The sequence below is a fragment of the Callospermophilus lateralis genome, chromosome 2 (assembly GCF_048772815.1).
Source record: "Callospermophilus lateralis isolate mCalLat2 chromosome 2, mCalLat2.hap1, whole genome shotgun sequence".
Lineage (NCBI taxonomy): Eukaryota > Metazoa > Chordata > Mammalia > Rodentia > Sciuridae > Callospermophilus > Callospermophilus lateralis.
The window spans coordinates 205096263-205161912 of NC_135306.1; the positions used below are offsets into that span (position 1 = coordinate 205096263).

Consider the following 65650-nt stretch of genomic DNA (forward strand, 5'->3'; position numbering starts at 1 on the left):
TAATTATCTGTATTAGGAATGATATTAAGTACGTTGCTGAAGATACTCCAGACATAAAAAAAAAAAAAGGTAATAAGGGCTGGGGCTGTAATTCAGCAGTGGAGCACCTGCATTGCATGTGTGAGGCACTGGGTTGAGTCCTCAGCACCACATAAAAATAAAGATATTGTGTCCATCTACAACTAAAAATATTTTTAAAAAGGTAATAAGTGTATATGTGCCAAAGAACTTGGATAATTTAGATGAATTAGACAAACTCCTTGAAAAAAATGAAACTTATCAAACCTGATAAGCAAGAAATAGAAAAGTCTATGTGGTTTTATCATTTTTTTATGAATTGATTATGGAATTTGAACTTTTCTAAAAATACCTATATACAGATAAATTCATAGGTGAATTCTTGACTTAAAGGAAAAATGCCTTTTTTACTTTTTAAATGGACACATATATGTACATATTTATGGGGTATAGTATAATTTAATATGGTGTATATAACGTATAATAATCAAATCAAGGAAATTAGTATTTTCATCTTCTCAAACATTTGTCATCTCTGTGGGTTGGAAACCTTCAAGACTCTTCTAGTTATTTTGAAAAACATGAAATACTTCATGAATTAATGTGGCACAGAGGCCTTGCTAATCTTCTCTGTATTGTTCCAATTTTAGCATGTGTGCTGCTGAAGTGAGCACAATAGTACCATTCTTACACAAATCCTTCCAAAAAACAGAAATAGAAGGCACAGTTCTCATTCTAGTTTAGGAGGACAGCATAACCTTGATACAAAAATCTTTCAAGAAGAGATACAAGCAAAGACCGGGATGTGGCTCGGTGGTAGAGCCCTTGCCTGGCATGTGCGAGGTCCTGGATTTGATCCTCAGTACTGAAAAAAAAATAAAAGAGAGCAATGAATTGTGGCAAGAATACACAACAGTGTGAATGTACGTTGTGCCACTAAATTATACACTTAAGAATTGTTGAAATGGTAAATTTTAAATTTATGTATATTTCACCACAAAAAAATTGTCAAGAACATAAGAAAGGAAAAAAAATACAATCTCTCATGAACATAGATGCAAATTATAAACCAAATATTGTCAAGTTGATAATATAATATAAAAGGATAGCATTTAATGAGCCAGCCTTCTTCCTAAATACAATGGTTTAACCTTAGAAGATCAGTCACAGAAGTCAGTACAAAGGTTCATGCCTGTGATCCCAGCAACTCTGAAGGGTGAGGCAGGAAGATTGCAAGTTCAAGGCCAGCCTCAGCAAGTCTCAAAATAAAAATTTAAAAAGGGCTGGGTTGTAGCTCAGTGTGGTAAAGTGCCCCTGGGCTCAACCCCCAGTACCAAAAAAAGAAAGAAAGAAAAAGAAAATCGGTCAATGCAATGTGAAGGATAAGAGAAGAAAGTGATAGCAGAAAATGATGTGTAGAAAATAAACATATATAAAGAGAAAACAATAATGTAGACTTTTGAAAATGTCAATAAAATTGATAAATTCCTAGCATATAAACAGAGCAACAGGAAAATCCATATGATTATTTCAAAAAGGTAGAAAATAAAAATCAACACTCTGGCCAAATTAGGCATAGCAGGGAGCTTCATTAATCTGAGAAAGTATATCTAGGAATATTTTCATTGAATTTTAAAAGCATCCCCTCAGTCAGGGGCAGTGTTGCATACCTGTAATCCCAGTGGCTCAGGAGGCTGAGGCAGGGGGATCGCAAGTTCAAAGCCAGCCTCAGAAATTTAGTGAGGCCCTAAGCAATTCTGCGAGACCCTGTCTTTAAATAATATATAAAAAAAGATGGCTGGGGATGTGGCTAAGTGGTTAAGCATCCCCTGGGTTCAATTCCCTATATCAAAAAAAAAAAAAAAAAAAAGAGAGAGAGAGAGTGTGTGTTCAAAGCCAGCCTCAGCAATTTAGCAAGGCCCTGTCTCTAAGTATATGAAAGGGATGGGGGTGTGGCTCAGTGGTTAAGTGCCCCTGCGTTCAATCCAAGGTACCCCTATCCCCCTCCCAGGAAATAAAGCCAAAACTTTCCTTTGTCACCATAGAGTTACTTCTGTTTTGTACTAATTTCCCAGTGAGTGCAGTAAGGCGAGAAAAAGAACTGAAAGCATAAAGAATGGAAAGGGAAAATATCATTTTAGATTACAGGATTGTATATGTAGGAAACCAAAGAACCTATAAACTATGAAGTTAATAAGTAAATTTATTTATTTACTTTTTAATTTGTTCTAATTAGTTATACATAACAGTAGAATGAATTTGATACTTCGTACAGAAATGGTACACAACTTCTCATTCCTCTGGCTGTACATGGTGCAGTCACACCAGTAGTGTAATCAAACATTATATAGGGTAGTAATGTCTGCCAGTACATTTAGCAAGGTATTTTAGTAATTTATAAAATTAAAGAGTAGGTGCTGTAGGTGTTATAGCTCAATGGTAGAACACTTGACTGGCATACACAAGGCCCTAGGTTCAGTCCCCAGCACTGCAAAAATAATAATAAACAAACATACCTGGACACAAGGTAAATATATAGAAATATATTGTTTCTGTGTATCAGTATGATTGTAAAATTTTAAAATATGCCATTTAAAGAAAATTTTAAAAGAAAAAGAATTTTTAAAATAGCAAAAAAAAAAAAAAGATCATCAAATATCTAGAATAAATCTAACAAAAGCTATGTAACACCTTTAGACAGAAAACTACAAAACATTACTAAGAAAAATTGAATTTCTTAAAAATTAGAAGATATTCCATGTTCATTGATTATAAGATTTAATATTTCAAAGATATCTGTTTTTTTCCAAATTTATCTACACATTTAATATAATTTCAATCAAAATCCCAACTTAAGGGGCTGGGGCTATAGTTCAGTGGCAGAGCACTTGTAGCATGTGTGAGGCACTGGTTTGATCCTCAGCACCAAATAAAAAATAAATTAATAAAAAAAGATCTTGTGTGTTCATCTACAACTAAAAAATATTTTTTTAAAAATCCCAACTTAAAGGGGCTGAGGTTGTGGCTCAGCAGTAGAGTGCTCACCTAGCACTTGCAAGGCCCTGGGTTTGATCCTCAGCACCACATAAAAATAAATAAAGGTATTGTGTCCAATTACAGCTAAAAATTAAATATTAAAAAAATCCCAACTTAAAATCAGCATACAGGCTAGGATTGTGGTAGAGCACTTGCCTAGTACATGTGAGGCACTGGGTTTGATCCTCAGTACCACATTAAAATGAAAGTATTGTGTCCATTTACAACTAAAAATATTTACCAAAAAAAAAAAAAAAAATCAGTATACTATAGTGATAATAGCCACATCAATGTTTATAGCAGCTCAATTCACAATATCTAAGCTATGGAACCAATCTAGGTGCTCTTCAACAGATGAATGGATAAAGAAAATGTGGTATATATACACAATGGAATATATTACTCAGCCATAAGAAAAATGAAATTATGGCATTTGCTGGTAAATAGATGGAACTGAGACTATCATGCTAAATGAAATAAGCCAATCTCAAAAACCCAAAGGCTGAATGTTTTCTCTGATATTCAGATGCTAACACATAATAAGGGGTGGGTGGAGGCAAGAAGAAGTTCATTGGACAAAGGGGAATGAAGGGAAGGGAGGGGGATGAGAATAGGAAAGACAGTAGAATGAATGAATTTGATATAACACTGGTCATGTATTTGTATATAATTTGTTTATATATGAATACATGACCAGTGTAACTCCACATCATGTCCAACCACAGAATGAGAAGTTATGTTCTATGTATGATATGTTTAAAAAAATCTACTGGGGATGGTGGTGTTGCTCAGTGGTAGAGCACTTGCCACGTGTGAGGCATTGGGCTCAATCCTTAGCACCAATATAGAATAGAAAAATAAAGGTATTGTGTCTATTTACCAAAAAAAAAAAAAAGTTTGTTTTTTTTTTAAATACACTCTATAGTCCTGTATAACCAATAAATAAATAAATTTAAAAATAGACAAGTAGAGAGGGGAAAAAAAAATCCCAGTAAGTTTTTTTGGGGTAGAAATTAACCAGCTGAATTGATGTGGAAATGTAAAGGATTTATAATAGCCAAAATGATTTTGAAAAAGAACAACAAAGTTGGAGACTTTACATTATCTGATTCCAAAGTTTACCATATGCAAGACTATAAGAGAGAATGTCATAAGAATAGACATAAAAGTGTATGAATAGGAATTTGGTTGCCATTTGGGTATATTCATATACACATGAATGGGTAGAAACATGTAGGAATATATATGTGAAAATATATATAGATATTCAAATTTAAAAAAATAAAGTTTAAAAAATTGAGTACAAACCAAAAAAATAAAAAAGAATACACTTATAGATCAATGGAACAGAAGTGATCACACTTATACGGTTATTTGAATTTCTACCAGCATGTGCACCAAAGCAATTTAATAGTGAAAAGAAAGTCTTTTTTAACAGTGCTAAAATATCTGGCTGATATCCAGCAAAAATGAACCACAGGGCTGGGGTTGTGATTCAATGGTAGAGAACTTGCCTAGAGTACATGAGGCACTGGGTTTGTTCCCCAGCACCACATTAAAAACAAACAAACAAAAAACCTCAATAAACAAAATGAAAGTACTGTGTCCATCTACAATTAAAAAAAATCAAAATGAACCACAATCTATACCTCACACTATATACAAAATTAATTGAAAATGGACCCTACCTGGCTGGGGATATAAGTTAGTAGTAGAGTGCTTACCTAGCAGGCACAAGGCCCTCAGTTCGGTCCCAGTGCTGAAAACAACAACAAAAACATAGACCTAAATGTAAAAGGTAAAACTTAAAACTGTAAAAGTTCTAGAATAATAATAAAATATCTTCAGGACCTTGGGATAGTCAGATTCCTTCAATAGGACATAGGAGCTAGGGGTGTAGCTCTGGTAAGAATGGGTACCTAGTGTACTCAAGGCCCAGGATTTGACTCCCCACCACTAAAAAGGAAAAAGAAAATAGGACACGAAAAGACTTAACTGTCAGGAGCTGCCACATAGGAGTGAGCATGGACCCTTAGCCTTGAGCCATGGAAGTGTGAGACTGTCCCTGGAAACAGGTAGATCTCATCTCCACTCAGCAGGGGAATGAAGTTCTGAGAGAGGGTGTCACACAATGAGACTGAGCTACACCCCCCTGAAACCCAATCCCTTGCCTCATTTGGGTGGAATTTTCTCCAGTGTCTTCCCTCAATAAATAGGGCTTCAGGCATGTGCTCTCCCTTTTTTGCTAGACTCCCTTGCCTCCCTTGTGGGAGCTGGGGCAGAAGACCCATCACTGAACCCCAAGAAAAAGGTACTTTCTGTGTCTGTGTGATTATTTCGTGCCAATCCAATTCACAAGTAGTGACCTGACTAATTTAGAGTTTCATGGCACTTAACCATAAAAGATATAACCAGGCATGGTGACACAGTCTACTGTAATTCCAGCAACTTGGGAAGCTGAGGCAGGAGAATCACAAGTTCAAGGAAAGTTCAAGGCCAGCCTTGGCAGCTTAATGAGATCCTGTCTCCAAAAGAAACAAGGGGGGTTTAGAAAAGATGTTCTAATTTTAAAAGAGAAGGGCAAGAGAGGAGCAAAAGCCTGAGATAGGCACTTTACAAAAGAAGACATGCAGATGGCTGATAACAAAATACTGTCCCATATCATTCCTTAAGAGGTATCACACCTGTACTAACATGGCAAAAGTAAACAGGTGGTGCAACTGGAATGTTCAGACAATGTTGGTGAAAGTGTAAGTCGGTTCAGCTGTCTTGAAAAAATGGCAGTATCTACAAAAGCATTTTAAATGTATGCCTGCCCTGTTACAAAGTGATTCTCCTACCCAGCAGAAATAAGGCCTTCGGTATCTCAAAAGAAATATGCAGAACCAGGTGCCATGGTGCATGCCTGTAATCCCAGCAGCTCAGGAGGCTGAGGCAGGAGGATTGGTAGTTCAAAGCCAGCTTCAGCAAAAGCGAAGCACTAAGCAACTCAGAAAGACCCTGTTTCTAAATAAAATACAAAATAGGGCTGGGGATGTGGCTCAGTGGTCTACTGAACCTGCATTCAATCCTTAGTACCCCCCCCCAAAAAAAAGAAATATTCAGAAGTATTCATGGCAATTTTATTCATAATATGTGGGGAGCCATTCTCGCACCTGATTGGGCACCTCCCTGATTGGGTGTGAGGCGTCTGGCCAAACTGTATGGGAGCTAATCCCCACCCTCTCCAGGTGCTAGAGCCTGTCCGTGTGGGGGTGTGACTGACCATTGACCCTGAGACAAATCACTGACCCTGACCTTGGAATGCTGCCCCCCTCGACCTTCATTGGATGGAATTTTCCCCTGAATTTCTTATTCCCCAATAAAAGGCCACTCCCTGGCGTGCTCTCTCTCTCTCCTGTTAGTCCTGAGTAAGCCTTGCTGCCCCACCGGGTGGTTCGAGGTGAGAGCTACATCTGGGACCTGGTCAAAAAAAAAAAAGGTAATTGAGTCTTGTGTGTTTACTTTGATCTCACTAGTTAACTTCTATGCTACAAACCTTTTGTATGAAACCAGCGTGCTGGTCTCACGGTGAATATAATAGTCAAAAACTTGAAATAATCCAGATGCCCATTCCCAGTAGAATGGGTACAGAAATTATGATATGATCACATAAGGGAATATGACACCATAATTAAAACAGCCACCGCTCTATTCAGCAATAGGTGGATCTCACTCGAGAACAGGGCCACAAGAAGGCATGGAATAATAACATTTATGTAAAGTTCAAGATTATAGAGAATTAATCTATCATGGTAGAAGTCAGAATAGTCATTAGCTCTGGATTGGGGAGTAACTGACTAGGTTGTAGATAAGAGGTAGCCTTTTGGAGTATAGAAATAGCTGAATATCTGGATTTAAATGGTGGTTTCACAAGGGTATACATATGTAAAGATTAACTGTGCTTTACACTTAAGATTTGTACACTTTATATCTCAATTTAAAAAAATAAAAAGGAACCAAGTGCAGTGGTGCACACCTGTAATCCCAGCCACTCAGGAGGCTGAGTCAGAAAAATCACAAGTTCAAGGCCAGCAACTTAGATCCTGTTTCAAAAAAAAAAAAGGGCTGGCATGTAGCTCAGTGATATAGCACCCAGGTTCAATTACCAGTACTGAAAAAAAAATTAATAAATAATAAAAAGGAAGGGCTGGGGTTGTGGCTCAGCGGTGGAGTGCTTGTCTACCATGTGTGAGGCCTTGAGTTCGCTCCTCAGCACCACATAAAAATAAATAAATATAATAAAGGTATTGTGTCCAACTATAACTAAAAAATAAATAATTAAAAAATAATAATTGGGCTGGGGTTGTGGCTCAGTGGTTGAGCACGCAACTCGCAGATGTGAGGCCCTCAGCACCACATAAAAATAAATAAAATTAAGGTATTGTGTCCAACTACAACTAAAAAACAAATATTTATTTAAAAAATAAAAATAGTAATAATAATAATAAAAAGGAAACAGATAACCCCATAATTGGTGACCTCAGGGTCAGTTCCTTCATGGGCTAAAGCCAGAGGAGGGGACAGGTGTGGTTGTCTCTGTGTGTGGAGGAGAAATCACTAGACCAGCCATAGATGTGCCATTGTTAGGCAGGGCCTGGTCTGTTTTGGGACCCTTAGATCACTGATCCCCATCATAGGCGTCTCCAAAGCATGCCAAAATCAATGAGAGGAGAGTGAGGAGGTCTGTAGGGGCAGGTGCCCATCTGTGGGTGAGCAGTGCTTAAAGGAAGGGCAGCTTCATTGATGAAGGCTCTTCCCTTCTCCTTGGCATCATCTGGCACAGTGGTGTGGACATATTCAATTAAGTGCACATGGAGAAGAAATACACAAATACACACACACACACCACACCACACACACACACACATTGAATAGCTTAAAGCAAGAATGAACTGATAGAACTGGAGTTGTGGCTCAGCAGTAGAGCATTCACCTAGCATGTGCAAGGTGCTGGGCTCAATCCTCAGCACTACATAAAAATAAATAAGATAAAGGTATTGTGCCCAACTACAACTAAAAAATAAATTTTAAAAAGATGAACTGATAGCTTGATGCTTCCTGGACCTTTTCACTTGGAGAAATGTTTGTGCCTGAAGTCTCTTGCCACTTGATAGCAAAAGTAGTGATTGGGATGGTTTTGGCAGCCCTCAACAGGTAAGGTGGGAACTTATTTCTTATGCCCAGGTGAAGGGTCCCTGAAGTACCAGCAGGGAAAGGGGTAGGTCTAGGAATCAAGAAACTGAGTTCAAATATAACCCTGTTACTTTGCAGCTCTGTGCCCTTGGACAAATTACTTCACTTCTCTGTTAGACTCATTTTTAAATGGGGCAGGGAGGGTGTCTTTTTGGCTTCCAGAGCTGCCTCCCTCATTTTACCCACACCGAATTCTCACTTTTATGGCAGCATGGAGAAATTCATCTGGTTACATGACACCTATACAGGGAATGAGGACTACACCAGAATGGGCTGTGAAAGGCAGGCCAGATGCATGGGCGAGTGGCCTCCCCAGCAACCTATTCCTCCTTTGAGGAGATTCCCCCCGCCCCAGTTCCTCCCAGGCCAGGCTGTCTTCAAAGGAAAATCTGCAGAAGTTCCATGAGCAGGACAACTAACCCTAACCCTAATTGAGAATCTGCCAAAATGAAGCAGGAGCTAGAAGCATGAGTGCCACCTCCTCCTCCTTCTGGTGGCCAAGCCCCAGCCCGACTCTTCCCAGAACTCCATGATTTCTTACCTATGCCCCTATGAAAGTTCCTCTGGCCCCAGGACTGCTGAGGGGAAGATGGGCAGGGCAGTGGAGCCCAACAGGGCCCCAGAGCTGCCTACACTCCTGCAAGAAGTCCCTGGCCATCTTTAAGATAGTTTGCAATGCATGAATTCTTCAACACTGGCAACCCACCCAGCCTGCATCAAGACCACAACTTTGTGGTTTTGGAACACTGCTGGGATGTGAGTCAGGCCAGAGTACTATGGTCACCTTCTGGGTGGAGTTGTCAAGCTAAAGAAGACTACCACTAGGCTCAAGACCCTATCTCATGATTGGGGATGGGCAATTCAAGCACCTACCCCAGCATCTCATTTTCCTTTTGTGTGCCCCAGCTGAGTGTCAGAAGGAACAACAGGAAAGAGCTCATGGGGCTTCTGAAGTATATCACGAGGCTTGCAGGTGAAGCCTCATCACTGGTATGTTAGGGCTCAAGGTGACCCTCTCGCCCCTCTCTGGATTCAACCCAAGTCCTCAAGCCTATGGCAAGGTTGGCTGTGGGAGGGAAGCCAAGGACGGACTGGGCTGGGTTGCAAGATTTGCCACCCTAGGGGCCTGTGTTCCTATTCTGGTAACCTAGGTAAGCATCTTGTCTGGCTCACTTAGAAGGTGGATGACTTCTTTGAGCATGAGAGGAACTTCCTGTTGGAATACCATACCTGCATCTGAGATGCATATCTCTGGGCAGACTGTCATGCCTATCCCACATTGGACAGGGTCAGGGGGCCCTGGACACCTGCCTTCTCCTAGTGGTTTCACCCCTTGGGGGAAAGGAGAGCAGGGAACACCATGGCATCTGTCCATCGTGATGAATACCAAGGATGAGGCTTGATGTTCTGACGAAGAGGCTCTGATGGCGGGTTGTTCCCCAACAGGCCCAGCAGATTATTATAGCCTTTTCAGCTGCACTGAGCAGCCTGGGAACACAGGAAGTCAATCAACTAAAGATTTGCCCTGTCTATGCCTGTAAACTGGGTGCCCATTGAAAGGTCACTCTGTAGAAGGCTGCTGTTAGCTCTAGGTAGGAGGTACACAAGTTCCCACAGAGGATTGGTTGGAAGAGAAAGGGGAGACTCCCAAGGAGGGGCTGAGGGCAGGGAGGCTTTGAACTGCACCAGATCCCTGTCCTAAGTCCTTCCCATCACCTAGAAGCTTGCCCAAACTGGCAGAGCTCTTCGAACAACTGAGGGCAAATACTGCCTTGTATGCTCAAAGGCTTCCAAAATGAGCCTTTGTCAGGAAGAAGAGTACTGGGAGAGGGCAAAGTTGCAGGGCCAATTTGAAACATTAGAGATAGGTGTGCCTGGTGGCACTCTGGACTCCCACTAGACTAGTGTAATGAGATGTGGAATGAAAGTAAGGATCCATCCTCAAGGGTGTGTATGAGATGAGGGAAGGGTAGGAAGTCAGCTTGGTAAGGCACAAGGATGTGCCACGTGCCTCTGGCAGGCTACCATGAGCCACTAACATCCTGCCCAGATACACTTCCTGAACTCTTCTCCAAGAAGTCACTGGAATATGTCAACCTTTCTTCTTTTGGACTTCATCTCTTCCCCACCTGAGGCCTGCACAGGGGCCCTCCCCATTTCAGAACCTACCCAAGATACAAAGCCAAAGCCTCTAAACTTTACTTTTTTCTTTTAATACTTTTTTTAGTTGTAGATGGACACAATACCTTTATTTTGATTATTTTTATGTGGTGCTGGGATTGAACCCAGGGCCTCATGCATGCTGGGCAAGGGCTGTACCACTGAGCTACAACCCCAGACCCTTAAACTTAACTTTCAAGCCTTTTGTGATCAGGCCACTGCTGCCTTTCCCAGCTTTGTCCAACATGCCCACCCCCCAACCTATGGTCCTCTGACACTAAGCTTACTCATCTGCAGAGCCTTTGCCTCTGTCTGGCTAACTCCATTGCAAAGGCCCAGATCAGAGACCACTTCCACTCTGAAGTCTTCCCTGGCTGGCTCCCTTGAGCATCAGGGCTTTCTGACCTGTAGTGGTTACCAAGTGAGTCTCTGCTGGATATTTTGAGGAAGAAGGGGACTCCCACACCTTAACTGCCCTTTTGGAGAACTTGCTTCCCAGTCCCCACCAACCTGATGCACAAGTTGGAGAGCCAGGTGGCCTGTCAGACATGCTAAGATATTACATACTCATGGACAGTCTAGGTCAGGCATGGCCCCAGGGCACCCTCAGAGCTGGAAGTCAGTGTGGGGAGGGTGGGCAGGCAAAGGCTGTAAGCAGTGATTACCCTGTGACTGGTGGCTGTAGGACCTACTGTTCCAGCAGCTACAGGCAACCATGAGAATGCCAGTAAGGATTTGGATAAAGCATGCACCAGGAACTGGGAGATGGCCAGCTGAGAGCCACCAGCAGCTGTGTTGCCAGTGATTTGATTGCCTGACTCTGCCAAGCAGGGTGATCCCCAGTCCATAGTCCCCAAACTGCTACCCAGCTACACTGCCTATTCCCAATCCTCCTCCGCCTTGCAAGAGCTTGTGGACTTCAGATCCAGCTGGGTCTCCTCTTTCCACAAAAACTTGAGTTGGTAGAGCTGGAACATTCGAAGGTGAGAGCCCCCAGCTTCTCCCAAGTGTGTGCCTGTGTTGGGCAGGGGTCAGGTGGCCTGTTAGCAGCCCCATCTTGGGCCAGGACCCATCCCTGTAGAAAGGGCCCAAAAGCTGAGGTGTGGAAAGGAAAGCTCCCAGCCTAAGGAAGGCGTAGGGAAATTAAAGGATCTCTCCTTTGCAGGTCAGCACCCTACTCCTCCAGAAAACCCTTGTTCTGGAGATTCAGCAGCCAGACCCTGCCCTGGGACCTTAAATAATAAGGGCCTCAATCCCTCCTCCCTAAAAGTGGTCACCCAGCCATAGCCTCATCCTGAATCCAACTTTCTGAACATCACTGAAGTTCATTAGACACTGTTGCCCCACCTCCGTTCTTAATAAAGAGCCTGACTTTGCAACAAGGGGACCTACTTGTCTTTGCTTCTCACAGCTCAAGGCACACCTTAGGACAGGGCAGGATGGTATCAGGCTCTTCAAAGGAACCTGTAAGACCCAGAACAGCCAAGGTTTGCCTCACAAATCCTAGGAAAGACCATACTTCAGACTAATCACATTTTCTTGACCAAGAAAATGGAACCACATCTCCAGCCTCCCTCCCAAAACTTGCGAAGTTAAGGAATGGCATTAACTCTAGAATTTTCCTTCTCTCACTCCAGCCAATTAGGGTATTATTACTATTATTATTTTTGGTACTGGGGATTTGACAATTCTATGCCACTGAGCTACATCCTCCAGCCCCTTTTGGGGTCTCCCAAAGTTGTCAAGATTATAGGCACATGCCACTGCCTACCTCAACTCACTCTGCCCTGGGCCAGGCTTCTTAGCTATTTGTGTCTGTTAGGCAGTGAAAGCCCAAAGTGTAGGTTGGAAAGAGCCCACAGCAATGCTGGCAAGAGGCTAAGGACCTTGAGCCTCTTGGTTATATACAGAGAGGTGGGGCTACAGACACCTGAGTCTGAAGTCCTGGGCTCCACCTGGCTGGCCCCACCCTGCATGGACTCCAGCCAAATCTATAGAAGGCTAAAGGCTTAACTTAGCTTTCTGACTCAGAGCAGTCACTCAACACAGCACTCATAAATTACGTTAATCAGCCATCCTAAGGATAACCCAAGAGAACCTTGAGGGTGGACAAAGTAGTTCAACAGAGCACTTGTAACCTGCACTGCAACCCACACCAGACCAGGGATACCCCACCTCAATAAGGCTCCAGGGGCAACTAATTCTGGTGGGAAGCTATTTCTGTTAGTGTCCCTGCATTAATAGCAGACACACCATGTGCTCTGCCACCCACCTGGTAACAACTGCAACATTAAGAGCACCAACTATTAGAAGGGAGTCTCAGAAAGTCATCAGGAAGACAAGGGGGTGGGGTGCAGAGGAGAGAGACTGTTCCTTTCAGTACACCCCCCTGCCAAGCCTCAACTAAAACAAACGGAATTAACAAGCCTTTTTATTGTTGTCTTTTTTGTTTTGTTTTTTGTTTTTTAATTGAAGGTCGCTTACTGGTCCTGCTTCCATGAATGGTCAAGACCAAGAGAAAAGGGAGGGGAACCAGCCGGCACAGGGAGGGATCATCTCCACAATATTCCATTTATACACAGAACTAAACAGACAAGCACAGAGTCACTATTGCGGTTAGAAGTTGGCAGCATGGGATGAGGGAGAAACAGGTGGGAAATAGGGGTGTCGTTAAAAAAAATACAGATCCCCCCCCAAACTGGGTGCCTGGGGGAAGACTTGGTCTGTTTCAACCCAAGAGGAATAGAAGATCAAAAGCAGTTTGGGAAGGCCAGAACCGTCAGGGATGGAGGGAGGAGGAAGGTCCAGGGGGTGGGGGGGCTGTTTGGCAACTGGGGTGAAGGGAATGCCCTCCCCCTGCTGGGATCCCCCCAGCCCCTCCGGTCTGGCAGGAAGGGGGCAGCCTGCAACCCCCTAGGGCAGGTCTGGGGCTGCCAGATGCTCCAGGCAGGGGGCTGGAGGGGGCTCACAAAGGCTTGCCCTCCAGAGAGATGACAGCACTGCCCCCCAGTTTTTCAGCCAGGGTGCAGCGGTCCTTGACCTCCTCATAGCAGTTTGCTTGTAATTCGTGCTTGATCCCTGTGGGGAATAAAAAAGAGCATCTGTGAACAGGAAGCACTGGGGTAGGGGGTTTCTTTGGCTGGGAAGAGAAATCAAGAGCCATCAAGAGCAGACGGACGAGATAAGAAACCACCCAACAGGAGTGAAGATGGGAGGGGAAACCCCCTCTGCCATGTCATTCACCCCACCTGCAGCCGATACAGAAAAGTACACATTGTGGTCTCTACCTGTCAGCTTCTTCTTGATGGCGTCCTTGGAACTAGCATAGATCATTTTGCTCTTAAGGGGTGCGGATTCAGGGGCCCTAGAGACAAATCAAGAGTCAGGAAACTTGCCACCAACTGCCCTCAGGCTCTGCACAACCCAGAGAAACACTTGAGCTAACCTCCAGCACTGAGGAAGTTTGTCAAGTTCCCCAATAACAAGTGTTATTTTACAAACCGTCCTCCAAATCCCCTCTAACTAGTAAGACAAAAGTCAAGCTCTTCTGAGAAAGAAGACGACAAAACTGCCTGAATGAGAAGCTCACCAGAAGATAAACACCAGGTCCTCTTTCTTGCTCTCCTTGGTCTCGTAGGTAGCGTCATAGAGGGCATAGCGGCAGTCCTTGTCTGGCAGCATCTTGACAAAGGTGGCGTAGGGATCATCCACAGTCTGGCCCACATCACCTACCAGGATCTCCTTGCCCTCCTCCAAGATGATGTTCTTCTTGTCCTCACTCAGGCAGAAGAGCACTGCCTTCTTACGTTTCTTCACTTCCTCTGGCGTTGAAGACTTGCGTACCTTCATATCATTGAATACCTTGATGACGCCATCAGAGACAGCCACACCAGAAGCCTGAGAAATGAAACCAAACACACCTCATAAGAAAAAGAATTCTGTAGAACTGCTCCTTACAGTCCCTCCTTTCTGTTCTCAAGAGATCTCTGTCTGGATGCCAAGTACAGTCCTTAGCCCTAGTCTCAAGGGCTCACTAATTCCCTTTCCAAGGCAAGTCATTACTTTCCCACTCAAGTTACCACCAAAAAACCAAATAGCATACAACCACTGCATGGCAGTCATGGAAAAGACCTTCAGTTACCTAGTTCAAAATCCCCTGTACCCCATCTTATAGGGTAGCAATATGGAAACCTGTAAAAAACAAAGCCTTGGCTGCACTGTGAACCCAGAATTGGATGCCTTTGAACTTCACAGGCAGAAGGACCAAATACCTGGGCCCTAGTCTCCTCTTCAAAGAGGAAACCAAGATTCTACAACACTCCAGATGGGTCACCAACAGGTATACAACTAGTTTTGGCAAGCCCATCAGAACGGCTCTATGCAGTTACTACAAAACGACACTCTTCCCTTCAGAGATCTTCCCCAAACAAGAAAGGAATTCTAACTCCCAATTAGGACTCTGCTGGACAACTCCCTGTCCTCCAGTAGTGGTTCTGGGTCCCAGAGTTGCTAATACCAGGCATAACTCTAGTTCCCAGCATCTTCGAGCCCTCTTTAAACTATGCTGGATCGTACTAGAGGAAGCTCTAAGGAGAGGGAGCGACAGTCCCTGGCGAAATCCGCCCCCCCCCCCGCGGAACTGCAGCGGAAGCTGGCCACGTGACTCGGCCACTTCCGGAGTAGGCGGAGAAGAGATGGGCTAGGTCCGGCCCCCTCCCCAAGAGAGAAACCCGTTCGGGAAAGGCTGTGGCACCACCAGGACCACAACATCCAGAAAGCGCCTTTAAGGACGGGACTGTAGGCGTGTCAGCTACAGGCTGTAATCTGGGAGCTTACACAAGCCTTAGTTCCCGAAGTCTTCGGGCTAAATATAGGGGGCGGGACGGTATCCGGGCGGTGCCCGCCTGGGTCACTTCCCTAAACTCGGCTCCACCCTCAGGCCCCATCCGGCAAAGCCAAAGGCCCGTTTGTCCGGAGCTTTCAGCCCCGGTGGACAGGCTTGAATGTATGCGCACGCGCCGGCCGGTCGACAGTGCTGTTCCAACGCTGGCCGGCGGTACAGGCGAAAACCCAGTTCGCAGTGCGCGCTCGCTCGCTCCCGAGTAGGTCCATGGCCTCTAAGATCCACTCCAAGCCTTGCAGTGCAAGCCCCTAACCGTCGGCCCGGCGCCCCAAACAGGACGCTGTCGACATAGCATCCCCCTAGGCACCGCGCCCCCGCCTCTCCCGGGAGTCGGCATTCCCTGCCACCTGCTCCCGAGACAGACCCGCCCGCCGAGGGAGGATAACGAGGAGAAAGGAACAGCCCTTGGGTGGGGCGCGCGCGCGCCGAGAGCTCTCGCGCGCTTTTCTCTGGCCGCCCCCGGGCCAGGTTTGGACGCCGCGTGCTCTGCCGGGGGCGCGCCCTCGTGAAACGCGCTACGCCGGCTGCTTCTCGAGGGGCGCGTACCCGCGAGCCCCCTCCCCCACGCCGGGTGTCCGCGCGGGCGCACCAGCGGATGGGGGAGGGGAAAGGAGTCCAGGGGGCGCGCGAGCGACGTCCCAGCCGGCCGGCCTTCACTCCCACGGGCGCGCACGCGCGGGCCAGCGCCGCCCGCCCCTCAGTGCGAGACCCTCATCCCGCCTGGGGCGCTGGGGGAGGGGTTGCCGACATCAATCCCCGGTGACCCCCGCGCGCAAGCGACAGATCCGCAGCCACCTCCCCTCGGGCACCGTGACCTGCCTCTCACCATGTTTCCGGAAGCGAAAGGAAGACGACAAGAAGAGCCTACGAAGACGAGAGCCGCCGCAGCTGCTGCCGGGATCCGACTGAACGCGGCCTCTCCCGGCCCCTTCCGTTTAGTAGGAGCCGCACAATGAGGGGCGGGGCGAGCTTCCGGCGCTCCCCGAGCGGGCCGACGGGAAATGGAGTCCAAGGGTCCTGCGCCGTCGTGGGGTTCTCTGGGTAATAGTCTGTCGCATGGCCCACCACCCTGCTCCGCAGTGCATGCGTGGAAATGTAGGCCGAGGCAGCTGAAGGGGCGGAGACATGGCGCGGAAAGTGAGCCCATTGGTGGAATTTCCTAGGAAACGTTCTGATCTGAGCTATAGTCCCGGCGCTGCGTAAAATGACCTGAAAACCTTTCCCTACTAAACCGTTCCCCAGTGAAACGGTTTTTCTACGACCCATCTGTCACTTTCTGAATCCCTTAGTCTTAAGTTTTTATCTGGAATAGAATTTTGCTTCTCTGAATCGAAGCAACTATTCATTGGCCTGGAATCTCGTCCTAAAGCAAGGAGAATCGCAAGTATAAAGGTGTCCTAAATAAATATTTGAGTACCTTTCGTATGCGAAGCCACTGTGGTCTCCGGAGGAAAGGTCATATGCAACTTCAACAAAATAAGAATAGGAGGGAGAAAGGCCATTAGGAAAAATTTGAAAGGGGAGCTTTGTTCTTGCTTACAGATGTTTGTAAAATCCATTAGGCAATAAAGAGGGGAGGCGAGGATTTGTGCATTCAAGAATTCTTGTGCCTTTCACCATATAGGGAGAAGAGGGGAAAGATACTAAGCTAGATTTGAACCTAGTTCATAGGGTTTTGGCTATTCTGATACTCGCAAAAAGGAGCAGGACCTTAAGGGTAAACTAGAGTGGGAAGCTCTGGGAAAATTTCGTTAGCCCAGAACAATGGCCATGACTTCACATTCTGCAGGAAAAGAACAGGTCGCGAACATGTCAGAAGCAAGGGGAATTGGCGACCTTAATCCCATTAGCAGAATAAAGAGTGTAAATGGAGAACAGTACCAGGGAGTGGGGTACCTCACAGAGCATGCCGGGGGTTGTAGTCAGGGACACCCAAATGCACCGCCGACGGGCCAAACTCCTGGAGCGTCAGGTAGAGGCGGTAGCTCGACTCCGCCTCCCCCAAGCGGGGGCGCTTCCAGAGGCTACTAGCACCACCTTTTTAGAAATTAGCATTTTCCCAGAGCAACGAGGAGGGGGAGGGGGCTTCGCAGTTACCCTGGAGAGCTCTCCGCCCGCCCCGGACCGCGGGATGCCCTAGATGTCCTTATTAGGACATGAGACCAGAGGGGGTGGGGCCAGGCCGAAAGCCGACTTCAGGCTCCTTATAAGGCCTGGTGGGGAGGGAGGCGGGAGCCGGGAGCCTGCTGGGGATGCTGCACCGCTGGCTAGGCGGAGTCTGAAGGGCGGACCTGAGCTCTGGCGCCCGCCTCTCTCTAGCAGGCCTGCACCTCCCGACTTCCGGCAAGATAGCTAGAGGCCTGGGCGGGGAGCAGGAGGGGTTGCTTCAACCCGTGTCCTGCTCCATTGTAAGTGTCCGTCAACCCGGAACCTCTTTTAAGGGTCCTCAATCCACTCGAGGATCCCCCACTTCGAATGAACCACAGAAGTGACAAGTGTTCTTTTCTACCTTTGTCTACAGCCGGCTACGCGAGATCCGACCACGTGCCCACTTGAGGCCTCCCCACTTAACTTGCCAGGACTGGCGGCATCTCTTTCTTACTGTCTTTCTCCTACTTTTCCTCTCCCTCGGTCCACCTAGCTTGGGCTTTCTGTGCACATCCCCGACTTCGCAGTCCCAGTCACACTCACACGCCGCACACGCTGCACACGCAGGGTCCCGCGGCTCCGGATCACTATTTCCTCAGATCCTTCGCTCTTTCTGCCTTACCCTTGGGTCCTCATCCCTTGCACACCTTCCTAGATGTCCCTCCCACAAATATAATTACACTCACTTGCCCACACCCCCTACAAATCTTTTAAAGTCCAGTCTCTGTCCAACCTCCTTTGCAAAGGTGAGGCTGAAACTCAGACCTTGGAGCAGCCAAATTAAGGTTGCTCCGTTAAGCGCCAGCTCAGTCTGCCCTCCCAGTCGCAGGAGGCGCTGTCGGTCTTCCTATTGCTTGCACAAGATGCCCCTGCTCACTCATTGGAGAAGGGTGGGAGGAAGGGGCGTGTCAAGGCTCCAAGGCCTGGAGACGGCGGATCCTGAAGGCTGATCCTGAACTGGGGGAGGGGAGGCAGCTTAAGCGAAAGGTGATAGTGACCGCTCTCCAGTTAGTCGCTTCGAGTAGTGCAGGGGCGGGGAGGGCGGCAGGAGGCTACCCTCCAGCTAGTTACCCTCTGGGGCCACGTGATTAGACAGGTCCCTCCCTCACACTACCCCCAGCCAGGTGTTCCAGTCCCGACCCCAGAACTGGAGGTACCCCAGTCTCACGGGCTCGAGGCGCCAGAGGATCCGCCCTGGGACTCATGGCGGCGCCGGTCCGCCTGGGCCGAAAACGGCCGCTGCCGGTTTGCCCCAACCCGCTTTTCGTACGCTGGTTGACCGAGTGGCGGGATGAGGCGGCCAGCAGGGGGCGTCGCACGCGTTTCGTGTTTCAGAAGGTGGGTTCCAGTCGACTGGGAACAGGTGCTGGCCGAAGCAGACGACCTGGCCTATCCTGACCTAGTTCCCTTCCCCTATCCCTGCCAGGCGCTGCGCTCCCTCAGGCGGTACCCTCTGCCCCTGCAAAGCGGAAGGGAAGCTAAGATACTCCAGCACTTCGGAGATGGGCTCTGTCGTATGCTAGATGAGCGACTGCAGCAGCACCTAGCTTCAGGTGATGATCGCCTCCGGCAGGAATGGGAAGATCTTCCGTTTCCCCCAGGTGCAGCCTCTATCTTGAATACTTAAGTTTCGAGATTCCCAACTCCTGTCCTAGTTGCTGTTTGACTTGGGGCTAGTGATTGGCACTCACATACACAAGCAGACTGCATCCCAGACCTCGCGACTGCCAGATTACGTGTGATGCGGGACTCGTTTTCTTTTGTTCCCACAGATAACCCAGCTTCTGGCTCATCATCTGGAGAGATACGTCCAGCCCAGAAAGGGTCACCTGCCCATGTCCAGGACTCTTCCATGCCAGTGAGGAAACGGCAAGGGGACTGGGAAACGAAATGGGAGTACTGCGAGTAGGATTTCTTGATTTGAGAATGTTAACAGGCCTGAGTCCAAATCTCATGGGTGATGCCTGGCCTGGGGCAAATGACTTATCTTCTCTGAGACTGTGTTTTAGCTGCAATGGGAATATTGACAACAGCTGTAGAGGGGATTCCTTAACTAAGCTATTTAAGGGGGCCCAGCCCAGGAAATAATGGGGCTGCTGTTGGTGTTCCTGCTCTGCAGTGGGTGGCAGAACTGAGGCTGGGCCAGGCAGTTGCCCCCTGCTCTGCAACTCTGCACTGTCCCATCCAGATTTGCAGGGGGTCATTCAAGAAAACTGGAGGCAACTGAGGGACTTGCTCAGCACCATGAAGTCAGCTGAAACAGCCATGCCAGGAAATGAGCCAACAGTGACTTGCCAGCATTTGTGTTCAGAGTCCCTATGTTCCTTTCAGGTTCTTGCCCAGCCCCAAGCAGAAGGCTCAGGTGGCTACTGGCCAGCTCGGCATTCAGGAGCCCGAGCAGTTCTGCTGGAGCTCTACCAGGAACACTTGGTTAGTGTCTGGCCACACTGGTAATAGCCAGTAGAGGCAGTGGGGGTGAGGGGAGGTTCCTGAAAATGCCTTTCTGGGTAAGGTGGACAGAGAACATCCCTGTTACTTTGGCAGAGTGAGGAGGAGCCTCAGCACTGAACCTACCCTGTTGTTTCTGTTTGAGAATCCCGCAGGCCGCAGCTTCCTAACCAAGGAGGAACTGCTGCAGAGGTGTGCCCAGAAGGCCCTCAAGGTGAGCACCAAGGTGGAGGAAGACAGGTGGAGCCCATCAAACTGCACTTTATGGCAGTGAGCAGTGGCATGGGTCCTGGCCAGCACCTGGAGCCAGCTTAGATTTGTAGCACTACAGGCTCTCTTTCTCTATCAACAGGTAGTCCCTGGGAATGCTCAATCCTGGCCAGCTCTCCGTTCCCTCCTGCATAGGAACCTGGTCCTCAGGACACACCAGCCAGCCAGGTGAGACCAGCTTCAGGGAATACAGGAGGCAGGGACAGGATACATGTGATATTCTTGGTGAGTCCCTACAGTTGCACAATTTGCTATTGAGGCAGGGAAAGACTGGCCTTTCCCACAAGGAGCCTACACTAAGCTGGGAGGCTGAGAAAAGAGGATTGCAAGTTCGAGGCCAGCCCCGGCAACTCAGCGAGACCCTGTCTCAAAATATAAAAAGGGTTAGGGATGTAGCTCAATAGAAAAGTGCTCCTGGATTCAGTCTCCAGTATCAAACCAACAAAGGAGCCCACACTGTTGGAGTACCAGGAGCATGTGAGCAACTGGGGGCAGCAGGGGATGGAGGATGGGTGCCAGAGTTGTTACAGGAACTGAAAGCCTTTGCCAAGGAGAGGGCATTTAGCATGTCTTAAAATTTGCTTTTCTTGTTTGTTTGGTTTTGGCATTGGGAATTAAACCAGAGGGCCTTTACCGCTGAGCTACATCCCCCAGCCTTTTTACTTTATTGCATCTATTTTGAGACAGGGTCTTACTCAGTAGTTCAGGTCCTCTCTAAGTTGCTGAGGCTGACCTTGCACTTCTGATTCTCCTGCCGCAGTCTCTGGAGTTAAGATTACAGGCATGGCATGTATTAAAATCTGGCTGATAGACCTCCACCACCATATCCCACTTTCTGAGATCCTAGCTACTTGGTAGGTTGAAGTGAGACTCTAAAATTTAGCAAGAGGCAGACTCAGAAATTTTAAAAAGTTGGGAATGAGGCTTAATGGTAGAGTGTCCCTGAGTTCAATCCCCAGGGGGAAAAAAAAAAAAAAACTGGGAGGGGACTCATAGGCAGGTAGGAGGGAACAGAACGAGCAAACGAGGAGAAAAGAGTTTTTGCCTGTGACATGTATTACACAGGGCAAATAACAGTAGGCAGGCCCCCAGGAAACTGATCTGAGAGACAAGAAGACAGGGAGCCAGTGGACTTGTTTTGGCACAGGGCTGCCAAGATGGAGAGAGGCCCGCCTAGCTGGGTGACAGCCTGCCAGATGTGAGTAAAGAAGGGAAAGCTATGTTTGTCTCCTCCACCTCCCAGGTACTCACTGACTCCAGAGGGCCTGGAGCTGGCCCAGAAGTTGGCTGAGTCAGAAAGCCTGAGCTTACTGAATGTGGGCACTGGACCTGAGAAGCCCTCTGGGGAGGAGTCAGCAGTGCCAGGAGCAGCCTCAGCTGAGCTGTGAGGAGGAAAGGGGGGGCGGGGCAGAAATGAAGCCAACACCACACCCTTATCTCCATGATCTACACCTGCTGCCCTACCTTCTATGGGTTGTAGGGGGATGCCCTGGCACTGGGAGTTCTAGCCTCACATAGAGCACCCCCCTCCATAGTGGTGCCAGTGAAGGAGGGGTCCATCAGTCACTGCTGGAGCTGAGGCCTAGAGAGTACAGGGTGCTGTTGTGTGTGGACATCAGCGAGACCAGGGGGTAAGTAGAGGGGGGAAATCCATGAAGATGATCAGAAGATGCTGCAGGGTAGAGCGTACTGGCCTGATCTTGGTCTCCCTCCCTGTTATTTCAGGGCAGGACATAGGCAAGAGCTGCTCCGAGAGCTACAGCGGATGCATGTGGCCCATACAGTGCGCAAGCTGCACGTTGGGGACTTTGTGTGGGTGGCACAGGAGACCAGGCCCAGAGACCCAGGTAAATGGCTGTGGATGGGCAGGCATTAGAGGCAGGCCTTGGGGAGAGAGGTGGGACAGGAGCCAATGGGTTCTTTGACTTCTTGGCAGCCAGACCTAGAGAGTTAGTCCTGGATCACATTGTGGAGCGCAAGCGCCTGGACGACCTGTGCAGTAGCATCATCGACGGCCGCTTCCGGGAGCAGAAGGTTTCTTTGCTGGACCTCCTTGCCTTGCTTTTTCTGCCTGCACCAGGGTCACTGCCTCAGCCCAAAGGCAGCTGGGGAGTACTGCTGGGTGTTCTCAAGGCAGAGCCCTCATGGCATGCAGCTACGCCCCATTAAAGCTGCTGTAGGCAGCCCCAAGTTCAGATCCCCTCAAATGACCAGGAATATAGTGAGAATGGAGGATTCTTAGCTGGGCCAAGGAGCACGTTAAAGACCCCCTCTGTACCCAGCCCCCGAAGTCTTGGTTAAACAGGGCCCAAATGTCTGCAAATAGAAATGCAGAGGCTGTGCCTTGGTCCCTGCTGCTACACTGATCCTAGATCAGAGGCCACATAACCCAAGGGAGGCTTGAAGGATGGGCAGTGTTCAGAAACACAGAAGGGCTTTCCCACAAGTCACAGCACAAGCTCAGGTATAGAGGCTCTCTGAGATAGCAAAGATGAGGAGGCTAACTGGTGAGACAGTCACACAAATGTGACATGATAGACAGCCCAAGCACGTGGGCTTACAGGCCTAACCGTCTGCTCCTCTGTCTTCCTCCCTAGTTCCGACTAAAGCGCTGTGGTCTGGGGCATCGGGTGTACCTGGTGGAGGAGTATGGCTCAGTCCACAACCTTAGCCTTCCTGAGAGCACACTGCTGCAGGCTGTCACCAACACCCAGGTAAACCATGAGGCAGGGCCAGGCTTTCAGGGGATATGGTCTATGGTGGTTCAGGCCAGGATCTGCCACTTCCTGTGGGTCCTTTTCACCAGGTCATTGATGGCTTCTTTGTGAAGCGCACAGTAGACATTAAGGAGTCAGCTGCCTACCTTGCCCTTCTGACAAGGGGCCTGGAGAGACTCTACCAGGTAAGCAGATGCACCTGTCTCAACTGGTCCCTTACCTGGGCCATCACTTCCCCAAGGAGGAAGGGCTGGCTCACTGAGGCCTAGGACTGGGAAAGACTGCTGGGGGCTGACCCTTAGAGTTCTAGCCTGGCCTTAGTCCCCTCTTCCCTCAGGGACACACCCTACGCAGCCGTCCCTGGGGAACCCCAGGGAACCCTGAGTCAGGGGCCAGGCCCTCCCCAAGCCCACTCTGCTCACTCCTCACCTTCAGTGACTTCAACACAGGAGCCATCAAGAACAAGGTACTGCCTCTGCCCAGTTTTTCTTTAGGCATCCTGGCCCCCACCACCTGACATATGCCTTCCTCAACCTCAGGCCCAGTCTGTGCGTGAGGTGTTCGCCAGGCAGCTGATGCAGGTTCGTGGAATCAGTGGGGAGAAGGCAGCAGCCCTGGTGGACCGATACAGCACCCCTGCCAGGTACATCCCTGGATGGCCTTCTAGGGGTCCTCAGCCCTTGCCTCCTTGCATGGAATGTAGCTTAACCTGTGCTTTTGGAGAGTGGGCCTGGCTCCATTGGACTGTGCAGAGCCAGAGTTGGGCAGATTCAGCTGAATCCAGGATTGCTTATGGAAGTTGGTCAGCCAGGACTGGATGATGTCCCAGATATGGGGGAGGGTACATATGGTGCAGCAGAGAATGCTTCCTGGAGGAGGGGGCTGGGGGGGAGCTTTTGCTAATTCTGTCCCAGTGTTCCCAGGAAGGGGGCAGGGCAGGATGGAGCAGGACCAAAATGCCAGGCACAGGAAGTCTGCTGTGTCCTGACCTCCCCACCCCAGGTTGACCCTATTCCTGCTTCAGTTCTCATTGTGCTGGCTCAGATTGTCAGCCATCAAATACCCCATCCCCAGCCTCCTGGCTGCCTATGATGCCTGTGCCACCCCCAAGGAGCAGGAGATGCTGCTGAGCACCATCAAGTGTGGGCGTCTGCAGAGGTGAGAGTGGGAGAGAATCTGAGGGAGTCTGGGGCCTGGGTCATGCTAGATCCCAGCCAACCCTGCCATTCTCTTCCTGTAGGAATCTGGGACCTGTTCTGAGCAGGACTTTATCTCGGCTCTACTGCACCTACAGCCCCTTGACTTGAACTGCAGCCAGAGCCAGAAGCCATCTGGCTCCCCTCCCCCCAAACTAGCCAGCCTTTTAACCAGGACTTTTGGGGCTACAATAAAAATCTTGATGTGTTTGCAGACTTATGTATTATGGAGGCGACACTAGGCTCCAGGGCCCTTGTGAAATATGCAGCAAGTAGATGAAACCATTTGGTCCTGGGTTGTTGTTTTTTTTTTTTTTCTTTTTTTTTCTTTCTTATTTTTCTTAAGCAGTGCTGAGAGTGGAACCCAGGGCCTCCCAAGTGCTAAGCAAGCACTTTACCACTAAACTACACCACCAGCCTGTCTAGTGTATTTTAAAGCAAGCTTCTCAGGACCTGGAGTTCCCTGGTTAGGGAGATGGAGTCAGTGGGGCATTGCAATTTTGAATCTGTATAATCAGATGGTCCCTGACCATACAAAATTTCCTTTGGTAAGAAGTTCTGCAAGTTGGAAAAGATGAAAAACTACCCACTGGTTGCCTAATTTTATAGATTAGAAAACATGCCCAGGAAGCTACCTAGGACTTGTTCCATACCTAGTTTGAGGCACAGCTAGGACTGGAACCCTGGGCATTCTGTTACTGTCTGGACCAGGGTTTCTCAGCCAGATCTAAAACTCAGCTGGGGCCCAGGATCTGCATGCCTTATTACCTTCTTCTCCCTCAGGGTGACTAAAGCCTGTGACAGAGTTCCCAGCTCCCATCAGTGGAGCCCCTCAGCCTGAACACAGAGCCCCCATCCCCCTTTAGGTAGGCTTGGCCTGCCTCCCATAAGCCCAGCCCCTCCTCCAGGCTGAGGTTACCCACCACCTCAGCCACCAGGACTCCTTCTTTCTCCCTTTATTGCCTTTCTCTTTCTGCCCTTCACAACATCTCCCTTTTAGCAGAACAGTCATTCCTGAGCCCCAAGCTCCTTGGCTGCAGGGAGGGTAGCTCCTCCTTCTCCCTTGCTGCAGGTCCCTCCCCTCAGAAGGTGTAGGCCCCCACGAAGATGGTGAGTCTCAGTACAGAGCTGGCCCGGTAGCTCATGAGGGAGTTCATGGTGACCATCTCCAGGTCCAGCACGTACTCCCGGGGGCCCGTCACTGGCCGGGCGAGGACCAGCATGGCGCTGACGTTGTTGATTTGCTGCAGGGCACAGTGGGTGGCAGGAAATGTAGACTGTGTCAGCCCATGTGCCAGGACCCTACCCCAGCATCACCTCCCTCCCTCTGGCTGAGAGGTGGGGAGACAGTCCTGGCCATCAGGCTATAACCCAGGTTCTCATCTGGCTCTGACAACCTGACTGTCTCCTCTCTCCTTTACCCTGCCCTCAGATTCTCCTCTCCCTGCCCTTTTAGGTAAAATTACCTAACAAGGGTTCACACTCATGATTCAAGACCAGGTGTGACTTGAAACTGATGGGGACCTTTGGTGATCCAGAGCAGGCAGATTCCCCTTCAAAGCAATCAGTTTCAAAAAGAAAAGCTCTAACACCAAACACCTCATCATGCCGAATAAAGCACGAGGACCGTGGGTCTGAGACCCTCTCACTGTTCACAGTGAGCCACACACAGACCCCCACCCCTACAGCTTATTAACAGAGATGGATTTTTGGACCCCTTCACAAAACTCTGCCACTATCCTATTTTCATGGGTAAAGAAATTGTGGCCAAATAGGAAAACCAGTCCCAAGGACTCAAACCCCAGTGCCCGAGGGCCTGTTAGAATTGCCTTTAACATCTATAATTTATACCTTAGGAATGTAGAATGCCCCCTGGCTTCCCAAGAAGTCCTACCTCCCAACGGGGAGCTTTGAGAGGAGAGTCTGGGCATAAGTACAATCTAGTTTCTATTGAGGGCTTCCTGGAATTCCATTTTGGAGTATGCATGTCAGTTGAAGGGTGGGAGCAGAGGAGAGCCTTACCCTAATGTAGAAGTCCCCCTGTGAGTTTCCAGCACGAATCTGAAAGGCATTGTAGGCGCCAGGGTAGACAGAGGTCGCCTGAATCTGGAACACATCTGCCGGCACGCTCCGCTCTGAGGTGATGCTCATGTAGCGGTGCACGATGGATGAAGGCTGCTCCCGACACAGGGGGTTGGAGGCAGGACAGAGGCAGCGGCTGGAGACCCCCCAGGTGGGGGAATATGAATGAGCTCCTGGCCCATCCCCCAATATTGCCCAACCTGGAAAGGAGGGACTCCCAAGAGGCTCTGCCTACTTCTGATATAAGACTACAACTCCCACCAGTCCTCAGGGGCACTCACCAGTCCAATAAGATGCCAGTCTGCTCCACAGCCCTTTGGGAGTTGTAGTTTTTGTGAAGGCAGTGCATTGAGCTTACTTACTTGTCTGACACCTGGACATAGGGCTCCAAACAGCGGTTGGTGTCCACACAACGGTAGCCCCCATGGAAGTTGACACAGGTTTGGGCCTCAGAGCACTGATGTGCTCCAGACTCACACTCATCAATGTCTGTGTCAAGAGAGAGGGGCTAAGAATCAGGGGCTTTAGGCCACAGGCCTGACATTACTCTGCCCACCCCCCTCCGGGGAACTTGTACCTTGGCAGAGGCGTGTGGCCAGCAGCTGGTAGCCCTGTGGGCAGTGGCACGAGAAGCGGCCTGGCTCATTCACACAGCGGTACTGGCACAGGTAACTGGAGTAGCTACACTCGTCAATATCTGAGGGAAGGCAGGGATAAGGACTCGGGCCATCCTCATAACTGAGTCTCACAAAGGTGTACTGAGAGAGCCCATTCCCAAGTTAGGCTGAGTGTGGGAAGAGAGGGCAAGAAAAGCTCTGCGGATCTCAAGAGGAAGATAGAGGGTTCAAAGAAAAGTCTGGGTATAGCTCTGTGGTAAGAATTTAGCATGTGTGAGATCCTGGGTTCAATCCCCTGCACCACCAAAAAGAGGAAAAAAAGAAAGGTCTTCCTGCCTTCTGGCTCACAGCTGTCTCTTCACCCTAGGACTGTAAATACAATAAGTGGGGTGGACCCTGGGAATCTGGAGGCTTGGGTATGAATCCTACTGATTTGGGGAGAACTTCAGTTTCCTTGTCAATAAAATGAGCAGTTAAACAAGTCCTGAAAGTGCAGCCTGCTCTAGTTTTCAGTAATCTATCTGATAATTCCTGCAGTCCACAATCAGGCCAAGCACCCAGTAACCTCTGCACACTGTGAACTACACAGGCAGGGCACCATTTTTCTGGCTTTGTTCCCCTCATGCTGCCATGCACCAACAAGGCTGTATTCCACAGTGAAGCATAATATAAACAGAGACCATGCCAGGTGAGAAATCCAGGATAGAACCCTGGCACTATCTCACCCTTGCTGTGTGAACTTCGGCAAGTTACTTAACTTCTTAGTGGGAAAATGAAAGTCACTGTTTACCCAGTACTTATGCTTATTTTCTGCAATCCTCCCACAAACCTAGAGAGAGAGATTAATGTCCTCATTTTGGAGAAAGGAAAAAATCGTACCCACCTCCTATGATTGAAAACAGGATGAAACGAGGCCAAGTACATGAGGAAAGTGCCCAGAACAGCCTAGTTCTCAGTAAATGGTTCACTTTTTAAGATTTGATGAAGCCTGTTATTGTCTGACTTCACCCTCCATACAACCCATTGTACAGAAAAAACAGGCTTGGAGAGAAGAGTGACTTGCCCTAGTGCAGATTCAAACCCAAGTGAGCATGACTCCCAGGAAGAGTAGCACCCAAATCCTTCTCTGTTTCCCCAGTGAACTTCAGTAGGGACCCAATTGCCTTCCCCACCAGCCTAGCCCAGAGTACATAGGAAATATGTGGCTACAGAGGATAGGACATTAAAGAAAGGACAGTGTGGCCAGATGCTACAAGGCCTGGGGAACCAATGTAGGAGCTGGGACAGGGGTGGGATTCTCACCACTGCAAGAGAAGCCATCTCGGTGCAGCTCATAGCCCTGGTGGCAGCGACACAGGAAAGTCCCATAGGAATTGAAGCAGCGCTGCTCACACGGGGCCCCCATGTCACACTCGTTCACATCTAGAGGTTCCAGGAAGGAAAAAACGGGAAGGGTGAAAGCCAAAGAATGGTCCAAAGCCCCCACTCCACTTAGGCTGGTCAGGAAGGAAGCTCCCTGACCTCACACCTCCCTGCCCAGAAGCCTGGCCTGGCCCAGCCTCACCCACACAGGAGCGGTTGTTGGGCCCCAGCTGGAAGCCCGGCTCGCACTGGCAGCGAAAGGAGCCAGGTAGGTTCACGCAGCGGTGCTGACAGTAGCGGTAGCGGCACTCGTCTATGTCTGAGAAGGAGGGCAGAGCACAGAAGTCAGGTGGGGCCCAAGCAGGCTGGGACTTAAAGGCTCAGCACCCATAGTCCTGTTTGTGTCTAGGGGGATTGTCAGCCAGGAAACACCCACATACAATCTTCCGTGTCTGAAAACAGGAGGGCACAGGTGACAGGGGCCTAGGGGTGGGCTGGAATAAAGGTCAGGTGCTAGGACAAGAGACAGGTGAGAGTCAAGTGCTAGGAAGAGAGCCAAGCCAGAGACACAGAGAAAGGTTGCTCCCTGAACTCACCCACACACTCAGGCCCGATCTTGCGGTAGCCATCAGGGCAGGTACACTGGTAGGAGCCAGGAAGGTTATGGCAATCCTGGCTGGGCCGACAGTCATGCAAAGCTTGGGCACACTCATCCACATCTGCAGGAGATCCCACATGCCATCAAACATGAGTGAGACACCTCAACTTGGGAGGGTGACACAAGCCACATGCCACTCACATGGACACACGGGTGATGAGTGATCCCAAAAAGAGGAACAGATGAATTAGACTGTCCAAGCAGCACAAGTAAGAGTTCATGTGGGGGCACCCCTAACCTATGACACCCATCAGGGAAGCTCAGGAAACAAGACCTCGTCCATACTCTACCCTCTTTGGGGCAACACTGACTCCAGGATCCTCCCTCCCGCAAGGCCTATGGCTCCCAGGGGTGGGGTCCAGACCAGAAAGAGGGCAGGGACAGAGACTGGGAGGCAGAGTTTTTGCATGTCTCTGCAGGAAACAAGGCAGGATCCCAGGGGCTGACGAGACAGTGGGACACGCACAGGGCCTGCCATGGTGAGGATGTGGATGAGGATATGGATGGCTCCCTGAGGAGTCTTTGAGCAAGGGAGGAAAATGAGGTCTGAGTTTTGAAGTAGCTTGCTGAGAAGAAAGGAAGCCTGAATGCAGAGTGGCCCCCACTCACCCACACAGCTCTCCTGATCGTCGGGCTCATAGCCTGGTGGGCAGGAGTTGGGGTGTTGAGCAGGGGGCACTGGTGGAGGGGGTCCCTCGCCATGTAGGTCATTAATAACAGCAGCTGATCGGGGCAGGCACAAGTAGCCCCCGTAGTGATTGATGCATTTCATTTCTCCCTTGCAGGCCTCAGGGATGGTAAGGCACTCATTGACATCTGCAGAGAGGGACCTGTTAGACACAGCCAGTCTCCTGGGCTGGCCCTGGAGGGAGTGGGAGGCAAGAAGCCTAGCATAGTCACCTTTGCACTGTGATTGGGTAAGGCCTTCTCTCTACTCAACAAGCCAAGCTGCCTGCTCAGGACCCCTCCCCAGATTCTGCCAGGGCTGGAGGTAGGGCAGCTGTTTCCACTATTGCCCACATTCTCCCACCCAAGTGACTCTCATCCTTTCTCAAAGCTCTAGCTTTTGCTTGGACCAAGAGAGATTTGCAGGCCTCTGACCCACCCCTATGGACACTGTCTTCCCAGATTTCAATGGGACAAAGAGCTGGCACGAGAGTGGTTCAGAGAGGATGTACACAACCTGGCCCCTTCGGGCAGGGCCTTATTGCTGGTTGGTCTATTAGCGGGAGGGGGTAGAGGCAAAATTTCCTGAGTTTTTTTGGAGAGGAAAGGGCTAGCCTTAGGTGAGCTGGCTCCCAGGGAATCAGAGTCAGCCTGGGTCCAACAGGACTGGGCTGAGAACAGGACCCTGAGGTCCTATTGCAGCTTTTGGAGATGGTGGTGTCCTTGGGAAGCAGAAATTCCCTTCCTGGTTCCTAAGGGTGGTTTGTCCCCCAGGCACACTCACCCCGGCAGTGCTGACTGTCTGGGTCCCACTCATAGCCATCTGTGCATTCCTGGAAGGAACCAGAGATAGCCATTGATCACCCTAGATTTCTTCCAATCGGCCAGGCCAAGACAAGGGCCTGAGCTCCACCACCCTCCGGCCTGCTCCAAACAATGGTGTCCAGGTCTTCCACCAACCAGGGGAAAGGAGAATCTTCCCCAGCAGCAGCCACCCCAGGATCTTGGTCTCTCTATCCCTGCCCATCCCATCCCAGGCCAGTGGCCCCACTGTCCCCACCGTGTAGCTGTCCGGCTCCTCGGAATCCTGGGGAGACGCTGCCCCCAAGAGCAACAGCAGCAGCGCCCAGAGCAGTAGTGAACCGGGGAGGCAGGAGGCGAAGGGGAGCATCCTGGGGCTGGGAGGTGGTGGGCAGGGGTCAGGGGCCTCGGCCATGGCACCCCCCATATTCTGTCTTGGGACTCGGAACCCCGGTCCCAGCCTTCTCCAGCTCAGGACCGTGTTTAGGGCCCTGAAAGCCTTCCGGAGCTGGGGGTTGACTCCTCTCGCAGGCCAGGGTCCCAGGCCCACCGCCCGGGGCCGCCCCGCCCCCGCCGAGTGCCTAGCGATGTGGGCCGAGGAGCGCAGGCCTCTTGGCTCTGCGCTGCGCCGACTCCACGGACACTCAGGCCTGCGCCCTCCTTCCACGACTGCCACTTACTTGGGCCCGCAGCGACCAGCTACTAAGCTGACTCCAGCAATGCCTGCGGGCAGACGGACGGGCGGACGGCGCAGCTCCTTGGACGCGCGGCCCCAGGAAGCGCCCCCCGCCCGCCCGCCGCGGCGCGGCCCACCCCGGCGCCTCCGCCCGCCCTTCGGCGGATTCCTGAGCCGGCGCCAGGGGGAGGGACCCCGACCCCCGCTTCTCCGCCCCCGGCCGGCCACAGGCCCCCACCCGATCCCCCACGGCGTCAGCCGGAGCCGACTCCGGGCGCCCGGCCATGGTCCCCCAGTGCTAGGTCCTGGGGCCATTGGCCTTGATGCCAGGCCCCCATCAAAAATGTTATTCTGCGCACCTAGACTCTTCCCAATCTGTGCCTCCAGAATCCCATCCTATGCACCCACTCCTTAGTCCCGCGAAGCACGCAGGCTGATTCTGTGCCTCCCAGGGTAACTGGGCACCTAGACCCCCACTTGATACTGGTCTGCCACATCCTCACTCTAACTCGCTCCAGAATTTTATTCTGTGACCCCAGACACTAAGCAGTCCCAAAACTTCATCCAGGCATGAGGCGCTCCCAGGCACAAAACTGTCCATGTCTTCATCTGCCCTCCACCCAAGGCCCGCCTTCAGCCAGGTGGTCTCTTCACTCCTCACGGCCTTCCCCGCGCCCTGCGTCCGCAAAACTACAACAGTTTGGGGGCTGGGGCGGAAGTTCCCTTTTGGACCAAAATGAATGGAACCCCCTGAGAAGACGGGCAAGCCTGAACTCGGGAGCGCAACGTGACGGGGGACAGTACCAGCCGCTTCCCGACCCTCCTCCCGCCCAGGCCCGCCGCAAAGAGCATGCCTTGGGGGCGGAGTCTGGGCGGATCTGGCTCCCAGGAAGGGGCGGGGCCTCGCGTTGCCCACGTCTCAAGGCGGGACCAGACGGGAAAGGGCCGCGTGTCCAGAGATCCCCCTGGGGCCAGGCTGCGAGCGGGAATAGTCGCTCCTCCCTGCCCTTTCCCATTCCTGTATATCCTCACAATCGCATCCAATGTGGCTACCAGGAGGGGATGTACCGAGAAGGGAAAGAGCAGGTGAGTCCTGTGGTAAGCCCTGTGAGCTTCAGGCCGAAAGGCTGAGGGTTAATTCCCTGCTCCTGCCACCGTTCTTCCCAGCCTCTGGGATGAGCATTTAAAAATCACATTCATAGTGCAGCCTGTAATCCCAGTGATTCGAAGGCTGAGGCAGGAAGATGGCAAGTTCGAGACCAGCCTCGGCAACTTTGAGAGACCCTCTCTCCAAATTAAAAATAAAAAGGCTGAGGATGTGGCTCAGTGGTAGAACGCCCCTGGTTCCAATCCCCAGTACCACCAAAAAAACAAAAGAAAAGCAACCCTAAACCATAGCGTATTAAAATAAAAAAGACAGCCAATAACAAAGTGTTGACAACGGTATGGAGAATGGGAGGTGTATGTATGCCCAGGAGAACTGAAGACATGTATACACACACACACACACAAAAAAATCTAAACAACTCTTCACTGTATATGAAAGCCAAAGTGTAGAAACAACCCAATGTCCATCAACTGATGAGTAAACAAAATGTGGTACCTCCGCACAAGTGGAATATTATTCAGTCATAAAAAGAAATAACATACTCGGGTTGTGGCTCAAAAGTAGAGCACTTGCCTCGCAGGTGTGAGGTACTGGGTTCGATCCTCAGAACCACATAAAAATAAATAAACAAAATAAAGATTTTGTGCCCATCTACATATAAAAAAAATCTTTAAAAAGGAAATACTGAAACACATTATAGTATGATTAATCTTTAAAATAATACACCCAGTGAAGGAGCCAGACACACAAAAAACCACATATTCCATTTATATAAAATATTCAAAATAGGAAAAGAGAAACTAATGGTTTTCCTTTCCAGGTAAGGGGGGAACATGGAATGACTGCTAGTGGATATGGAATTTTTAAAACTGTTTTAAAAATGTTTTTGTATGGGGTTGGGGATGTAGCTCAGTGGTAGAGTGGTTGCCTGACATGCATGGGGCACTGGGCTCAATCCTCAGGAACACATAAAGATGAACAGGTAAAATAAAGGCATTTCTGTCCACCTACAATTACAAAAAAAAATTTTTTTTAAAGATGTTTTGTAGTTGTAGATGGAGAGCATGCCTTTATTTTGTTTATTTTTATGTGGTGCTAAGGATTGAACCCAGTGCCTCACCCATGCTAGGCAAATGCTCTGCCACTGAGCTATAACCCTAGCCCCTAGAATTTCTTCTGGAATGATGAAACTGTTCTGAAATTAGTAGTGATGGTTGCATAACTATGCTAATATATTAAGCAACTCAGCAAGACTCTGTTTCTAATATAAATATGGGCTGGAGATATGTTCAATGGTTAAGCACTCCAGGTTCAATCCCCAGTACCAAACAAACAACAACAAAAAAAAAAACATTGAGCCTACTCTATGTAGGCCTGTCCTGAACATTGAAGACAGGTAAATTGGACATTTCTGGTATGATTGGGAGTCAGATGCCAAGTGGGCACAGGAACAGCAGGGGCTCATGGGGCTGAAGAAGGTTATACCACAGGACAGGGGAGCAGGGAAGGCTTCTTGAAGGAGGTGGCCCTTGTATTGACTAACTGCATAGGAGAAGCAAGAATGATTCCCCAGGGGGTACTGACCATCCTCTATCCTCACCTGGTTGCCATGTGTCTGAGGCCTATAATCCCCTGGGTCTCCCATCATGGCAGTGGTGCCTTTATTGTCACTGCCCACTCAGTATCTATCCTTGTCTCTTTCTAATCCATCTCTGTATCCCCAGATTTTCCCAGAACAGTGGCCTAGAGCACTGTTAAATAAAGAAAAAGGATTGGGGTGGGGAACAGCCAGGCAGATGGAGGGACAAAACCATGAATGCCTGAGGCAGCTGTGTGCTCTAGGGGTCTACCCCTACCTCAAGCCCAGCTTCCTTTAGTGGTTTCTTCAGCTCCACCCCCTCCAGCTTGGTCTGGACAGCTTCCTGCCCATGCACACATTTGGGGCTGCACCACCATGGCTTTGACTACCTGCCTCTTCGCCATCTTGGCCCTGTTACTGGCAAGCCTAACCCAAAACATCACAGGCTCCCATGGAGCCCAGGTAAGTGCTCCCAACTTGCTCCCTTACCCTCCCCACTACCAGTACCAGGTCCAGGATCATCCCTTCAGAAACAACTGACTTGTCGCCAGGCAAGATGGCACAAACCTATAATCTCAGCAACTTAATGAGACCCTCAACAATTTAAAGAGACCCTGTCTCAAAATAAATAAATAAATAAGGACCAGGGATGTGGCTCAGTGGTAAAGCTCACCTGATTTAATCAAAAGAACGGGAAGGAAAGAAGGAAGGAAGGGTGGACTTGGCTTGCCATGCCTATTTCTCGGAGGGAGTAACAGAGACTGGAAAGGAGGTTGCTGTGTCCAGGCTCACAAAGGAAGACCAAGAAGGATAATTCACTGACACCTTAGCCCAGTCCTAGGAGATAGAGCTAAGGTGGGGTCCCAGCAATGACTTTTCCACCTGTGCTTTCTCTTCCATCTCGATTCCTTGCCAGAATCTAGGTCCCTGGCCACTGGAGCTGAAAGAGGTCTTCAAGTTGTTCCAAATCCAGTTCAATCGGAGTTACTTGAACCCAGCAGGTATCTTGGGTCATATAAATCTCCAGTCTAGCCCCCACTCCAAATAGATGAAGAACTTGAGGCTCATGGTGGGAGATAAGCTTGGCCCAGGCTACTCACTTCAGCAGGGCTGGGGATATACTGCTTGGTTCTCCAAATGCACATGTAGGTACAGGAAGGAGCATCCTTTGCCATGTTACTGAAGGGAAGATGGCAGCTGTTGGGCATCTCTCCTAGCCCTGCAGTTGATTTCTCTGCCATTCCAGGCAGTGGAAAAGGAACTACCATCTAGTCATGAGTTCATTGAACAAGCACCCAAACATACCCATTTTGTCCCCAAGGTAGGGACTCCCTCTCTCCCCATGAGCTGCCAACCCAGCTCCTGCCCCCTCTGTCCTGGATCTCCTCTTCCATAGGGGGCTGATCTGGACCCCATTCTTCCACCCTACCCTGTTCCAGCTCCTGATCTGTGGTCAGAGGTGTGAAGAGGAGGTGGCGGATGTGGCCTGGCAGGAAGCCGGTCTCCAGCCACTCACTTTCCCTTCTGAGTCACTCTGCCCTTCACTCAGCCTCCCCAGGGTGGGAAGATGCTCCTCTTGCTGCCTCTGGGAAAGTCCTAACTCTAGGTGGGTTGGGTAACCACTTCTTCGCCCATTGTCTACCGTAGAGTCTGTAGGGGCTACAGGAAAGGAGCCAGTGCCCACCTGGGTAGGAACATGCCCGGCCAGTGCCCACTTCCTGCCTCTGAGGGGGCTTGGGAGTCAGCCTGAGATAACTCTTTTTTGGTGTAGAGTATGCTCGCCGCCTGGACATCTTTGCCCAGAACCTGGCCAAGGCTCAGCAACTACAGGAGGAGGACTTGGGCACAGCTGAGTTTGGGGTGACTCCATTCAGTGACCTCACAGGTACCTGGACCCTCCTGGGCCACATGTGGCGGGTGGGAAAGCTGGATCTCCTATAGGATATACTGGTAGAGCAGACGGACAGAACAGACTTTCTACTTTGAGGACCAGAGGGTGCCTGTCCCAAATCTCAGACTTCAAGGGCAGGAACTCAGCCAACCTGTCCCAGCCCAGCTCAAGGGCTAGAGGCAGCAGGTGAAGCAGAAGGTACCAGCAAAGAGCTTGGTGTGAAGAGGAGGTGGCGGATGTGACCTGGCAGGAAGGTGGAGGATGTGGCCAGTACCCTTACCTTGCCACCTCTGAGGGACCCAAATGGCCAAGGATGTGGATGGCTAGGGTGGAAGGGGCAGAATAGGGAGAAAATGGGGTCAAAACTGACCTCTGTGGCCCTGTCTGTCCCCCAGAGGAGGAGTTTGGAAAGATTTATGGACACTGGAAAGCAGATGGGAGCCCTAGCATGGGAAGAAAGGCAGGGCCTGAAGAGGCAGGGAAGCCTCTGCCCTCCACCTGTGACTGGCGGAACGCAGATGGCATCATCTCATCTATCAAGAACCAGGTATCTGGGGCCGGGGTTGTGGCTCAGTGGCAGAGCACTCGCCCAGCACCACATAAAAATAAATAAATAAATAAAGTAAAGGTATTGTGTCCAACTACAACTAAAAAATAATTTAAAAAAAGAATCAGGTATCTGCCCTCACCTGGATAGGTTTATCTGTATGCAGCCCAAGGGTGGGAGAAGGGGGGATAGGCCTGAACACCCACGGTGCTCTACCCTCTAACTTCCCAGGGGAACTGCAATTGCTGCTGGGCCATGGCTGCTGCAGGCAACATCGAGGCCCTATGGGGCATCACATACCAACAGTCCGTGGAAGTTTCTGTGCAGGGTATGGCTGGGAGAGGGGTCTATGATAGGGAAAAGAGGGATAGGGGCCTGGTCACCCACACTGTCCCTTTCTGCCCCAGAACTGCTTGACTGTGGCCGCTGTGGGGACGGCTGCAAGGGTGGCTTCGTCTGGGATGCATACATAACTGTCCTCAACAACAGTGAGTATCCCCATCGCTAGCCAAGCACAGGGCTGGGGGAGATTCAGAAGCGGAGGCTCCTTCCTTATCTTGCTTGTCTTCAGGTGGATTGGCCAGTGAAAAGGACTACCCATTCCAGGGGCACACCCAGGCCCACATGTGCCTGGCCAAGAAGTTTAAGAAGGTGGCCTGGATCCAGGATTTCATCATGCTGCAGGAAAACGAGCAGAGTGCGGCCAGGGTGGACACGGGCAGGGGATGGAGGGGCTGAGGGACAGAAACTAGGATGGAGGCACCCAGACTGGCCACAGACAGAGGTGGGGGGTAGGGGGAGAATGGGACACCCCTATGCCAAGAGCAGCAACCCCAGGGCAGGCAGGACCTGATTGCACCCTCCATCTCCAGCAATTGCCTGGTACCTGGCTACCCAAGGCCCCATCACAGTGACCATCAACATGAAGCCACTGCAGGTGGGTAGGGTAGGACATGGGAGGTGGGGCATATGGGATGGGTGGGCTCAAACTCAACACTTCTGCCCCTGTAGCACTACCAGAATGGTGTGTTCAAGGCCACACCCACCACCTGTGACCCCCGGGTTGTGAATCATTCTGTCCTGCTGGTGGGTTTTGGCAAGAGCAAGGTGGAAGAGGGGATACAATCGGCCTCTTCTGCATCTTGTTGCCGTCCTCGCCCCTCCACCCCTTACTGGATTCTGAAGAACTCCTGGGGGGACAACTGGGGTGAGGAGGTGAGTAGGATCCATTGCAAGAGGGGTCAAGGTAGAACAGGCCCTCTCCCACCTTCTGGCCTTGATTTCCCCTAACTTCCTAGGGCTACTTCCGACTGCACCGAGGAAGCAATACCTGTGGCATCACCAAATACCCAATCACAGCCCGTGTGGGAAAACCAGCTAAAAAGCAGCCAGTCTCCTGCCCTCCCTGAACATGTCAGCAGCCTGCTGGCCCCTCCTGCATGCCAGCTGCCTCTACACAGGCCCTGCCTGAGGTTTTTGCCTATCCTCCCAATCTTCTATACAACTTGAATAAACCAAGACAAAACTCTTGGCTCCTCGGTTTACTTAGCTGGGGCATGGAGATGGCAAGTGGGGGAGATAACAGACAGTATCCCTGACCTGCCCCAGTCCCAGAGGGGCTGGCATACACCAATGACACTCAGGTATACACAGGTATACACCGCACATGTCCCCAAATGCTCCTCTCCCTGGAGTGAAGATCAGTCTTCAAACTTATGGCAACTTTATTTTCAGTGTGCTCAGGATAGAAGAGAAGCCTCAGTCATGATAGAGGCGCAGGAGGCAGCCACGGAGGGTGCCCATGTACCGATCCCAGAGGGTTGGGTGCCTGTAACGAAAGCAGCAACAAATCCTCATATATATATATTTGGGGGGGGGGGGTTGGGGATTGAGCCCAGGCTTGTTCATTACTAAGTTACAACCTTGGCCCCTTTTTAAATTTTTTCTTTTGAGATAGAGTCTTGCTGAGTTGCCCAGGTTGGCCTTGAACTTGTGATCCTTCTGCCTCAGCTTCTCAAGTAGCTGGGATTAAGGTGTGCACCACCATACACAACAAGTCCTCATGAATTCTTGTGATTCTTCTAATTATCCTCAGTTTATGTGAGGAAACTGAGGCATGGAGAGGTTAAATAACTTGCTTAAGGTCATACAGATTCTAAGAGGAATCCCTAAGGCAGCAAGATAGGGAACCCTGAGTCTGCAGGAGGGTGAACCCTGGCAGGTGGCCAGCTGGATCAAGGCCAAGCTAGACACAAGGTCTGGGATCTCTCACCGGAAGCCATCCAGGGAGTGAACAGATGCTGAATACTGATTCAGGAAGAGCCGCACGTCATTTAGTGGCCAGTGGTCAGAGCGGCAGGGTTCCACAAACTGTGGGTTAAAGAGAACAGTATCACCAGTACCATCCATAGACAGGCTGGGTTAGGGATCCCAGGGTGGCAGGAAGGACATCTCACCTTCTCAACGAGGTCCACAAACAGGTCTCTGACATCCTTATTGTGGGTCAACTTGGCAGCCACATTCACCAGCCCCCGAGACAGGTTCTGTGGGGCAGGAACCCTGAGAGTTCTGCTTTCTGCCCAGAAGGAGCTGGGCCCAGAGACTATAGGGTGAGGGGGAGAGGCCCCTCCTCAAATCTATCCACCTCCCTCAATCAACCAGGTCCCCTCAGTTTATAAGCCTGTCCCTCCTCACAGGCGGGCAGAGGGAGCAACATCGCCACCTGCCAGTTAACCTCAGGCAAGAGCACAGTTGCTGGGAGGGGTAGGCTGAAGATGCCAGGGGAGAGGCTGGACAGGGCCACAGACCTTGAAGTTGGCTTCCATCTCAGAAAAGACGCCGAGCTTTCCCCGGAGGGCAGTGCATACCAGGCTACAGGGAGAAAGGGTTATGCCTAGAGCCATCTCAGCCCCCACTTCAGGCCCTGCCCATGGACTCCCAAGGTCACCTCTTGTGCAAGTCCAGAAGGTCCTTGTCAGCCACTAGCACCTTGAGTTCCTTCAAGTCCTGGAGAAACTCCTTATCTAAGTCCACATCCATATCGTCCACCTGGGAGTCTGTGTGAGGCCCATGAAGGGAGTTGGGGTAGGTAATAAACCCATCCCATAAGATCCTGAGCATTCCTCACCCACTACCTCATTGCAACCCATGGAACAGAAGAGAAAATGAGGTCTCATGGTGGAGTGACAGGTGCCATGTTGTAGAAGCAGTGGGCTCTTGCTCTGCAGATAAGGTGTGTGTGGGAAAGCAGACTACGAGCAGAAGTAGCCTGGGTGGAAACCTGAAGACAAAAGGATGCTGTAAACTGGGCCTACAGGAGAAACTGCAGGTGGGAACCAGGCCCTAGGAAGGTAGAGAGAGTATCCAGGCACCTGGGTCAGTGGGGGCCTCACCAACGGCTCCAAGAGTCCAGTTCTGGATCATGAGCTCAGCACAGAAAGCAAAGTCGCCGAAACTCAGATACTGTAGCTTTTTCTTCCCTGTCTCAAAGCGGTTGTTGGCAAAGAAGACGATGGCTGCATAGTCCCTGCAGGGAGGAGGAGGCAGGTCCTCTCAGTGCTTGAAATTCCTTTTCACTGTGCCTACAATAATGTCCTGAATATTAAGCTTACTAGATAAATGTTTAGTGTGTAGAATAAAAAAATTCCTTCTTAGCAACAAGCTCCCACCGGCAACCTCAGCTGGGCATCCAAATTCTAGCCTCTTTCTGTCCTAACTCACTGTATGAAATGTCTCATGTCACTTCTCTATGGGACTCTTCATCTGTGCACAGAGAAGCATTCAGCCCAGGTTTATTAAGGAATAATGTGGAAGACTACAAGGGTACCAGCTACCATTACTGAGCACTTCCTAAGTACCTTAATGTGCCACCTCATATCAGCCCAGATGCAAAATGGCAGGACAGAATTTGAATCCAGGTCAGTCTGATCCAACGTACAGACCAGAAGTGGGATAGCCATCCCCCTAGTAAAGCTAGGAGGTGGAAGAAGTTGACTTGAGCAACATGGGTCAGACTTAGGGCCCAGGGAAGGTGTGTGCAGAAGGGCAGATGGCTGGCCCCTCACCTGGCCAATCGGTCCGAAAGGAGGAAGTGTTGCTGGATGTTATCCACCAGGGAGCCCCGCATTTCCTCCACCACCTTGAAGACTCGCTTAAAGTTGTCAAACTAGAGGGCATTTAGGGGAGGAATGAGACTGGTTAGAATGTGCTCACCCAATGAACTGCTTAGTGAACATCCCTCTCTCTCCTAACCACCTATTCAGTTGGCAGATGCTGACTTAGCACTTGCCAGTTCTTCAACAAACTACTAGTTATTAGTAGCTATTATCAATTCAACAAATGTTTGCCAGCTTTTGTCATCTTGCCTTGAATAATTAATATTTACTCACTTTTTTTTTTTCTTTTTCGTGGTGCTGGGGATGGAACCCAGGGCTTTCTGCATGCTAGGCCAGTGCTCTACCAATGAGTGATGCCCCCCGCCACCCTTACTCACTCCTCTCTCTAAATGTAACCCCAATTTGCACCATCATGTTCTCTTGAGTCTTCAGGAACTTAAACAGGAACAGACTTTCCTAAGTCCTAGGAATTCAAAGCCATACTTGGGGAGCTCATGGAAGGCACAGAAGAAGGGCATCAAAGGCTCAAAAGCTTATTTCTCCCTGGCACTGACAAAAAGTCTTGTGTGGAAGACTTTAATTTCAGGGGGACAGATAAGGTCAAAAATAGCACCTTCCAGGTAAAAGCAACATGAACAAAAGAAATCCTGGAAATTGAGAAATGAAAGCCTCGAGAGGTCTGCAAGGAGCAGGAGAGGCTGAAGATTAAAGGCAAGAAGTGCAGTTTCTACCCAAGAGGTAATGAAAATTTATGAGCAGGAGAGAGCCAAGGTCAGATGTGTACCTATGAAAGGTCATCCTGGCCATAAGGAAGGGGATGACTTAGAAAGAACAAAAAGAGGGGGGGAAGAGACTAGGCATGAAGCTGCTGCCACAGTCAGAGGCTGGAGGTGGGACAGCAGCCTAGGGATGGAATAAAGGAGAGGACTGAAAATGGACTGTGGGTGCAGTGCCTACCTGTCTCCGACAGCTCTTGAGAGTGATGCCTGTTTTGGTGCTGATGTCGTCCAGGTCTTTCTTGGTGCCCTTGGACAGCTTCTTGCCCAAGACCTCTCGAACAAAGGCCTCATCAAAGGCATAGTATCTTGTGGAAGCAAGAAGACACCACTAATTCTTCATAAAGGAGGGGAAAAGGGGTCCCGGCAGGCCTGGGGCTGGCCTCATCTTTCAACTTTCTTAGTTCTTAAGTAAGTCCTGTCCCTCCCAGACCTCGGTTTCAGCCTGCAAAACAGGTATATGGTCAGACTGGTTGACGTCCCCACCATCCACCAGGTGAGCACCTCTCAATGAGCAACGCCTGCCGGGAGGGCGGAATCTGGAAGATGAGTTGGTGCAGTAGCTTGGGTGGTGCGTGCAGCAGGCGCTCAAGCATGTGGAAGGTGCGGTAATGGTCCATAGTGTCGCTCTGCAGCACCGCCGCCGTGGCCCCCGTCTGCTCCAAGATTCCCGAACGCACTCTCAGAGCCACAGCGTCGCTCACTGGGGAGTGGGTGCCATCATCAAGACCCAGCCCCCCTGACCCCTGAGTCCCTTCAGGAACGCCAGCACTAACCCTTCTACATGCCTCATTCCAAGCAAGGTGACCACTTCCCTAAAGGATGTCTGAGTCCTGGCCCCGCCCCCTGTTCCATTCAAAACAACTGCTCAGCCCCACTGGTTCCCCCAGAAGGACCCCCACAACCTGAGTAACCATCCAACCAGAGGCGATACACGTCCTCGTCGATAAGGGTCGTGTTCCCCACGAAGATGTCCAGTTCGCTGGTCATGGCGACGCCCGGGCCCGGGGCGCCCCGAGCAGGAGCTGGCACTGCCCGGGCCCGGCGCGCGGTTGCCGGACCACTTCCGGGAGCGCAGAGATTACGCTCCGAGCACCCGGAGCCAGTGAAGGACCACTTCCGGAACGGAGGGGGTGGGGCGGGGACAGCTAGGAAAGAGATGGAACCCTGTCTGTAGAGTAGCTGCTCCCTACACTGAGACGGATATATCCCAGATCTTTCGCTCTCCCTACTATGTTTATCCGAACTGTTTTCAGGAGGGCATCCTAAGTGCCTCCCGCTCATCTCTCCTGCCCCACAAATTCTCCCCTCACTTTCTTTCACCATCTCTGCCCTCCTGGGGCCTCTCAACTTTGATCTGCATCCTAAACATCACAGGGCTCTCTCTACCCTAAGTCTCTCCTCTGCAAAATGGGTGTGGGGTCCTACTTCCAAGAGCTCTTTCTGGGGATCTCTCTGATCATCCTGCAATTGAGCACCTTCCCTGCACAGGGCACCTGCTCCCACCATGTTTTTAACCACAATCCTCATTCTCACACCAGCTAATAACCTTATTGGACTCGTCAGAACTCTGCCTGGAGCCAGCATCCACAGGGTTGCCTATCTACTAAGTCTCTCCGTACTGTCTCCCATACGCCCCTCAAAAGCTCAACACATTCTAGACAGACGTTTTGCTCTTCCCAGATCTCTTCCCTGCTTCCCTATCTCAGTGACAGCCCCAATATCCACCCAATTCTCACACTAGAAATCTAGACTTTCGCCCAGATTCCTCTCTTTGCATTTGCCTCCTGAGTATCTTTAGTATCTGTTTCACCCCCTCCTCTCCCACCGACACAGTCCCAGCCCAGTCTGCCTAGCTCTCCTTGTTCACTGACACAATATTACTAATCTCCCTGCCTATCCCTGCCTCCCTTCTCTCCTCGCAGGGTCCATCCCACACAAAGTCGCTGAACAATCTTTTTTAAGTGCATAATTTAAAATTTACTCCCCTGTTTTAAATCCTTGTGGGTCTTTGGAAACTCTCCAGTCTAGTATTGAAATCTTTTAAGGATTTTAACTGAATGTGGTAGTGAATGCCTGTAATCCCAGGGATTCAAGATGAGGCAGGGGAATGCAAGTTGGAGGCCAGCCTGGGAAAGTTTAGACCTCCTCTCAAAAAGAAAAGAAAAAAAAAAAATTAAAAGAGGTTGGGGATGTAGTTCAGAGATAAAGTGCCCCTGGGTTCAACCCCAGTATTGCAAAAAGAAAAAAAGAAAACAAAATCTGGCTTCCACCTACTCTTCCACACCACTTTCTATACACCTCTGTCTTTGAAAAAACATCAGGCTACTCTCATTGTTCCTAAAGCAGCTAGGCTTTTTGGAGCATCAGTGCTTTCACTCCGCTATTCTCTCTCCCTCACATAGTTTTCTCTCTACTTGGCAAAGTCCTATTCACCTTTCAGGGTCAAATTGCATATCACCTTTTTGGAGAAATTTTTTGGGAATCCTCTAGACTATACTTGAGGACTCCTTTTTATTTATTTATTTTTTTAAGAGAGAGAGAGAGAGAGCTTTTTAATGTTTATTTGTTTTAGTTTTCGGCGGACGGACACAACATCTTCGTTTGTATGTGGTGCTGAGGATTGAACCGGGCCACACGCAGGCGAGCACGCTACCGCTTGAACCACATCCCCAGCCCACTCCTTTTTATTTTTATTTGTATTTTTCCTTCTTGGTACTGGGGATTTAACCCAGGGGTGCTTAACCACTGAGCCACATCCCAGCCCTTTTTTATATTTTTATTTTGAGACAGGGTCTTGCTAAATTGCTTAAGGCCTCAGCAAAGTTGCTGAGGCTGGCTTTGAATTCACAATTCTGCCTCAGCCTCCCTAAATGCTAGATTCCAGACGTGTGCCACCACAGCCAGCATTTCTTCTTCTTTTTGGTACTGGAAATGAACACAGGATCTTAGGCATGCTTGGTAAGCGCTCTATCACTGAGCTACACTCCCAGCCCTCCTCCAACATTTTGCTTCTTGTTAATCTCAGCATGTTTCCTTCACCAGATTTTGGACTCTTTGAGATCAAGATCAGGATCTTGGTCAAATTTATTTCTGCTTGAGCTTCACACACAATAAAGGTTTATTGAATAAACGAATCCCTTGGATGTCCAATTCCCTGGGAGGAAGGGTAGACTGATAAATGAAGCCAGGACATTTGAATTCAGGAGGAGCTAGGAGTAATGCTTAGAGAGCGAAGACTAGAATTCCACAGAAGATAGGAGAAAATGGAAAGCTATCCGTCTGGTTTCCGTCGCGGATTGGGCAGGAAGGAGTCAGAAGCGGTCGCCCAAATCTTCGTTCTCAGACGAAGCTGGGAGGCTTAGGCTCAGGATTGATGAGATCTAGAACTTGGAAGGACTGAGCCCCTCCAAATTGAGTTAAGACTGGCGCCAGGGGTCGCGATCCCTCAGGTCAGAATGGGCAGGAAGAGGCGCTCAGCGCCCAGGCCCCGCCCGTTTCCGGAGAGGCTTGCCGGATTGGTTGTCCTTTGGTACCGTCATGCAGCCCCGCCTCGGCGCGCGTCCCGCCGCGTGCCCACCCCTGGGTGGTTGCTGCAGCCTACGCTACCTCTAGCACTGCTGGCCGCCCGCGGAGCCGGAGCCCGACCCCGAGCCCGAGCCCGAGCGGCGCCGGTCCCAACGTCGGGCTCCTGGGCCGCGGCGGCGGGCGGGCGATGCTCCAGCGGCCTGACCAGCCATGGAGGCCGAGGCAGGCGGCCTGGAGGAGCTGACGGACGAGGAGATGGCGGCACTGGGCAAGGAGGAGCTGGTGCGGCGACTGCGGCGAGAGGAGGCGGCGCGCCTGGCGGCACTGGTGCAGCGCGGTCGCCTCATGCAGGAGGTGAATCGGCAACTGCAGGGTCACCTGGGCGAGATTCGCGAGCTCAAGCAGCTCAACAGGCGCCTGCAGGCCGAGAACAGGGAGCTGCGCGATCTCTGCTGCTTCCTGGACTCAGAGCGCCAGCGCGGGCGCCGCGCCGCACGCCAGTGGCAGCTCTTCGGGACCCAAGCATCCCGGGCGGTACGGGAGGACCTGGGAGGCTGTTGGCAGAAGCTAGCCGAGCTGGAGAGCCGTCAGGAGGAGCTGCTGCGGGAGAACCTGGCGCTTAAGGAGCTCTGCCTGGCGCTGGGCGAAGAGTGGGGTCCCCGGGGCGGCCCCGGAGGCGCTGGGGGCTCCGGCGCCGGGCCAACCCCAGAGCTAGCCCTGCCTCCTTGTGGTCCCCGCGACCTAGGCGACGGGAGTTCCAGTACCGGCAGCGTGGGCAGCCCCGATCAGTTGCCCCTCGTCTGCTCCCCGGATGACTGAGGGCGCTGCTTCTACGCCGACGCTCGCCAGAATTGCTTCCTGAGCGCCAGGACTGCTGTGGATCTCCGGACCTCGATGGTCGCTTCGGCAGTGTAATAGGGGCCGCTGGCATGGACTAAGAATCCCTGACATTGAGGAAGGCCCCCCGCTCTCGCTGGCGGGGTAGCAGGGGGACTGGAGGCTGGAGCGGAGGGACTTGCTGGGGGTTGGGTGGGGACTAATAAACTCGGACGGAAGCGGAGCCTAAAGCCTGGGCAGCATCTGTCTAGGACTCGCCGGGGTTGGGGTGGGGGAGGGAACGCTAAGACGGGGCATCATTCCCTTCCAGAGGGACTGCTTCAGAACTAAGGTGGCTGACTTCCCGCATTACTGGGAATCCACTGGGGTGGGATGCAGAAAGGTCGTACTCCACTGTCTCCCCCATGCCCCCCGCCCCGTTGGTTGCCGGGACAGGCCGTAATCAGCCCCCTGAAGTGGCTCCAGTTCCCTTCCCGGCTCCTTCCTGTCCAAGACAATGGGGCAGGAAGCAGGTGTTGGGGACCTAGAATCCACTGGCCGGCTCCTCGGAAAGTGGAGGGGCATAACAGCGCCCCCTGTGGCGCACGCAGGAGCACTGTGGGCCCCCAGGGGGAGAAATTATGATCTTAGCTTGCACCCCATGTCATTCTCACCTCTTGGTCCTGGAGATGAGGCAGAGCATACATAACCCTATTTATCAGATAAGATAGTTGAGGGCCAAGAATATGACCAAAGTCGCTGCAGTGAGTCAGGAGCTGAGATCAGAACCTAGAACTTCTTACCCCAAATTGTCTCTTTTAAAGCATCTGGATCCAACCAGGCATCCAGGCCAAAGCTTCAAGCCTTTTATTCCATTTTGGCAGGTTTGTATAAAAATACTCTCTTTAGGAAAATAAATAGCAGCTGCCCTCTCTGGGAGGCTTGGATTTCCTGGAGCTAAGGGCTTCTCAGAGCTGGGGGCTACAAGTCAGCTCATCACAGAAGCCTCTGACACCTCCTGAGCTGTGCCATTCAGGAGGGGCTGGCAGAATGCTCTGGTCCAATCACCTGGAGCTGCTGGCAGTGGGGCTGGGTGAATTAGTGTTCTAGGCTGGTAAAACAGCACCTTCTGTCAGGGGGTAGGGTTGGCTGGGTTACAGGATAATGGAGTATAGTAGGTGTGGTCTAGAAGGGGTTAGGAGCTGCCAGAATTTCTCTGTCATAAATGGGAAATTGTTTCTGATTTAGTGCAACTTGTGATGGAGAGGCCAGCTCTAGAGAAACAGTGGGCAGCTTTGGTGGCCCCAGGCTGGCTCTACTGCAAAGCAAAATATGCTCAGTCTCATCTGAAAGGATGGAGAAGAACCTGCTGGTATTGGGCATGGGATATGGTCCAGGCCAGCTGGACTAATGGGGGGGAAAAGGAGATGTTGACTAGGATAGCACCTGCAGGGGATGGCGCTGGGTGCTTCACAAAGCGAGGAGGGTGGGAGAACCCAGGGGGTCAGAAGATGGGTCTCCACTGCTGCTGCTACTCTTTCGATGAGCTGAGGCACAGGGCTCAGGGGTGCTGGGATAGGTGAAGACCAGACTGGGGGTAAAAGGGGTCAGAGAGGGTGTAGTCATGAGTGTGGGGGTGTGCAAGGCCTCAGGTTCAAGTACAGGCCCTGGGGAAAGGGAGATGCAAGGTACAGGGCGGCAGGGGGCTGGTGAGCTGCTGGTGCCCCCTGTACTGCTGGTACCGCCTGTGTCCCTCTCCTTGTCTCCCTCTGGGATTTTGCAGATGGGGCGGTGAGCTTCCAGCACCAACTCCAGACGCTCCTTCTGCTTCTGTAGCTCTTCAATCTCTCTCTGCAGTCCAGATTTCTCATCCTCCAGTTTGTCAGTCTCCTATAGAGGGTTAGGAGAAGAGAAGAAGATGAGGACTGAAGACCCCCAAAGCCTCCCCTGGAGGGAGGTTGGGGGAAAGTAGGGGGTTGGAGGTTCCCTGCAAATCTGGACTGCAACTCCCATAAGCCCCTGGGAGAAAATGGGCACGGGCATGACTCCCATCAGGCCCAAGGCTTCTTAGGAAATTGTCAGCTGGCTTCATTTGGTCTCTGTTGGGAAGCGCGCTGCAACTAATTTTTAATTACCTTTTCCTCATCCTTTTCGCAGGACAAGGAGCTAGGATGGGGCATGGGGGCTAATGTACTGGGGTCCCGCGTACTCCTGGGATCAGGGTCCCTGTGCCCCCTAAATCAACCAGTGCTCACCGCCTGCAGGAAGTCAGTCAGTTCCTTCCTGCGATTCCTGCACTTGGCCGCGGCCAGCTTGTTCCGCTCGCGCCTTACTCGCCGCCGCTCTTCCTCCTCCGGGCTGATCTAAAGGGAGGGGATAGGGGCGTCAGTGAGGCGGTCCCGCGCCACCCGCCGCCTGGAACTCGCCCTCTGCGGAGCGCACGGCAGCGCGGGGTCACAACCCTCAACCTGTGATTTAGTGACCACCACACTCGAACTGATTCTCAGTACTCAGGCGCAAATCCTCCTCACCCCTAGCTTTAGTGCCTATTTCTCTACCGAAATGCCCTGCCTCCCACAAAACTTAACCCTTCTCATCTCCCAGGACCAAACTCAGAAGCCCTCGCCTCCACGAAGCCTAGCTAGAAGTGAACTTTTATGTTCTGAGCCCCTAGGTCAGGATTATCCCTGTTCCCAGGACCCTTGTCCTTTTGGATCTCTGGTAGGACAAATCTCTTCCTGCAGGAACAGTGACGCCTTAGTGGGGCTCATGAGTGCTGCTGAAGGCTTTTATTTTTTTAGTATCTCTATTCTATTTATTCATTTGTATGTGGTGCTGAGGATCAAACCCAGGGCCTCACATGTGCTAGGTAAGCACTCTACCATTGAGCTATAGCCCCAGCCCCTGCTGAAGGCTCTTTATTGGGAGCCTTCTGTATACCATCTAAACACTTTATTTAGGTTTGTAGGCTTTGTTTGTTTTTTTTTTTTTTTGGGGGGGGGCGGGGGGGAGCTAGAGACTGAACCCAGGCCTGGTGCATGGTAGGCAAGTGCTGTACCTGAGTGACATCCTCCAGCATGCATGGGTATGTGTGTGTATATGTAGAAATGTATGCATTTTATACTAGAGATTGAACCCAGGGATGTTTTGTTGGTGGTGGTTTTTGTTTTGTTTTGTTTTGTTTTGTTTTTTGGTACCTGGGATTGAACCCAGAGGCACTTAACCACCGAGCCACATCCCCAGCACTTTTTTATATGTCATTTAGAGACAGGGTCTTGCTGAGTTGCCTCGCACCTCCCCAAATTGCCAAGGGAGGCTTTGAACTCACATTCTGCCTGCCTCAGCCTCCCAATGCTGGGATTACAGGCCTACACCACTGTGCCCAGGCCCCAGTGGCACTTTTTACCACTGAGCTACATTCTCAGCCCTTTTTATTTTTTATTCTGAAACAGGGTCTCACTAAGTCGTTCATGCCAGCCTTGAATTTGAGATCCTCCTGTCTCAGCCTCCCTAGTTGCTGAGATTACAGGTGTGGGTCCCTATGCCTGGCCCCTACATATATTCGTATCAAATTTCCCTTGTAAGGAACTGAAGCCCAGAGAGGATGAATAATATGTTTATGTTCTGGAACAGGAATTATTATCTATTCCCTCACTACTTGCAATGAATGAGAAGCCAACTGATGGAGGCCCCCTCCCTCAGGAAGACCCCACTCATAGCTCAGCCCCAACCCAGTAGTACCCAGGATCAAAGGGTCACACTCAGGACAGGTACAAAAGAAGGAAGCACAGGAGTGGTTACCTTTGCCTGTCTCTGTGGCTCATGCTCCAGTTCCCTTCCCTAGTTGGTTACAAAGGTGTGGTCACATGCACCCGTGGCAAATCACATATCTTCCAGGGTTCCACCCTCCCTCCCTATCCTCTACCCAGTGTTCAGAGGAGACTTTTAAATGTGGAAACCTCACCTCACTATTGTCTCATATGCCCAGGAAGAAAAAAAGAGCATTTGCCTCCTTAAAGACCCTTTATGTCTCATTCATTTATTTTGGGGAAGCCAGAACTCTTAGTTCCCTCTTCCTGGAGTCTTTTGTCAGCTCCCAGTGACACAGTGTGGGTCAGTGGTCAGATCTGACTCTAGAGTTGTGTAGACCTGGGGCTAAAGCCAGTCCTGTCTCATCACTCACTACTTGTGTGATCTTGGGCAAGTGAATACTCACTGTGCCTTCATTTTCTTGCCTGGAAAATTATAAAAACCAAAGTACCCCCCAAAGGGTTTTTGTGAAGATTAAATGAGATAGGGAACCTCCAGACCTGGAAAGTAGCAAACCTTCTTGTTCCCATTCCCCCTGCCCCACTATATAGACTGCATTAGCCCACCTCTTCATGTATATCAGCAGTGAAGAGACCCTCCCATCTTTCCACAGGCAAGCCTTATACTCTTTCTCCTCCATTCTTGCTCCTGCATGGCTTCTGCCTATGCAAATCCTACCCTCCTTTCATGCTCGAATGCTGCCCTCCATGGGGAGCATCCCCTGATCCAGAAGTGATCTCTTTACTATCTGAGCCTCCCCCTGGACTCCTATCACTCTCTGACTTGGGCAGAAGTCACCAGTGACACTGCCTTCCCTCTTCTAAACCTGAGTTCTCCTTTCTAGAAAGAGCTTGTCCCCTGTACCCTATCACTCCTGTGGGCAATCAGAACCAGCACAACACCTTGGCTTCTTACCTGTTCACAGGGCCTGCGACGCACTCCTGCAGGTGGCCCAAGGGTCCGAATGACTCCTGGCCGGGGTTGTGGGGGGCTGTATTGAGGGTAGGTCAGAGGCCTGGGGTAGCTGCTGGGCCCCAGGAAATGAGGCTGTACCATCCACTGCAATTCCTGGCTGCCACTCAGAGCATTGATGCTTGGCACGAGGTGGAACTTCTGAGGGATAAGAAACACAGGTTCAGGGATGAGGTCTATGTGTATCGAGGGCCTTCCAGGGGACAGAGTCCACACTGCTGTCCACTGTCAATGCACATACTGGTTCTGGGAAACTTAGAAATAGCACAGTTTGGCAATCAGAGAAACTGACTTGGTGGCAAATCTTGTTCATGAGCTGTGTGTCTTTGGGCAGTCACACAGCCTCTCCATGCCTTTGTTTCCCCAATCAGAGTTAATTTTCAAGCATGAACTGCTCAGCATTGTTCTAGTGACTCATAGAATTGGCACAATAGTATCTTCATTTTCAGACAGGAGAACAGTTGTCCACAAACACACAGCCACTAAGTAGGAAATGGGATCTGAGCCCAAGTGGCTGGGCTCTTACCTACTTCTGCACCCACTTGAACAAAGAGGAGAATTACAGTCCTAGCTCCCAGTGTGGCTATAGGAATGTATGTCACAGAGTCTAGTAAGTGGCAGATGGCAGGTGTCCAATGCTGAGAGGCTGTGATGGGCAATAGCCACTGTTCTGGATTCATCTGGTCCCAATTCTACAGCCATTTACTGACTGTGTGATTCTGGGCAAGTTATTTGACTTCAATGTGTCTCAGTTTCCTCATTTTAAATATTATAGGTAAAGATTAGAGCATTTTATTGATGCGAAGCAGCAGAGCTTTAATAGCTCTGGAATCACAATTGACAGTTTTAAAAATTTAGTGGCACAAAATAATGTTGTTGTTGTTATTTAACTATGGAGTTTTAGAAGCTATGAAATATGGTAAATGCGGTGGAGAGCACCACCACAGGAGGCGCCCATATTAGCGACCCCGCTGTTACCTGTGACCATTCCCTTTCAGCCTGAAATCTGAGGAGTGGGTTGGGATGGGGATTCAATTCTCTGTGAAGAAAAGTAGGTTCCACCCCTGTGGCTGGGTCCTGGGTGTGGGCGCCCAGCTGTCTAGGAAGCGCTCCACAAGCCCAGGCAAGTCACGACCATGGTGGCATTGGCTCAGAGGTGCGGACCCAGCGGTCCAGTGACCCTAGTTCCGGGATCAAGGAATTGCCAGCGGCATCTCCTGCTCCCGAGGTTGTCCAGGCCCGGGCCGTTTGGGGCCAGGAAGGGAGGGGCGCCCGGGGTGACTCAGATGCCGTGACTCGGCCGCCGTGAGTCGGCGGAACGAACGCTGCTCTTCCCTCCCCTTGGCGACACGTGCTCATAGCCCCTCGACAGGAAATGGGCACCTGCAGCCTTCCGGGTCTCTCCAGTGGGCAGTGGGCGCCGTCGGTGCCAAGAGTCGGGGACGCGGGAGTTGCCAGTTGCATGACCCCGTGTACGTCCCAGCACCTCGCGCTATTTGCCGGGTCCGGCATAGAGGTCGAAAGCCACTCTTCCAGAACCCATTATGTTCCATTGTCAGGCCCACGGGGTCCACTTCGCAGAGAAGGGATAGTGATTTGTCAACGCGGTAGAGAAGGACGGACAAATGGACAGACACATGGACGGTCATAGACAGACTGTCAAGGATTCCCACTCTGTCCAGGCTGGTTCTCATGGACCCGTCTCCCTCCTGTGACGGGACATCCCCACAGCCCAGCCCCGGGATCCCAGGAATTCAGCCTGAGATGGAGAGCAGGCTGAGGCAGGTGGGAAAAAAAAAAAAAAATAGCGGTGAACAGGAGGAAAGAAAGACGGTAACGAAGACTGAGGGATAGAGACAGGCAGCGAGTGGGCAGGGGGCAGGCGAACGAAGCGGGCGTTCGCAGATCTCCTTCGCGCACGTAGAGCGCGTTCCCCTGGGTATTGGGGGAAATTGGCCCCTGGAAGGCAGAGAGTGGGCAGGATCCTCGGCTCTGGCCCTCGAACCCCGTCCCTACTCCTGGTCCCGGCCTTAGCCCGGGGTGTACGGGAACCGATCCGGCGTCCCAAGCGCTGTCCACCCTGGGACCGCGGGTTCCGGCGCCTCTCACCTGCTGGGCTGCTGCCTGCGCCGCGGCTGGGGGCTGCGCGGGACCTCCGTACGCGCTGCCGGCCCCGGAGCTCGGTCCGGGTTCCCCGAAGTCTCGGTACATGCCCTGGGCTGGCTGCTCTGTGGGGTCCGCGTCGGCGGCAGGGGTTCTGACTCACTCGCGCCTCGCAGAGTCTTTTCTTTTTATGAATGAAATGTTCTCGGGCGGAACCACTTCGACCGCGGGGGGTGGGGGCGTTTCGAGGCGGTGCAGGTCACCTCGGGGCCCCACCTCTCCAGACGCGCCGCCTTTTGCTGGTCGGCACCGAACTTTTCCACCCATCCTACAGTCAACATCCGACTTTCCTTCGGAAAAGGGGCTGCCTTTGGCGTCCCCCAGGCACCGCGGCGGGCCCGCCCCCTCTGACGTAGCTGCCCATACATGGTGCAATTTCCTCGCCGCGCCCAGGTGGAGCGGAGGATTCCCCCGCGGATTTACGCACCTGCCGGGAGCTTGGCGCCCCGCCGGGTCCCGCCCAGAGCACGGATCCCGAGCCGGCTGCTGGCGCTGCGGCTGGCGCCCCCAGTCCTCTCCCAGCCTGGGCTGGCCTCGGTTTCTGCTTTCATAAAATAGGACGGAGAAGGTGAAAGCTGCCTGGAAACTGTAAAGTAAATTACTAATGTGATGGATGATAATGATTATTTACTAGATGTTTATTTCTATGCCAGGAACCATCCCTACCGCCACCCAGGGTTTCACCTTGAGGCCCCTCCACTGGCATTGTTTTAAGGCTCCAGCTACTGTAAAATGAATAAATGACAAACCAAGGTTACAAAAGCTATGGGTTACAATAAACAAGGTGATGCTCTGATCTGCTCACAAATACAACGAAATACAATTGTGTTACTCAGGCTCATTTCAGGAGCAACCATCGTTTTTTTAATTCAGCGCTCCTGCAGGCAGTGGGAACCTGCAGTAGGACACAGGAGTCCTGAGGTCTGCTAAATGCCAACTTCTTTTTATTTTATTTTATTTTTTAATATTTGTTTTTTAGTTTATTTGGACACAATACCTTTAGTTTATCTATTTATTTTTATGTGGTGCTAAAGATCAAACCCGGGGCTTTGCATGTTCGAGCAAAGTGAGCACTTTACCACTGAGCCACAACCTCAGCCCTAAATGCCAACTTCTTGACTGCCAATGGTATTCTGGAATTGTGTGTAGCCAGTCTTGGAGCGTGTCAAAAGTCTGCATGAACGAGAGGCCCTGGCCAAATATCCTTGGGAGGTAGGTACCATCATTATCCCCATTTTACAGATGGAAAACTGAGGCTGAGAGTTGTTCACTAAGTGAGGTGGACAACTCAGGGCTGTGGGAGCTCCAGGCCTAGGCTCAGGCAAGTTTTCAAAGCCCTCAAAGCTTCATGGACAGCTTTCCACGTGTGCAGAATGTCAGTGCTGAAAGGACCAACCTAACCTCCCTATTTCCTCCCATTTTATAGATAAAGAAATCGAGACCCAGAAAGAGTAAGGAGCTGCCCTGGTCACACAACTTTAAAAAGAGAGTTGAACTTTCCTGCTTTCCACTGATACTTCCTGTTGACAGCTCCAGTCTTGCCTGGGGCCATAGGGAGCAATGGTGGTGGTGGTCCCAGGCTGCCTTTCTGGGAAGCAGCGGCCAGGGGTCTGTGGGTGCCCTCAGGACTTAAAGACAGAAGGCCAGCTTGGCCCTGAGGTTCTAGTCTCAAGGTTACCATTTTCTGTTTTTGTGACCCTGGGCAGGTTACCTTCCCTGAGCCCTAGTCCCATCTTGGCCTTCCTGCTGACCTCATAGGGCTGCTGTAGGATCAAATGAGATCACAAATGTGAAAGTGCTTTGTAAGCTGGAAAATGCTGTGAACTCAGAAGGTGCTTACCAGCCTAGTGCCCCTCCCTTGCCCTGGTTCTACTCAATGCTTGTCTTCCTCTAAAAAGAAAACACAGCAGTTTACCAGAATGAGAAATATAGTGTGTGTGTGTTTGTGTGCGTGAATGAGACAGAGAGGCACACAGACAGAGATAGTGTTTTTGAGACAGTGGGACCCATGGGTTGAACACGAATGCTGAAGTCAGACAACTCTGGAACTCTGGGTTCTGGGTTTGAAATCTGGGTAGGCTGCTAGGTTGTATGACCTGCATGAAGCACTCAATCTTTCTGAGCCTCTGTTTCCTCATGGGTAAAATGAAGACATGAGCCAGGCACGGTGGCACACACCTGAAATCCCAGCAGCTTGGGAGCCTGAGGCAGGAGGATCTCAAGTTCAAAGCCAGCCTCAGCAAAAGCGAGGTACTAAGCAACTCAGTGAGACCCTGTCTCTAAATAGAATACAAAATAGGGCTGGGGATGTGGCTCAGTGGTCGAGTGTTCCTGAGTTCAATCCCTGGCACACACCCCCAATAAATAAATAAATAAAATGAAGACATGGGATAAAAACAAAATAGTGTCACATGCTTAGGACAGTTTATAGTAAGAGTTTGACAAATAATTATGAAAATAAATTCATATATGAATAAAAAACCCCAGCAGGAGCAGCCTTTGGGACTCTGATCACATGTGTGTTTACACACATATACACCTTCATGCTCATATGGATATCTGGACTCCTTGGCTGAGCCCAAGCTGAACAGGTCAGGGGTGACACAGGCAGCCAGGCACTGACACATGTGAGGCTTGTCATAGAGGGTCAGCCTTGACAGTACCCACCCACCTGCCACAGGAATATCACCCTGGCCCCTCCCCAAGCAGTCTGGGATGGCTGGCTGAGCAGGGGCTCTTGTCTCAAATTGTGTGTATGTGTGTGTGTGTGTGTGTGTGTGTGTGTGTGTGTGATTACATGACTTTGAAAGTCCCTTCCTGCTCTAACCGTCAGTGGAGCCACAAGGAGGCCCTTTCAGAGGCAGCACATTCCAAACTCCTCAGTCATTAACTCCTGCTTTGTGGCCACACAGGCGTTCCTGGTGCCTGACCTCACCAACTCTTACCCAGGGAGCCAGAAGAGAAGCCCAGGGGGCCTCGAGATTGCTGTGAGTCTGGGACATGGGGAGTTGAAAGACCCTGCAGCTACCCCTTGATCCTGGCTCCATCTCTTCTCCTCTCTGAGCCCAGAGAATCCCCAGCTCCCAGAGCTGCAGTGAGGCCAAAGAAATAATAGAGGTGTGTGCCAGGCATCTTGTAGGTTCTCAGGGTCAAGGGCGCGTTGGAGGTGATGTTTACGTTTTTCAGTTTCCATTCTCTTTTTAAATTGAAGTGTACTTTTTAATTGAGATGAAATTCTCATAACATACAATTAACCATTTTAAAGGGTACATTTCGTGGCATTTAGTGCATTCACCCTGTTGTGCAAGCACCTCTCTGGTTTCAAAACTTTATCACTCCAGAAAAACACCCCATTCCCATTAAGTAATCACTCCCAATTTCTCCCCTCCTCCACCCCCTGGTAACCTTTAATCTATTTTCTGTCTCTATGGCTTTGCCTATTCTGGACATTTCTGTAAATGGAATCATAACAATACATGACCTATCATTTTTGGCTTTTTTTCACTTAGTGTAATGTTTTCAAGGTTCATTCATGTTGTAGCATGGGTCAATACTTTGTTCCTTTTTATAGATGAATAATATTCTTTGCCAGGCGTGGTGGCACACATCTGTAATCCCAGCGGTTTGGGAGACTAAGGCAGGAGGATCGCCAGTTCAAAGCCGGTCTCAGCAACTTTGTGAGGCCCTAACCAATCAGTGAGACCCTGTCTCTAAATGAAATATGAAAAAGGGCTGGGGATGTGGCTCAGTGGCTAAGCACACCTGTTCAATTCCTGGTGTGTGTGTGTGTGTGTATCACACACACACACACACACACACACACACACACACACCCCACACACACATGTTCACTGGTATGAATATACCGTAGTTTGTATATTTGCAAGTTGATGGACATTGGCTTATTTCCACTTTTTGGCTAGCACGAGCAATTCTGCCATGGAACTTAGTATACAAGTTTTTGTGTGGACATACATTTTCACTTTTCTTAAGTATTTACCTAAGTTGCTGGGTCATAAGCTAAAAGTCTGAGAAGCTGCCAGACTATTTCCCAAGGTAGCTGTACCATTTTACTTTTCCACCATCAGTGTTTGAGAGTTATGATTTCTCCAAATATTTACCTATCCTTATTGGTTCCTAGTTTTTTAAATTAAAGACATCTAAGAAAATTAAAAACATTCTAGAGCTGTGAAGTGGTATCTTGTGTGTGGTTTTTTTTTTTTTTTTTTTGTACTGGGGATTGAACTCAGGGCACTTGCCCTCTGAGCCACATCCCTAGCCCTATTTTGTATTTTATTCAGAGACAGGGTCTCACTGAGTTGTTTAATGCCTTGAAGTTGCTGAGGCTGGCTTTGAACTCTTGATTCTCCTGTCTCAGTCTCCTGAGCCACTGGGTTTTGAACTCTTGATTCTCCTGTCTCAGTCTCCTGAGGCACTGGGATTATAGGAGTGCATAACCACACCCAACTTATTATGTTTTTTTTTTTGTTTTTTTTTTTTTTTTTTGCTCATTGTGTTTTGATTTACATTCCCTTAATGATCAGTGAACATCTTTATTTTGGGGAATGAGATCTCACTATGTTACTCAGGCTGGCCTTGAACTCAAAATCCTCCCTGCTCAGCCTCCTGAGGAGCTAGAATTAGCAGTTACCATCTTTTCATGTGTTTCTTTAAAAAAATATATTTATTTGTTAGTTGTAGATGGACACAATACCTTTATTTATTTTCTATGTGGTGCTGAGGATCAAACCCAGGGTGCGCACATGCTAGGTGAGTGCTCTACCGCTGAGCCACAACCCCAGCCCTTCATGTGTTACTTGGTCACATGTATACAGTATATTTTTGGACAGATGTTTACTCAAGTTTTTTGCCCATTTGTAGTTTTTTTTTTTTTTTTTTTTTTTTGGTGCTAGGTACTGAACCCAGGGACACTCCATCAATGAGCCGCATCTCCAGCCCTTTTTGAGACAGGGTCTAGCTAAATTGTTTAGGGCCTTGTTAAATTGCTGAGGTTGGCCTTGAACTTGGAATACTCCTACCTCAACCTCTCAAGTCATTGGTATTACAGGTGTGTACCACCTGCATGTGGCAAAAGTTTAACTTTTTAAAATTTCTTTCTTTCTTTCTTTCTTTTTTTTTTTGGTGCCTGGGATCGAACCCAGGGCCTTGGGCCTGCTAGGCAAGTGCTCCACTGAGCTATATCTCCAGCCCCAATGTTTAAAATTTTTTGTGAAGCCAAATTTATCTACTTTCCCCTTTGTTGCTTGTGCTTCCAGTAGAAAATCTAATGATTGATTACCAAGTCCAAGATAATGAAGATTTATCCTTATGTTTTATCTCTTTTTTTTAATATTTATTTTTATTTTTTATTTCATTTTTTTTATGTGGTACTGAGGATCGAACCCAGTGCTTCACATGTGCAAGGCAGGTGCTCCACCACTGAGATACAGCCCCAGTCCCATGTTTTATCTCTTAAAATCAAGGTATCGAGGACTGGGGTTGTGGTTCAGTGGCAGAGCAATGGTCTTGCATGTGTGAGGCGCTGGTTTCAATCCTCAGCACCACATAAAAATAAAAATATTGTGTATACATGAGTATAACTAAAAAAAATTTTTTTAAATCAAGGCATTGATTAAAGTATAGCATGCATACAATAAAGCACACATGCCAATGTACTCGGCTCAGTGACTTTACATATATATAAACCCATGTAGCAACCACCCAAAGACAGAGGGCGGTTCCAGCAACAGAGAAGGCTCCTTGTGCCCCTCTCAGGGTCACCACTAACCACCTATAGTAACATATAAATAAATAATATGTATAAATTATTCATTTTATATACACATTTATTTTTTTGTTTGTTTGTTCATGGTACTGGGAATTGAACGTGGGGGGCTTTACTGCCGAGCTACATCCCTAGTCATTTTTAATTTTTCATTTTGAGACAGGATCTTGCTAAATTACTGAAGGCCTTTCTAAGTTGCTGAGGTTGGCCTCAAACTTGCAAGGCCTCCTGTCTCAGCCTCCTGAGTAGTTGGGATTATAGGAATGTGCCACCTGCCCAGCGGTAAGCAATTTTTTTTTTTTTTCCTTTTTGCAATACTCAGGATCGATCCCAGGGCCCATGCATGCTAAGGCAAGTGCTTTCCCACAGAGCTACATCCCTGGCACAGCCTGGTAAACACTAGTTTGACTTCTATCTTCACAGATTTGCCTATTGTTAAACTTCATATAAATGGATCTGTATTGTGTACACCCTTTCGGGTCTGGTTTCTTTTACTCAAGATGTCAGTGGAATTGTCCCATTGACAGGTGAACCAGCAACTCAGTCTTTTCCAATATGGTGGAGCATTCAGCTGTACAAATATTTCATAGTCAGTCTCTCTATTCCCACTGACTTGGGGGTGTCTCTTCAATTTGGGGCTCTCATGAATAAAGTTGCTGTGAGCATTCTGGATACGTCCTTTGGTGTTCAATTCCACGTACTTCTCTGGAGTCATGCTTGGGGAGGGAGTTGTTGGGACATTGGGTAGGTGTGTATTTGACTTCAATTGATTCTCTCCAATAGTTTTCCAAAGGGGCTGTAACATTGTACATTTCACCAACATTGGGTAAGAATTCCAGCTGCTCCACATCTGGAGACAACTTTTTAAATTTTTTGCTTGGGATCCAATTAATGCTAAGTACACATTCTACCACTGAGTTACACCTGCTTCTATACCCTGAAGATGACATTTTTTTTTTTTTTTTTTTTTTTTGCTGGGGGCGGGGAGTGCTGGGGAATTGAACTCAGGGGCACTTAATCATTGAACCACAGCCCTAGCCCTTATTATTTTGAGACAGGGTCTTGCTAAATTGCTTAGGGCCTCACTGAGTTGCTGAGTCTGGCTTTGAACTTGCAATCTTTGTGCCTCAGCCTCCCAAGCCTCTGGGATTACAGGTGTGCACATTTTAATTCACTTCAACAGACATTTGTTTTCCTTGGTCTTGGCCCCATCCTTTTTTTCCTGAATGTTTGTCTCAGCCTCCAGCTCATACCATTCTCTCCATTTCCCACCCAGCAGCAGAGGAATTTTAAAAAAGATCTTTCTCTTCTCCTTTTGTATTTTTTATATTCAAGGAATCCCTGTCCCCCCATAGTCTCAAGATAAGTTGCTGGACTTGAACTTGAGATTCTCCTACCTCAGCCTTTCAAGTAGCTGCGATTACAGGTATGCCACTGAGCACAGCTTCAAGGGAAGTCTTTAAATCATGAAAATGGTCACAAAAGAATTTTTTAAATTCTGAGGCAGGAGGATTGCAAGTTTGAGGCTAACCTGGGCAATCTAGCAGGATCCTATTTTTAAAAAATTTTTCAACTTTAATTTTTAAAATTTTTTATTTGTCTTTTTTAGTTATGCATGACAGTAGAATGTATTTTGATATATCATACATACATGGAGTATAACTTTGAGTTTTTGTGGTTGTATATGATCTGGAGTTACGTAAGTCATGTATTCATATATAAACATAGGAATGTTAAATCTGTTTCACAGTGAATCCTATGTTAAAATAAAAAATAAAGAAGGCTGATGATGTAGCTCAATGGTAGAGTGCCATTGGATTCAATCCCCAGTATGGCAAAAATAAAATAAAATTCTGCCCATTTCACCCTCTGCTTCGGGTGCCTCTGAGCTGTGGTATTTTTAGAATTGCCACACAGGAGGACCTGAGGCCTGGAAGGGGTGCAGTGAGGATGTTTGCTGTGTCCTGTGCTTTTGTAAGTTGCATGTGGATTGGGGGGGATGGGAGAACAAAGAGGATAACATTGGGGGATCCTCCTCATTGAGCTCTGATGAACCAAGAATGTTCAAAGTAATTTATGTAATCCTGTGAAAGAGATCATGATCTTATAACATGACACCCATTTTACAGATTAGGAAATTAAGGCACAGAGAAATTAAGCAACTTGCTAAAAGCCAGAGGTCAAGGAATGAAAGCACCCAGAATCCTCAACATGAGATTTCAGGCCTTCTCAAACCTGGTGGACTCCAGCTGCCTATGGCTCTTCTTTCAGTTCCTGCTCACAGCTCTGCCTTGCCTTACTGTTGGACTGAGCCTCTCACCTTCAAACAGGCTGGTCCCTCTGCCCAGCTGCCTTTCCTCCGCTCCATGCTCCAATCCTCCTGCTCCGGGTTCCCCCACTATTTCTTCAGCAAGGCTTCCCTGAGGCCCAGCCTAGGTTAAATCCCTTGGGCAATATATTTCCCTGGTATTATGGAGGATATTACTGTTTTCCCTCTGGCCAGAATAGTTTTTAAAGGTTTTGCATTTTGGAGAGAAATATATGTCTATCTCTATGTGTGTCTATAATCTGCATCTCTCAAGTTGGAGACCATGAAAAGGAGATGCGGAGAAGAAAGTATTTCAAAACATGATTTTTGTTTTTCTTTATATTTAAAATTTTTAGTGACACTTCTCTTTTGACTAGGTAATACATTTACATATATCAAAATCCAAAAGCTACAAAAGTGTGTGTGGTGAGAAACCTTCTCCTTCACTGTGAGCTTTCTTGTGTTTTGTTTACACAGGTAGCCTGTTCTACAACCTGTTTTATTCTTTGCTTTTGTGTCCTCTCTCTATTTTTTCAGTAGTGAGGATTGAAACCAGGGCTTTGCACATGCTAAGCAAGAGTTCTACCACTGAACCATATCCCTAGCCCTGCTTTTGTGTTTGTATGTTTTTATTTGTTTGTTTTGGTACTGGGGATTGAACCCAGGGGTGCTTAACCACTGAGCCACATCCCCGGCCCCTTTTTCTTTTTTAATTAGAGACAGGGTCTTGCTGAGTTACTAAGTACCTTGCTAAATTGCTGAGATTGGCTTTGAACTCATGATCCTCCTGACTCAGCCTTCCCAGCTGCTGGGATTACAGGTGTGCGCCACTGTGCTTGGCATGTTTTTGTTTATGTTGGAAAGCCTTCCACTCAGTATGTATAGATCTTCCTCTTAAAATAATAAAATAAAGGGAATGAATCTTGGAAAAAAAAAAGAAAAAGAAAAAGAAAAGCCAGGCATGGCGGTGCACGCCTGTAATCCCAGTGACTCAGAAGGCTGAGGTAGGAGGATTGCAAGTATAAGGCTGGCCTCAGCAACTTAGTGATGCCTTTAGCAACTTGGCAAGACCCTGTCTAAAAATTAAAATAAAATAAAAAGGGCTGAGGATATGGCTCAGTGATAAAGCACCCTTGGGTTAAATCTCCAGTACCAAAAAAAAAAAAAAAAAAAAAAATCAGGGTGGGGACTTGGCACAGTGGTATATGACTATATGGAGGCTGAGGCAGGATTAATTGAGCCCAGGAGTTCAAGACCAGTCTGAACAACATGAGAAGACCCCATCTCAAAATCAACAAAACAAACAAAAACTCTACATGGTTACAATTGCTTTAATAGTCAATGGAATTCACACTTCCTAGTACACTGGTTATGTGTTTTGATAGATGCATGTGCCTGGGTAACCACATTCCAATCAAGATAGAGCACATTTTCATTCCCTTCAGAAAGTTCTCTTCTGCCCCTTGTAGTCAGTGCCCCCACCCCAGGAAACCACTTGACTCATTTTCGTTGCCATAGACTAGTTTTGTCTCTTCTAGAATTCCACATCAATGAAATCACATGGCACGTGCTTTCATGTGTGGCTTCTGGCTCGCATCATCATGGCTATGAGGCTCCTCCATGCTGTGTGTGGCCCCCACGGACTCCTTTTCATGGCTGAGTAGCATCCTGTTGCCCAGATATACTACAGTTCTTATACCCATTAGCCTGAATTAACTGAATGAAAAGTTGGATGGAGCCAGACCTGGAGTGGGGGAGTGGAAGAGATGATAAAGACTTGGTCCTGGCCCCAAGGCACTGAGAGCCCAAGGAGTGGTCAGACACTAAGGAAAACAGTCCTGGGAGACAGTGCTGGGGGCAGGAGCCAGAGAACGCTTGGGGAATTTCTGAACTCCCCCCAAAGATTTTTTCCAACTGGGGTGGGGGTGAGTGGGAAAAGATTTCCTAGCAGAGGAGGACTGGAGGTCAAGGGAGACATTCCTGGGATTGGAGACAGTGGGCACAAAGGCCTGTGGGTGGGCTGAGGAGAGGCCTCAGTGGCTGAGGTCCAGGGCATGCAGTGGAATGTGTGTCGGGTGGTGAGCTGGAAGGGTGGGCTGGTGAGGCCTAAGCCAGCGTCTTGAAGAGCCTTCCGAGGAGCTTGACCTGGGCTGGGGGATGAGGAGGCCGAGGAGGCGTGTTTAAACAGGGATGTGGCTGGAGTCTGGAGAGGAAGGGATAGAGCCCCTTGCTGAACACAGAGGGTCTGTGTGGCCTGGCCATCCAGGTTCTTGGTGGTCAGGGGAAGCCATATGGTGAAGACAAGGCTGTGGAAGAAGAGGCAATAGTGGATGGGGTTGCAGCCAGGACTGGGTATCAACATGGATGCAGATTCCTCTGAAGTCTCCAGATGCTGCTTGACCCACATGCATCCAACCCTTTGATGTTCCCTGAGCCTCAGGCCACTCTGTCATGAGGCAGATGAAGATCTCAGTTCTCTAGAGAGGGAAAGGGGCTGGGCTAAATGCTACCAGGCATCAGGGGCAGCTCTTGGATCCCCATTCTTGTCTGGGCCTCTCTTTCCTGCACCAGCCACACTCCAACCAGGGCAGTGGGGTGTCTGAGACTTGGTCCCACCCCTGGCTGGGTCTCCAATTTTTATATGATTCCAGTACGGTCCCTTTCCCTCTGGGGCCTCAGCATCTCCTGCACATCAGCAAATCATAGATATCCTAGTCCTTCAAACCCAAGGTTTTAATGGAGAGAGTCGAGGTGACCAAAGGGCCCTCACCCTGCTCCAGTCTGAACAGCTCCAGAGGCAGAAGGGATTAATAGCATGAGATAGCCTGGCAAGGTGACAGAGCTAAGGGAGCAACTTCTCCAGAGGAAAAAATCAGGGACTATAACCAGACTGAGAGCTGGACAGGGCCACCTCAAGCATCCTTTATCACCCTTTTTATAGATGGGGAAACTGAGGCTCGGAGAGTAAGAGCAGACCTGCTCTGTGCCAGGCACTAACTCACTTCACTCCTCACAGCCCTCTTTTTGTTAATGAGGAGGCTTTCTGGCTGGATAACCTGGACAATGCCCTTAATTTCTCCAGGCCTCAGTTTCCTCTTTTGAAAAAGAGGGAAATTCTTGATCATAATTTTCAAGGTTGTTGGGAGAATACATGAGGTGAGGCATGGACAATGGTTAGCAAGGAATTCCTACAGTACAGGAGCCAAGAATGTTTTCAAGCATTTGCTTGCTGTCATGTTTTGTGCCATGTGAACCTTTTCCTTGAAAGAAGGGTGACTGCTTCTGCTATCAGTGTCCAGGATGGCCCTGCCCACTTGTCCTGGCCCCTTAAGTGTCTTAGAGTGGTTCCTGCTCCATGAAGACCCAGGTCCAGGATAATTGGAGCCTGTCACCCATTCTTGGGCTCATCCTAAATCCTCAGACCTAGGACTGCCCCCACTTCCTGTCCCCAGGCTCTTAGGAGCCAGGCCTGCTGTCCCCTGAGGGTGCCAGCTCCTGCTCTGGGCCAGAAGTGGGATGAAACGCTCATCCTGGGATGGAAGGCTGGCGGGCCTGGCGGGTCAGTAAAGGGCCCCACCCTAGCTGGGAGGACCTCCAGGCACTGTAAACTGAGTCATGGGGGCCCAGGGGGTGAGTCATGTGAGCAGGAGCCAAATGGGGCAGAGCTCGCCTGCATGGGCTCCTGGCCACACCTCAGAGAAGCTCAACCCTCAGCCCCGCTCTGATACCCAGCCAGCCGCTGACCCTGGGGCAGAGGAAAGCAGGACCAACCCAGTCTCCCTGCGGGCAGAGCCTAGGGGCTGGATAATCAGCGTGCATGTGTGTGCACGGAGTGTGTGTGGTGTGTGGTGTGCTGGGGGAGACAGGTGGTGAGACAGAAAAGGGAGGTTCTGACTTGGGAGGAAGAGATTGGGGGTTGGAAAAACGTCAAAGCCCTGGAGAGATTCTGGCGGGAATGACTCTGCCCTCTCCTGGCCTCAGAAGGTTTGGCTGGTTTTTCTGTAGGAGCCAGCTTTCTCCCTTTAGTTGAGAGGGAAGAGCCAAGGCCTGGTGCAGGACTTGTCCACCCTCTAGGGTTCCCTGGGGACAGAGCTGGGACCAGAGAAACCAATTCAGACTTTGCTTCTGAGAAGTCTTTGCCTCCAGGAGCTAGAGCTGCTCAGGGACCAGGGGCAAAGCCTCTTGCTACAAAGCTTTGGAAAACACTCTTGGGAGTGATGGCCGCTGCCAGAGTATTTCTAATGTTGACCTTGGCCAAATTCCTTAACATCTTTCGTCCTCAGTTTCCCATCAGTGAAAGGAAGGGTGTGAGGAGTGAAGTGAGTTAGTGCCTGGCACAGAGCAGATCTGCTCTTACTCTCCGAGCCTCAGTTTCCCCATCTACAAAATGGGCGATAAAGGATGCCTGAGGTGGCCCTGTCCAGCCCTCAGTCTGGTTGTATACTCTCTGGTTTTCTTTCTTGGGAAAACTCCTGAAGGCCTGTCACCCTGCCTGACTGGCTCTCTGTCTAGTCTAGGGTTTGTTATGTCTTCCTGGGAGGCCAGGAACCAAAAAACCATGGGGTTGGTGGGCTTCTCAGCCAGGTGCCCTCAGGCTTACCCTGTTGCCTGGGGATGCACGTCAGAGAAGTGAGGAGTTTCCCTCCTCAGATGAATCAGCCGTGTGAGCCAATCCCCATCCCTGCCAGGGCCCCTCCCAGTCGGTGGGAGTGGGGTGCAGCTGCCCCACCGGGAAAATCCCCCAAATCCTGCCAAATCTGGTTGAGTGTCTCCAGCCCTGTTTCCTGTCCTCCTGATTCTGCCCACTGTGTCCTGGGGTCGAGCAGGGTCTCCCCTCACTAGCAGCCCTTTTGGTGCCTCCTCTCCAGGACCTGAGGGTTTGCAGTGTGTGGTAGAGGACTGTATGTGTGAGTGCGGAGGAGGGGAGGGTCTTCTTTTCCTGGCCTCAGTCATTCTTCCCTTGGTTTTATAAAAGGAGCATAGCACAGGGGCTTGTCCAAGTTTAACCAGACCACCCCAAACCTGGCTACTTCCCTGCTCCACATTGACAGGGCCTGGCCGAATAGAACCAAGTTCCTTGCCAGCCTGAGGGGTGGGTTTTGGGGAGTCTTGAACTGACAGGGGAGCAGTCCCTCACTGTAGGCCCAGGACACCCTTCTTGCCTAGGAGCTGCATTCTCTGAACCTCAGTTTCTTCATCAGTATAAAAGGGACTCTCCATGTGCCTTGGCCTATCTTCCAGAGGTCTCTGAGGACCCAA

General features: G+C 49.9%; 7 protein-coding genes and 1 pseudogene across 19 annotated transcripts; 3 read left to right on the top strand and 5 right to left on the bottom strand.

The window, feature by feature from the left end:
- Nucleotides 1–593: 593 nt before the first annotated feature.
- On the bottom strand, nucleotides 594–692 carry LOC143393174 (U6 spliceosomal RNA; annotated as a pseudogene).
- A 12172-nt stretch (nucleotides 693–12864) lies between these two features.
- On the bottom strand, nucleotides 12865–16298 carry Cfl1 (cofilin 1). Of its 2 annotated transcripts, none has more exons than XM_076847603.2 (4): nucleotides 16179–16298; nucleotides 14039–14346; nucleotides 13737–13813; nucleotides 12865–13527 (listed from the first exon to the last, which is right to left on the bottom strand). In XM_076847603.2, the coding sequence occupies exons 1-4, from the start codon at nucleotides 16179–16181 to the stop codon at nucleotides 13415–13417; spliced, it is 501 nt and encodes a 166-aa protein (XP_076703718.1). In that variant the 5' UTR covers nucleotides 16182–16298; the 3' UTR covers nucleotides 12865–13414. The 2 variants fall into 2 exon arrangements, with proteins under 2 accessions (XP_076703718.1, XP_076703719.1); XM_076847604.2 differs by lacking the exon at nucleotides 16179–16298 and adding an exon at nucleotides 14966–14984.
- A 2122-nt stretch (nucleotides 16299–18420) lies between these two features.
- Mus81 (MUS81 structure-specific endonuclease subunit) lies at nucleotides 18421–24340 on the top strand. 5 transcript variants are annotated; one of them, XM_076847597.2, is made up of 17 exons: nucleotides 18421–18487; nucleotides 18621–18838; nucleotides 18927–19101; nucleotides 19273–19358; nucleotides 19832–19930; nucleotides 20094–20162; nucleotides 20301–20386; nucleotides 21462–21602; nucleotides 21754–21849; nucleotides 21944–22065; nucleotides 22155–22252; nucleotides 22816–22932; nucleotides 23025–23120; nucleotides 23273–23401; nucleotides 23475–23578; nucleotides 24010–24093; nucleotides 24176–24340. In XM_076847597.2, the coding sequence occupies exons 2-17, from the start codon at nucleotides 18704–18706 to the stop codon at nucleotides 24240–24242; spliced, it is 1704 nt and encodes a 567-aa protein (XP_076703712.2). In that variant the 5' UTR covers nucleotides 18421–18487; nucleotides 18621–18703; the 3' UTR covers nucleotides 24243–24340. The 5 variants fall into 5 exon arrangements, with proteins under 5 accessions (XP_076703712.2, XP_076703713.1, XP_076703714.2 ...); XM_076847598.2 differs by having other exon boundaries at nucleotides 18421–18838; nucleotides 23960–24093; XM_076847599.2 differs by having other exon boundaries at nucleotides 18421–18838; nucleotides 18927–19053.
- A 160-nt stretch (nucleotides 24341–24500) lies between these two features.
- Nucleotides 24501–31141, bottom strand: Efemp2 (EGF-like fibulin extracellular matrix protein 2). Of its 3 annotated transcripts, XM_076844772.2 has the most exons (11): nucleotides 30998–31141; nucleotides 30577–30694; nucleotides 30301–30349; nucleotides 29460–29666; nucleotides 28789–28911; nucleotides 28395–28511; nucleotides 28133–28252; nucleotides 26791–26910; nucleotides 26576–26702; nucleotides 26154–26349; nucleotides 24501–25375 (listed from the first exon to the last, which is right to left on the bottom strand). In XM_076844772.2, the coding sequence occupies exons 2-11, from the start codon at nucleotides 30685–30687 to the stop codon at nucleotides 25214–25216; spliced, it is 1332 nt and encodes a 443-aa protein (XP_076700887.1). In that variant the 5' UTR covers nucleotides 30688–30694; nucleotides 30998–31141; the 3' UTR covers nucleotides 24501–25213. The 3 variants fall into 3 exon arrangements, with proteins under 3 accessions (XP_076700887.1, XP_076700886.1, XP_076700888.1); XM_076844771.2 differs by lacking the exon at nucleotides 30998–31141 and having other exon boundaries at nucleotides 30577–30847; XM_076844773.2 differs by lacking the exons at nucleotides 28789–28911; nucleotides 30998–31141 and having other exon boundaries at nucleotides 30577–30847.
- A 2914-nt stretch (nucleotides 31142–34055) lies between these two features.
- On the top strand, nucleotides 34056–37577 carry Ctsw (cathepsin W). The gene is made up of 10 exons (XM_076844774.2): nucleotides 34056–34142; nucleotides 34597–34681; nucleotides 35452–35565; nucleotides 35967–36118; nucleotides 36350–36446; nucleotides 36526–36606; nucleotides 36690–36815; nucleotides 36991–37055; nucleotides 37130–37333; nucleotides 37417–37577. Exons 1-10 carry the CDS (start codon nucleotides 34056–34058, stop codon nucleotides 37525–37527), a joined length of 1122 nt encoding a protein of 373 aa, XP_076700889.2. The 3' UTR covers nucleotides 37528–37577.
- A 247-nt stretch (nucleotides 37578–37824) lies between these two features.
- Nucleotides 37825–42073, bottom strand: Fibp (FGF1 intracellular binding protein). Of its 2 annotated transcripts, none has more exons than XM_076844775.2 (10): nucleotides 41915–42073; nucleotides 41514–41712; nucleotides 41191–41317; nucleotides 40183–40283; nucleotides 39511–39644; nucleotides 39066–39174; nucleotides 38926–38989; nucleotides 38575–38661; nucleotides 38391–38488; nucleotides 37825–37946 (listed from the first exon to the last, which is right to left on the bottom strand). In XM_076844775.2, the coding sequence occupies exons 1-10, from the start codon at nucleotides 41997–41999 to the stop codon at nucleotides 37877–37879; spliced, it is 1074 nt and encodes a 357-aa protein (XP_076700890.2). In that variant the 5' UTR covers nucleotides 42000–42073; the 3' UTR covers nucleotides 37825–37876. The 2 variants fall into 2 exon arrangements, with proteins under 2 accessions (XP_076700890.2, XP_076700891.2); XM_076844776.2 differs by having other exon boundaries at nucleotides 41932–42020.
- A 2578-nt stretch (nucleotides 42074–44651) lies between these two features.
- Nucleotides 44652–45571, top strand: Ccdc85b (coiled-coil domain containing 85B). Of its 2 annotated transcripts, XM_077108725.1 has the most exons (2): nucleotides 44652–44805; nucleotides 44961–45245. In XM_077108725.1, exons 1-2 carry the CDS (start codon nucleotides 44748–44750, stop codon nucleotides 45158–45160), a joined length of 258 nt encoding a protein of 85 aa, XP_076964840.1. In that variant the 5' UTR covers nucleotides 44652–44747; the 3' UTR covers nucleotides 45161–45245. The 2 variants fall into 2 exon arrangements, with proteins under 2 accessions (XP_076964840.1, XP_076700892.1); XM_076844777.1 differs by having other exon boundaries at nucleotides 44652–45571.
- A 1087-nt stretch (nucleotides 45572–46658) lies between these two features.
- On the bottom strand, nucleotides 46659–52373 carry Fosl1 (FOS like 1, AP-1 transcription factor subunit). Of its 4 annotated transcripts, XM_076844778.1 has the most exons (4): nucleotides 52245–52373; nucleotides 50079–50273; nucleotides 47609–47716; nucleotides 46659–47243 (listed from the first exon to the last, which is right to left on the bottom strand). In XM_076844778.1, the coding sequence occupies exons 1-4, from the start codon at nucleotides 52344–52346 to the stop codon at nucleotides 46824–46826; spliced, it is 825 nt and encodes a 274-aa protein (XP_076700893.1). In that variant the 5' UTR covers nucleotides 52347–52373; the 3' UTR covers nucleotides 46659–46823. The 4 variants fall into 4 exon arrangements, with proteins under 4 accessions (XP_076700893.1, XP_076700896.1, XP_076700895.1 ...); XM_076844781.1 differs by lacking the exon at nucleotides 50079–50273; XM_076844780.1 differs by lacking the exon at nucleotides 47609–47716.
- Nucleotides 52374–65650: the final 13277 nt, after the last annotated feature.

Bases quoted from the DNA above. Each gene is read 5' to 3' on its own strand.
- Mus81 (XM_076847597.2), top strand. From the start codon at position 18,704: ATGGCGGCGCCGGTCCGCCTGGGCCGAAAACGGCCGCTGCCGGTTTGC. The intron at 22,066-22,154 runs GTAAATGGCTGT...ACTTCTTGGCAG, and splicing joins GACCAGGCCCAGAGACCCAG to CCAGACCTAGAGAGTTAGTC. The intron at 23,121-23,272 runs GTAAGCAGATGC...CTCTTCCCTCAG, and splicing joins GCCTGGAGAGACTCTACCAG to GGACACACCCTACGCAGCCG.
- Ccdc85b (XM_076844777.1), top strand. From the start codon at position 44,748: ATGGAGGCCGAGGCAGGCGGCCTGGAGGAGCTGACGGACGAGGAGATG.
- Efemp2 (XM_076844771.2), bottom strand. From the start codon at position 30,744: ATGGGGGGTGCCATGGCCGAGGCCCCTGACCCCTGCCCACCACCTCCC. The intron at 28,512-28,788 runs GTGAGTTCAGGG...CCTCCTTCTCAG, and splicing joins GATCGGGCCTGAGTGTGTGG to ACATAGACGAGTGCCGCTAC. The intron at 28,253-28,394 runs GTGAGGCTGGGC...TGGAACCTCTAG, and splicing joins CAACAACCGCTCCTGTGTGG to ATGTGAACGAGTGTGACATG.
- Fibp (XM_076844775.2), bottom strand. From the start codon at position 41,999: ATGACCAGCGAACTGGACATCTTCGTGGGGAACACGACCCTTATCGAC. The intron at 40,284-41,190 runs GTAGGCACTGCA...AATGCCCTCTAG, and splicing joins TCAAGAGCTGTCGGAGACAG to TTTGACAACTTTAAGCGAGT. The intron at 39,645-40,182 runs GTGAGGGGCCAG...TCCTCCCTGCAG, and splicing joins CTTTCGGACCGATTGGCCAG to GGACTATGCAGCCATCGTCT.
- Ctsw (XM_076844774.2), top strand. From the start codon at position 34,056: ATGGCTTTGACTACCTGCCTCTTCGCCATCTTGGCCCTGTTACTGGCA. The intron at 36,607-36,689 runs GTGAGTATCCCC...GCTTGTCTTCAG, and splicing joins CATAACTGTCCTCAACAACA to GTGGATTGGCCAGTGAAAAG. The intron at 36,816-36,990 runs GTGCGGCCAGGG...CTCCATCTCCAG, and splicing joins GCTGCAGGAAAACGAGCAGA to CAATTGCCTGGTACCTGGCT.
- Fosl1 (XM_076844778.1), bottom strand. From the start codon at position 52,346: ATGTACCGAGACTTCGGGGAACCCGGACCGAGCTCCGGGGCCGGCAGC. The intron at 47,717-50,078 runs GTAAGAAGCCAA...CCCTCCCTTTAG, and splicing joins GTCGCAGGCCCTGTGAACAG to ATCAGCCCGGAGGAGGAAGA. The intron at 47,244-47,608 runs GTGAGCACTGGT...AACCCTCTATAG, and splicing joins TGACTGACTTCCTGCAGGCG to GAGACTGACAAACTGGAGGA.
- Cfl1 (XM_076847603.2), bottom strand. The intron at 13,814-14,038 runs GTGAGCTTCTCA...ATTTGTCTCTAG, and splicing joins GACCTGGTGTTTATCTTCTG to GGCCCCTGAATCCGCACCCC. The intron at 13,528-13,736 runs GTAGAGACCACA...TATTCCCCACAG, and splicing joins CATCAAGAAGAAGCTGACAG to GGATCAAGCACGAATTACAA.